Source organism: Solanum verrucosum, unplaced genomic scaffold (assembly GCF_900185275.1).
Source record: "Solanum verrucosum unplaced genomic scaffold, falcon-dt-bn FXZP01000066.1, whole genome shotgun sequence".
Lineage (NCBI taxonomy): Eukaryota > Viridiplantae > Streptophyta > Magnoliopsida > Solanales > Solanaceae > Solanum > Solanum verrucosum.
The window spans coordinates 106,890-178,978 of record NW_026020117.1 but is presented as its reverse complement, the minus strand read 5'-3'; the positions used below and the strand labels follow the sequence as shown (position 1 = coordinate 178,978).

Sequence of the window (72,089 nt, the reverse complement as noted above, 5' to 3'; positions counted from 1 at the left end):
GACTCCATGTTTAGCTCACATGGTTTATGTTGGTTAGTAGTAGCTCCCACAGTCACACTCTTAGTGCATTACCAGGTTTTCAACATTTATATCAGTCTACAATTCAGCATGTTATCTTCATTATTATTACTTGGTCATTGCATTCAACTTAGCTTCTTCGTTATGCTTCAGTATTTATACTTTTGCTCATATTATGTCATTGTTCAGTTATGCTTTGTTCATCTCATATATATTTGTTCAGCGTAGTGTAACTATATCTTGCATGCTCAGTACATTCAAAGTACTGATGCATACTCTGTGCTACATCCTTTAATGATGTAGGTTCAGGTACTCAACATCAAGATCACGCATAGATCGATTCACGTTCTGCATTCAGCAGCTTCAGGGGTTTGTCCTCATATTTCGAGGACAATAGATATGCTTTCAGTTTAGTCTTTACTTTCAGTTTTCATTCTTTATTAGACTTAGCTATGGGGCATGTCTCAGCAACTCAACTCATTTAGAGGCTTTTCAGACACAATAGTAGATCCAGCTTGAGTTGTTAAGTGGTGTTCCTGTCATCACTAGACATTCATTATATTTTATATATTCAAACCAGTTTGGGTTTTCCCTCTTTTCAGTTATCCACTGTTTTAGCTTTCGGATAGTACATGTCTTATTAAGTTATTCTTAGTATGCTTGATATATGCCAGACAAAGGGTTAGCTTGGGGTCACTCGCGATCCTAGGTTTTTGTGTTACGTGAACAGGGTAGCCTCGGGGCATGAAACATCATAAAATAAAATTTTAAAATAAATAATATTATAAAATAAAAAGTGCAATTTTCTCTCTCTTTCCCCCTTCCTACTTCATCTTCTTCATTCCCACCCACCCTCTACGTCTCACCCCAAAAATAAAAAACCATCATTTTAATCTTTCTTCACAGTTCACACTCAAAAGTTTTCTCAATCATAAAATATAATAGATTGTAATTAGGTCTTGCACATGCTGTAGGTTCTATTTATTTTGATTTGATAAAAAAATCAAGAAAACTTCAAGTTGGAAAAAATATATTTATGAGTAAATTCAAGGAATAGATCTTAAATTTATGAAAATGCTGAATGATATGTGTCACGACTTGATTCCTTAAGTCATGATGGCGCCTACTATAATCCACTAGTAGGCAAGCCAACCAGTATCCAGGGACTACAACTAATGGGATTGAGGGCAGAAAACTAAGCTCAAACTAAACCAATAACATAAATAACAAGAATCATAGATAAAGAAGCAGAAGCAAGCCAAAATATATATATCCAAATAAAAGATCCCTCCCAAAACCTGGAAGTCACATGTACAGAGCTACTAACAAAATTAGTACAAGTCCCAAAAGTGGACCACAGAAAAAAAGATTGTCTCAAAAAGTAAAAGACAAGTAAATATATATAGATGGAGACTGGTATAGCACAAAACACCAAGTGCTCACCTCGGTCTCTAGATCAGACTGATGTAGGCTCGATGTTAACGTTGGTAAATGGTGCTCAGACCTCCATCACGATAACATATGCAAAGTGTAGTAGGAGTACCAAAAGCACATGTACCTAGTAGGCCTCATAGGCTGACTGTGCAAGGAAAGCAAGAATAATATGGAATGCAAGAATCTAAAGCACTACCAAAAATAGAAACGAGAAATCTAACAAGTATGCACACGAGTGTACTAACACACAAAGAAAAGAAGATTAACTAACTAAATTTAATCGAGCTACCATAAACCTGACGGGTACTCTCGTGCCCAAGCTGAAAGTAAACCCGAGTGGACTCCCATATGCCTGACAGGTACAAGGAAGAGTTTTAAATAGAATAAGAGGTTACGACAAAGTTTCCAAGATTTCCACAACTTTCCACAAAAGTAAATCGAACCAATCCATATGCCTGAAGCTCATCCAGATCCATATGCCTGAAGCTCATCTAGAACCAATCCATATGCCTGAAGCTCATCCAGAACCAATCCATATGCCTGAAGCTCATCCAGAACTGATATGGGTTAAGTACTTGATTCAAATTGAAGATAGAGGATCAATGACTTGAAGCGAGATTTGGAGTGATCGATGGCTTGAACTAAGACGAAGGATAATCGTGGACTTAACCACGTATAAATATGACCAAGGACTTGAACCAAGGTGAGAGTATACTATAGACTTGAACCAAGTTGTAAGGAGGGGTGGACTTGAACCACGACTGCAAATGGCGGTGGACTTGAACCACGGCTGAAGAAAGCAAAGACTTGAACCAAGGCTATAATACCAAGACGAGAACTTGAACCACGAACGATGGAGTGAATTGGGAGATTTGAACCACGGATATAGACGAATAGGCTAGAAATAGGATCGGCAGCCAACCAAGAATTCCAAGTGCCATCAATAAATTAGTCGAGCCAAAACCATATCCAACCAGAATCGACGAGTAGCTGCCACAACAAGAATCAGAGACACAAGAACCAACAAAAATAGGGTTTTTATGGATATTTGGTTCCAAGAGCGATATTATTGCCTAACTAAGGCCCAAACTATCAGACTCATGTTTGCTACATCAGTCTAAAGGAGATAAGTCGTCTTAAGCGACGTCGGGGAAATTACAAAGCCTAACAGCTCCAAAAGGACGCAATTCTATGGAAATCACTAGCCTAAGCCTAGACTAAGGCCAAATGTGCTTTAACAATAATCACAAATCACAAATAAGGCACACCACAATGTAAGGATGATCAACAAATACAATAGAAATGCTTCAATCACACGGAATACCCGAAAAGTAGCTTAAGGTATGGATCTAGGAAAGTAACATGATTAACCACCAATTCAACCCCAAATTCATACAAATCAATATACATTTACTTAATCAAGCTCAGTCTAAGGAGAAAGGAGTCGTAGCCTACTTGTAGGCCGACCGCGTGCTCCAAATTGTGTTACCAGAGATTTTCCCTTCATGTACGGTCTCAGAATGCTACCAAGCTATCAAAAATAAAATAACAACGTCACTACGGTCTTTTTGACAGCAAAATCACATTTTTTAGAGACGGACCTAAAATTGGGTCAATAACAGGATTATGGGGCCCGCACTGAGAATCCCAAAATCAACTTTGTGAAAAGGTTCATTTTACCTCCCCAAACTTGTGTGCCAAAATGGAACAAAATTTGGGGTTCGAGATAGCCCGAAAACAACCCATGCATTTAAATCACCATAAAAGCTAAAGAAGGTAAGAGGACAGCAACCAAAAGTTGGAAATTACCTCAAACGAAGGCCCCCCAACAGTCCCCGAGCACACCAATGTGTAGCCATGCCAATTTTGAGCAAACCAGCCTTTGAATCACACAAAACGAGGCTAAAATCAGAGAGAAATCGCGTTTATAAAATGAGTGTTGAATGCTTATTTTTGGCATTAAAAATGGCAGATCTGGTCGCTAAAAGGACTTCTGGATGATAAAAGAGACATAGTCTCTAAAAGTCTACACCAGATATTAGATGTTTTTCATTTATTTTTCAAAGTCTCTGACGGACCCTCGGGATTCATTCGTCACCCGATAACAGTAATCCAGATATGCTACCCTACTAAATTTGGCATCCCGGACTCAATGGTATTGTCGAATTTCCTTAAAAAGATTGTTATGACCAAAATGCCCCACTCAGGACCCATTAGGCATAAAACTCAACTTTTCTCCTCAACACCCAAATATCCAAAAAGAAGATTTCAAGACCCAAAAGAAAGGTCCTACTAGACCAAATTCAATATTTTGGAGCAAATGGCACTGACTGAATTGTCATACGACAACTAATTCTCCGAATGTTAACCAAAGTCATCTCTAAGTATTTAAGCTTTCCAACATCTCGTCTAAGTGTTAAAACTCACACCGGAAGCCTTAGGACCCAAACTAAAGGTCCTTATAAACCAAACTCGGCGTTCTAGAGCTAATTGTGCTAACAAAATTTCAATGTGAGCACGTTTACCAAGAATGTTGACAAAGGTCAAACTTAGGACAAAGCTTAAAAGCTAAAACGCCTAATGCCACAAACTAATGCTGGAAGCCTCGAGATTTGAGCTGGCCATGCCGCTAGCCTAAAATGACCATTCTGGAGCTGGTGGAACTGCCAAAATTCCATTCTGAGGTTGTTTACCTGACGTTTAGTCTAAAGTCAACAGTTTAAGTTTTAAAAGCTCCAAAATAGGGGAATTGTCATAAAACCCAAACGAACGACCACGTGACCGTTTAGTCAGGGCCAGCAACTCATAAATTACTTGGGGTTGCTATACGAACACTCTAAACAATGAAAAGAAAGTCTTCAGGCAAAAATGATCTGGAGGATCATTACAATATGTTTTCTTGCAAAAGCTTTTTTTAATTGTATATTTGATGATTATGGTGATGGGGTGTACGTCAAAGAAGAAAAATAGAAAACAAGTAGAGGAGGGGAGGGGGGGTTTAGGGATGAAGAAGAAGAAAAAAAGGGTGGGGTTGGGGCTGAAGAAGAAGAGTAAAAGGATGGGGTGGGGTTGAAGAAGAAGAGAGAAGGGGTGAGGGTGGGGTGAGGTGGTGGGCTGAATAAGAAAGGTTTTGAGATTTTTTTTAAAATTTATTATTATTATTTATTTCATATAATTTTGATAATTTTTAAATAAAAATATTGCATTCACTTGCTTTAAAATGCGTGTGGTAACACATTTGTCCAACTTAGCCATTTTAATGCCACATAAGCTCGGTTAATGGTCAGAGAGGTTTAAAAATTAGAGTTTGATCGAGTTTAAGGGTTTATTTGGCAAAGTTATGAGTAGAAGGGTTCATTTGAAAAAAAGAGCCAAGTGTAGAGGCCTCCTAGGTCATTCCACCTTTTATAAAATATTGGAGATGATTTATTGCCACACAAATATATATATATATATATATATATATATATATAATTTATTTTACAATTATTTTTATTAACACCACTTCAAATTTACAATCTTAATAATATTTGTAAATATTTATTCTTTTACACTTAATGAGATGATTTTGCCAAAAAATACTTGGTGACGAAAACTACATAGAAATCCTTTGGGACTGAACTTTAAGAGAACCTTTGCTTGTTCCTTGGAGAAACTATTGCCTCTTTCTATTCTTTTCTTTCTAAGTTAGATGATTTTAGGAGAATGAGGGTTTTAGGTAGTTTCTGACTAGTTTACTGAGCTTAAACTCATTAAAACGACATAGTTTAAGCACTAAACAACATATTTTAAGTACCAAACACATAGGGGAAAAGACCAATGCAACCCTGACTTAAATGTTGTCGAAGTGACTTCAAGAAGGGCTTCACGGGCCGTCTTGATAACCACGACTCATCTAGCAGCTTTTGAAGATGCCCTGCCTGACAAGGATTCGCTTAACGGGCATAACGTTTTACTCCAAGCTTGGAATTAGGCACACTTGGTGGCATTCGAAAGACGATTCAAAGATCTTTAATTTGATAGGTCATGGGTCACCTAATTCATTTTGTGCCGAAAGATATGGTCATTTTAAGTTGACCCAAAACTCAAAACCTGACAAGCCTCTTTTACAGACAACTGCACGGTCTGTGTGAAGCATCACGAACCATTTATGCATCTGTGGTACTTCACAGTGGAATTGTGGTGCAACCTCACTTAAAACTGATGAGGTGACCTTCAAGAGACGTTTGACGAGCCGTCTATTACATGATGGCCCGTACAGTGGCTCGTCACGCTGCCCTGCCCGATAGGGCATCACTAAAATGAGCTTAACATTTTGCTCCAGGCTCAGTATTAGGAATACTTGGTGACGTTGGAAAGAGAACTTAAAGACCTTTATGTGATAGGGCATAGGCAACCTAAATCATTTTGTGGTGAAAGATATAAAAGTCTGAAGTGACCCAAACCTCAAAGTCTCGCAAGGCCCTTTTACGAGCAAGTTCACGACTTATGTGAAGCTCCACGGACCGTCTAGTGGTCCTTGGTCCTTCAATCTAGCCATGGTGGTTCTGTGTCCCCTTGACAGGCCACTTCACGACATATGTGGAGTTCCACACACTATCTAGTGGTCTGAGGCCTTTCACCTTTTGCTGGATGCACAACCACGAGCAAGGTGATAGGCCGTTGTCCTCTTCACAGCCCGTGGACTCCTTCGTGCTTTGCCCTTCTCTATTGTTCAAACTTTGTTCAGATTTGTGAGGTGTTACCAAAAAGACTACCCATATTATTCACCAGAGAAAATCTGTTTAAATCTCCTCTGAGGGTTTTCCAAAACTCAAAATGGAGAAAAATGAGGTAAACCCCCAAAGTTTCAGTCAAAAATCCCAGTCTAATATTGCAAAGTGACTTAGGTTCTCTTTAAAAAACAACGGTAAAATGATCCCTGGCTCACAAAAGCAAACCCCAAATAAAATTTGATTCTCTCTTTTGTGATCCAACCTTCACTTACGCAAAGGTTGAGAAAGCGAGTAATTCTGCACGAACGTGATGGTCAGATAACTTGACCCCTCGCGGATGCGAGCTGCCCTTCGTTACCGGGAAGTTTATGAAAGCGATGACCCATTGCGAAAGCTAGGCATAACAGACATTTAAAAATTCAGCCTAATCTCTAATCACCGAATGGACCCTCTAGATTTGTTCGAAACCTAGTACACACTAAACACATATGCAACTTAACCAAACTTGACGTATCAGACTTAATGGAACAATCAAAATTGGAATCCGAGGTTTTCTTGACCCAAAAGTCGCAATGAACAAACATAACACCAAAAAAGTCCAAAACAAGCTTGAGACCTCTGAAAATTCAACCAAAACCTGCTCTAGGCCTAAAATCATTCCCCTATCCAACAAAACTGTCGGAAATCTAATCTGAGCATCTGAACCCCAAATGTTGACTAAAGTCTACCCAAAGACTAAAATTTCACAAATTTCTAACTTAGGACCTCAAATCCATGAAAAGACTATGAATTTGAAACCGACTACTCTCATGGACTAATTTACATATTCCGAGACAACTGGATGTAACATAAATAAATTTCGGGACAATTGGAATTAATAGAAACCAATTTTGAGACATGAAACTCTAAAAGACCCCGAAAATCACGTTTAAGCAACTTTAGCCTTTTGAATTCAACATGTTTCATAACTCACATCTTTTTACTCATAATTCAAACCGAATTCTAAATTGAATTAGAAATTACCGGGGGTCGATATGAGGAGGGGTAAAATGGTTATTTTAAAAATATTCAAAAACTGACCTTCCGGGTCACTATACTTTGGTTGTCAAACATTAAGAGAATTGTGGAATTGACAGTGAAACCTTTTTAACTTATAAGCTTCTTTATAATAAAGAAGAAAATATAAAAGAGAAGAAGGTTTCAAAAATTTGAAGATATCATAAATTGACATTTGCATTTCTCCTCTTGTCATGTAGTTTTTTGTTTTGAACAAAAAAAGTTCTTTTATTACATAAGAGTAGGTGGAGGAAAAATGAGCGAAATAATTATGAGATGGAGAATTGAACCGTCACCAATAAGATGATCAAAATTTAGGTAGTCAACCAATTGACCTTCTTACTTCTATTATGTAGTAAATAATGATATAGTTATCAGTTTTTCCTATCATGCAACAAATGTAGAATAACAATTATGGAGAAATGTGATGAGTTATTGTAAGTGAGATAAGTTTTTCCTCATTTGGAATTGAAAATTATAACTAATGTAGCGACTTAATAAAAGAAAGAAATGCTACCAAAAGCGTACTTATAAGCGATGTAGTAACTTATTGAATTAATTTTTTAAAAGGAATAATTCATAAGGTATTTTAGTAAAATAATGGATCATACTTGATATTTCGATGTCCAAAGTGAAAATGTGATGTAAAGAAAAATGAAACATTTGAAATAAATAAGCTTAGTAATATATAACAAAATGAGAAAAAAAACACCTCTATACATTTCTAAATTTTAGATGATAACAGAGTACATAGCTCTATGAGAATTGAGGTTTTTCACCCTCTGACCGTTTGAAGGAGCTTTCCGGGACAATTTAAGGTTTGCCAAATTAACCCATCAAAACATGACCCGAGCTTTTGAAACCTGTATGGAGGTCAAATTTCAATTTGAAAACACATAAATTATTTTGCAAAAGGCATAAAAAGTTATGTCGTTCTGTAAAACCTAATTCCTGCAAAACTCATGTTGAGTGAGGCAAAAGATCAATTTCTGAAACAACAAGTTATCCCCTAAAAGATATAATAAGTTATGTTGTACTGCATAACTTAATTCCTACTAAAGCTTATGTTGAGTTAGAAAAATATTTTCTAAACTTATGTCTAGCGAACTATGTCTTAAAATATACTACGCAACTTATGTCTCATAACTTAATTACTACATAACTTATCGCGAGCGAGCTATAAGTTCTCTTAACTTACGCCTCGATATAATAAAATATATTTTGTTCAATTTGATTATATGGTATTATCATGTAAGTGAGGCTCACTAATAACATCCCAAGAATCTTGCATCAAAGAATTGTTAGCTCCATATCCAAGTTGAAGCCACAATCATCATCATTATAAATATTTTGCATCATTGCTCAAAACTTTCAACTTACTTGTGTTCACCTAGATGTATGACTTTTGTTGGATAACATTGTCACACCCCTTTTTGTCAGATCTTTCCAATTTAAATAACGTTATTGTGAAGAGATTATTTTATTTACTGAAATAGAGTCGTCACTTGAAATTGAGTTATGGTGTTCCAAATCATCTTTTTAAATCTCTAATCAAAAGGAAATGACTCTTTGCATTGGTCAATGAAAATAATGGACCAGGTAAGGAATTCGACTGATCCATTAAAAGGTATGAGGCACTCCTGGATCACGTAGTTCTAACAAAATCACTTTTATCAACTTATAATTGGCATAAATTAGTGCTGGACAAACCAAATCATTAATTATTCCTATGGTTTACTTAAATTGATCAATTTTATTAGTCTTAACTAAGATGTGAAGCTGCAACCATGGCTTCGATATACACCGGTTAGAACGCATAACCGTGACCTCGCTTTGTGTATAACATCCTAAATTTGAGCCTATTTGTCTTGGTTAAACTAAAGGTTATTATATCATTTAAAGTGTGTCGGTCAAGACGCATAAATATTACCTTGTCATTTTAATTATATTTCCTTATTTGATACGTGAAGTTGCGACCTCATGCAAGACGATATATTTTATGTGTCCTCTTTAGAACTTAAGACTTATGACACATTTATTCTACTATGTTAGGAAAACTAATTTTTTCCCTTTTCTCTCATTTCTTTTATCGATTGCAATGGGTGTTGAATAAAAAAAATCATCTTACCTTTAATAACGATATTAAGTAATTAAGCCCTTAGATTTCTTTCTTGAGTCAAAATTTCTATTGTTGACGTATGCGTTCAATAAACTCAAAAGCCTAATGCATTATTAACAATGAACAAACTGATTACAATGACCCTATTTGCCATAATAATTAACCAAATGTTATAGTGAACTACTCCCAATTAATCCAAATAAAATAGTTCACTTTAAACCTAAAAGCAAGTAAGCAAAACATGACATATTATTAGAAAAAATAGAAGCATGCCAACCCCGAATATGACTTGTTTTTTTATTACTTTTTAAAGGGCCAAAGTTATAAATAAGCAAGATAAATTAACACCCATTCATATTATAAATATAATAAGAGTCTACAACCTCAGCTAATGGGTTTATCTATTCATACTAGAAATGAAAAAAATACAAGATAAAATATGTTGCAAAAATATTGTGGGTTATTAACTAGCACACAATCACAAGCAAATAATATAGAAATAAAAAATAACACAACGATTTAACGAGGTTAGGCTAGACTAATCCTCAAAGGTAAAGTAGAGAGAGTTTTTCACTATGAAAAATAGAAGAAGTGTACAATCCTTTAGAATCTTCAATGACATCCCTTATTTATAGATCCCAAGTAGTCTCAAACCTATAAGGAAAAGGTTATGCTAATCTTTGAAGGACATTATATTTATTTTCCAAATCTATTAGAACAAAGAGTGTTCTAAACCAATAGGGATTATGATTTTTTATGGAAAAAATGATAACATAATTTACAAAATGTAATAAGAAATAGAATTAAAGATTAAACAAAGAAGAAGATGCAAACTTGTTGAGTCCAAATGACCAAGCAAGTATACGCAATCATACAAATATTATAGAATTTTTAGTCCAGATATCATACCACGAAGACTTGTCAATCAACTATTTATGAAATTAAACTAATTAATGTACAACCCCAAGTGCCAAACTTCAGAAACACAAAATTCAACCAAGATGGCGCACTGCTTGGCACGTTGCACGCCCTATCAAGGGCACTACGTAGTGCGCTGTGTTAGGCCTTTTTGAGTGAAAAATATTTCAAAGCCAAGTCAAAGATGATTACCTAAGATATAGATTATATGAGCAAAAAAAAACATAAGAAATTCAGTATTTTGCAACAGAAGTCTGGACATTTCATGTTTTCAATAGATCAATGTAGACCAAATAATGGTTTAACCTTTGAATGTAAATAAACTAAACTTTAGTCTTAATGTCAATTAATTGGCTTAACTTCCATATCCATCAATACAAACCAAAATATTCTTCAATATTTTGTCAACAAACAACAATACTTATTGTCTTCAAAATCTTTTTACATACAAACACACTGAAGGCCAAAAAAGCCATATCAAATAGCAATATATTATTTCTTGTTGGCATGAGAACCTTCTCCTTCATGGACAACGTGAACTTGTAAGTAAAGGTCTTTGTTGTGTTTTTCTCTCACAAATTCACAAATACACGTATCATTTTTCTCCATAAGGTTCCACCTACATAAACTGTGCCACCCTCCAATTAGCCATATTCTACCGTCCTGCCAAATCTTGAGTTTTGCCTCAAATTCTCTACCAGCATAGTCACGAATGGTCATACTTGAAGGGAGTTCAAGTTGGTAATCTCTCACCACATCATCCGGAACGTACTACAATTAGGAAGAAAGACTTTGTTGAATGAAAATATTATAAGATTGAACTATAAAACAATCAACTAAAATAGTTATAGATTAATAATTACCAGATGATTTCTCCTATCTGGACGTATATTTGTTATAAAGTAAGGATTTTTTGGCTTAGTTGCACGTTCACTTCTAAATATATTTGTAGCAAATTGGTCATTAGGATTATTCACTTTGCCAGCAGTTGCACTTTTGCATTTAGCTGAATCAAAAGAAAGTTAACTGGTCAAGTTCACAAACAGAAATAACATGGATACTCAGAGTTAGTCTATATATTTTATTCTACGAGATCGTCTTTTATTGAACGTGGACTTTCAGAAAGAAATCATACTTTTGACACATATAAAAGTATTAGAAAATGATATTTGACTTGATTATTCATTTTTATTCCAAAAAAATAAAAATAAAAGTTCCCTTAGCAGGCTCGTTTTGTCAGCGAACCAAACAACTAAACCTTTTCAAAAATCATTTAAAACTTGTATCATTAAATATATCATGACACTAATATGAATATAAGATCATGTCTAAATATTCATAGATGTCATTTTTGTAGTAATATACTTACAAGAGAGGAATTGAATTGCATATTAAATGAAACATAAGAGTATCTTTAAAGATCTTTAATTTTTTTCTACCTTTGGAATGTGGTGTCGTTTTTTTAATATGTCAGTCCTTTCTTTATCTTTCGCCTCTTCTTTGTATTCAACATCATCATCATCTTCTTCTTCTTCTTCTTCCTTATCATCATCTTCTTCTGGAACCTCTTCTGTATTTTCACATTCCTCTTTTTCTTCTACCATGGTATTCTCATCCCTAACATCAAAAGTAGAAATGTTCTTGCTATCTCTAGCCCTAGTATTCTCTTTTGTCTCCACACTCTTTTGATGTTCAACATTCATTTCCTCTGCTTCCTCCTCCTTCACAACAAGTTTTAAACCCCCAACTCCTTTCTTTACACAACCAGTTCTTCCAAGTAGTTTGAAGTCAAAAATTCTAGTTCCATCATAGTCAAAAATAAAGAACTCTCCAAGCACTACGATGTTTTCCTTAATGAATTTTTTCCATCCATATTCAAAATAAATAATTTTTTTCTGATTTGGTTACCCCTATAGGCCACATATTTCCAAACCGATCCCTTAGGAAAATGTTTCTAGGTAATATTCCATTCTTGTAATCGGTATAACCTGTGGGAAGTTTCTGTGAAGAAAAAAAAACTTGACTTTTGAAAAAATAAATGTAAAAGAACATTATTTTCACTAAATCACATTCATCATATCATAAAAGCAAACAAGTTTCAGATGAAAAATTATTTCAAATAAACTCAAAGTTTGAAACGTTTGCTGTTAAAATTCAAGAATGTAGCTATTTTAGAAACTATAAAATGAAATGTGAGGCATTTTCATAGTTTTATCATAAAATTACTTCCTTCAACGCTAATAATATTGTTAATTTGAAATAAAATATGCAATCTCTAACCTTGATGGACTAAATTAAACATAATACTTATAAAAAAGTAGGGATTTAACATCTATAGAAAAACGTATAAAATTTATTTGCATCACAAAAAGGCATTTATCCACCTTTTACTTTCCCTCCAATTATTCAAAACACATTTATTCAAAAACTATTAATTGAAAAGTTTTAAGAAAAAGATTCAACAACAATCATAGATCAAATACATGAATATAAGAACACAAAAATAAGCTGAAGGGAAAGAACAATTAAAAAATATAAAATAACACGAGGCAGCCATGTTTTACAGATCTAGATCTCAACAAACCCTTCTCCTCCCCCATATATATTCACTTCTCACATCTCCAAAAAGAAGAAAAAATTCAAGAAAAAAATTACATCAAACACCATAAGAGGGGGGAGTATACTTACCAGCTGCTTTGCATTAGTTTCAGGGATGAAAACCTTGAAGAATCCCTTTTCCATCTTCTTTTTTGTTGTTAAGGTTTAGGAGGATAGCATAATTGCGGCGCAGCCTCTTAACCCTAAAAGAACATATGATTGCAAAAAAATAGAAGTTTATCATAATTCACATTAAGCATGTTATGTGGGTTACGCCAAGTTAGACCGGCCCATTAAAAATTACACTGATCTCCGACCCCGAGCTGAGCTAGATCACCCATAACTGGGTCGGTCCGGGATCAAAAGTGCAAAACTTCTGTTTGGCTCAGTCCACAACCCGTTAGCCCAATTTTTCAGGCCAACTGGGCCAGGTTCTAGTGGACTTAACGGACTGAGTCATTATATAATTATTATTTTTTATCAGTGTTTATTAATTTAAAAGTTTGATTCATCAATAGAGGTGTATTCTTAACTATTTAATTTTGAAATAATTATAACTATTTATAATAATAGAATACTTATATTATATTATATATATACTTATATTGTATACCAAATACGCGCACACATACATATATATATATACACACACTTACAATGTATACTAAATATACACACAATATTTTGTCTATCATTATAGAATATTTACATTATACTATTTATACACACTTATAATGGATACCAAATATACACACAATATACTATCTATAATAATATTAATAATATATACAAGATAAAAAAATTACAACACACAACTTATAAAATACTAAAATAATAGTATTTTGAATTTTTATTTGTCAATATTGTTTTAAGTAATATTTGCTAACATTATTTTTCAAGTATTGACTCATTATAGTGATTTCATATTTCATTTTCAATATATGGTTATGTAAAGTAATTAAAATTATTTAATTGAACTTATACAATTTTTCTTAAAAGAAATAAAGAAATACAAAGATTCAATAAGCCTTTGACTTTATTAATATCGATAATAATAATAATTTCTCCTCCTCCTCCTCCTCTTTATTCTTCCTCTCCTTCTCCTCCTCCTCCTCCTTTTCTCCTTCTCCTTCCCCTTCTTCTTCTTTCTCCCCCTCTTTATTCTTCCTCTCCTTCTCCTTCTCCTTCTCCTTCTCCTTCTCCTTCCTCTTCTCCTTCCTCTTTAGTACATATTCTGCATTTATTTATTTAGTACATATTCTAAATTTATTTATTTTATAATATAAAAATATTAAAAGAAGACAACTTTTCAGATTAAATGATTGTGCTTTTTGCAAAGAGTTGTGACTTTTTCCAAAGAGTTGTGACTTTTCTGAAGGATTGTTACTTTTCCTCAAAATTGTAACTTTTCCAAAGAGTCGTGAATTTTATGAAGGATTGTCACTTTTCCAAAGAATTGTGACTTTTCCGAAGCGTTGTGACTTTTATGATAAGGCATAATAAGCAATTGTTCATACTACTCTTTGTTGACTATAAGTAGAGGGGTTCTCTCACATATTTAGACCAAATTTGTTTTTTAAGTTTTCTATTATTCTTCTTCTTAATATCCAATGTAGTACATATTCTATATTTTCATACTATATTTTTTTAAGCAACTTTATGGACTATTCGTTTGATTTATTGATTATGTCAAAGATGTTGGATAAATAATAATATCAAAAGACTTAGCCCAAATCCTACAAAATTACTTCAGTAAATTTATTCATACTAGTATACGTGCCTGCCCATTGCATAGTTACCTGATAAGTACATTTGTAAATATTGATTTATTGACAATTTTAAATTATTATAAAATGATATTATAAATTTTATTTGAGAGAAGATTAACATTTATCCCATGATAGTTATAATAGAATATTTTTTAAAATAAATCACTATGTAACTTAAGTATATTGTCTAAATTGATGATAATAATTATTAACATATTTAATTTATTTGTTTGTTTGTTCTGAAAATAAACAAAACCCACCTCTAAAAAGTATATGAACGTGCAATAAATTAAATTGAGAAAATACATAAAATCCTCCCTAAACTTGGCAGCAAAACTTACTTTAACACTTTAACTTTACGGGTAATTATTTACCCCCTAATCTCTTTTCAAGTGAATTTAATATCACCCGAAAATTATAATACCAATCTCACAATGGCAAGTGCATTCCACACGCGCTATGTCATTGATATGTCAATGCCCACATCAGCGCCACGTAGAACATTATTTAATTTTTTTTTGTTTCTTTTTATCTATTCTCAATTTTAGAAAGCAAAAGAAATTCAAAAATGAGTTCCATGTTCCTCAACTCAGTCACGATTGCAATTGAACAAATTCGGTCACAATTGAAAGATTGATCCAAAATGTCAAAATCATTCTCACAAAAGACATTCAATTTTTAAGACACATTATTAAGACAATAAATAATGACTGAAAGTTTAATTTGAAATGAAGAAATTATAGACTTTTCATTAAAAATAGCTTCAAGCTCATCACATTCAAACACTACATAAACAATAATTTTGAAGCCAGAACAGTTGTTGGCTTTTTTTTTTCCTATTCATCACACTTTTACGGATCAAAAGGAAATGGAGGTGGGGTGAGGGCATTCCAAAGAAAGAGAAAGAAGATGGAGAGTACAACGAAGAAGAAGAAGACAAGGGTGATGCAATGGTGGTTGAGCGGCAGATCCGAAGAGAAAGAAAGAGGGTGAGGTTTCTAAGAGGAGAAATACGGTCTAAATGGGGGTTTCAAAGAAGGAGAAATCAAAGAGGTGGGGATGGTGGTTGAGGGCGAGAGGGGTGGTGGGGTGTGAGGAATATGAAGGAAAAAAAGATTATTGGTTAAAAAGAAAAAAATGGGGCCCACTTATTATTTTTCTCTTTAATTTTTCCTATTTACACGCAGTACATTTTTTGACTTGCCACATCAGCTGTTTGGGTGCATTTAAATTCACTTGAAAAGAGATATGGGGGTAAATAATTACCCGTAAAGTTAAAGTACTAAACTAAGCTTCGCTGCCAAGTTCAGCGGGGATTTTATGTATTTTCCCAATTAAATTTTTGGAAAGCACAACATAACAACTAAAAATAAATGGAGGAAGTAGTAGCTTTTAATAGAAAAGTTTATCTTTGAGAGGTTAAAAACAAAAACATCACAAAATTTTAGTATATGTATAGTATATAAGGTCTTAGACTGAACAACTTATATAAAGAAAATTAATAAGCAATTATTTAAAAGAATATTTTCAAGCGTTACGGAATTGTAAGACATACTAACTAATAAATGTTATGGGTATTTGAAATGATAGAACTCTAAAATCACAATATAATCCAATAGAGAACTTTAAAAACAATAAATGTAAGAAAAACTTTTAAAAATTTGTTTGCTAGTACCTTCTTATCTTGAATAATCAATCCAATAAAGAATATGATGTGTGAATATATGTGATATGGTACGTTCTATCTTGTCTAACTCCAACATACAATCTCCATTGCTTATTAATGACGAGTTCATTCTATGTAGGCATATTTTGTCGAGTGTAGGAAGAAAAATTTCAATTGAAACACGACAAAATTAATAATTATAATGGACTAATCAAATAATAACAAGTACATATGTCAAAAATCCATATCCATCATAGAAATACAAAACCAAGCAAAAAATTAATTGCTTCAAAATATCAAGGCAAGAAATGCACAAGTTGTCTACAAATATCTCTCTCTCTCTGGGCAAGAAATGCACAAGTTGTCAATAAACCTCTCTCTATATATATAGAACTCTAGAAAAACAAAAATGTTGAACCTTCATTCGAATTTTTTTTCAAGCAAAGCATTTATCAGTGCATGTATACGTAGTACTTTTCTAATATTTAGAATTTATTAACAACAAACTTCATTAAAATATCAAAATTAATGCCACTGATTATAATTTATTATTTATAAAAATGTATATCGAAGATATAAACAACACATTTTCACGGTCTTACTTTTCAACAGACTATTTAAAGAATCACTTTTCAGTTAAACATTCATTTCATCATATATATATATAATATAATTCAAAGATTGTTATTATGAAAATACTTGAATATTGAAATTAATGTTCTTAAATATTAACATTTAATACGTGGATTGAGAAACCTTCTAATAATTGCATGAATTTGATCTCTCTGTTAATAATAATATAACAATACAATTTAGAAAAATAGGCAAATAAAGACAAATCGATACTATACGTCACAAATTAGTACTACAATTTGAAAAGTATACTATAACGATTGGGTTCCGTCGTTATACAAAAGCCAATGGGGAAAAATTTTGGGTCAAAAAACTTTTTCGTAGTATCTTGAAATTTTTCCAACCTAGTCCAGATTTGAACGAAATTGGTGTGTTTGAGGTGTAGGGATATCTGGTAACAATCGGGGAAGTTAATTATGATTTTGAATACATGAGTAGTTAGATAACTCGTTAAAGAACCCGTATAACTTTACGGAATTGAGTTCGGGCGAGTAGAACTCCCAAAATCAATTTTAGTGTAAAGGGTATTTTCTGAGCGACGTGGATTAGAGGTGTGTTGTGAAATGGGGGTCTTGGAATTTTCAAAATAGCTCACTAATTTCGTGCAAGCTGCCCTGGCGGGATTTATGCCTCTCTGGCGGGGACGCTACAACGGGGTGAGGTGGAGTTGTGGTAAAAAGTGACATTGAAAGTCAGAAGTTTTAATGAAGATGACAATGAATTTTTGAAGAAGAAGGAGAAAGAAAAAGAAAAAAATAATAAGGAGAAAAAGTTAAAATAATAAGAAAAACAAGAAATTATATTTTATAGCAAAATATTTGTAAAAATAAATTATATTCATTTTTTTAGTTTGTTCACGCTCTTTAAGAGTGTGCATACGCTCTTTAAGAGAGTGCATACACTCTTCATGACAGGTGGACAAAAAATGGTGTAATAATATCAGTTAAGGATTGTTTAGGGGGCTAATAGAATGCTTGCATAGTTTAAGTCTTTTTAAAAATTTGGGACAACTTCAGGTGTCACTTTATGTCTTTTCTCTATTTCCTTGTAATATATATATATATATATATATAGAGAGAGAGAGAGAGAGAGAGAAAAAAGCACGGTAACTTTTCATTTATTAGATAAGGTTAAAATTAATAGTTTTTTTTTTGTATTTTTAAAGTTAGTTAATATTTTATTATTATGTTTTTTAAATAATAATAAAAAAGCAAAACATAAATAGAGATTTTAATAACTCGAAAATATTTACTAACTTCCCACGTTTTATTAAAGAAAAGAAAAAAATACTTTTAAATTGTCCAGTACCATCTTATTAAATATCTCAAATTAAAAAAAATAAATTACAAACATAAAAAAATAAAAATATGTCCCTTTTCAAAGTGGTAATATAAAATTAAAATTACTTAAAACGTAGAAAGAAAAATGAAAATAAAAAAGGTACCCATTAAAACGTCCCAGTAATTTAAAAAAGGGTTACATGAAAATATATTTTGTTTTTTTTTAAAAGAAAAATTATGATTTTAAATTTGACTTTTTCAAATTATGAAACCAATCCACTTAAATACTATTTTAAAAAATACGGCAAAGTAGTTATCTTTTGAATTTGAATTTAAATTGGTTACCTAAAACTGTTCTACCCATTACCTCTATTCTCTATTTATACACAAATAAATTCAATTAAAATATTAATGGATCTATTCTTCTTCCAACATGTAATTTTTTTTTGTTAAACTGTTACTTTTATTTTTATCTTCATCTTTTTTGTCATTTGTAATACTTGTTGATTCTTACTGTGATTAATATTAATATTTTTTAGGATTGTATGTTATTTTGGCATTTTTAAGTTTTCAATAAAGAAAATAAGCATACAATTTCTAGATTTTTCACGCAACAAAGAACATTGGGAGGATTTGTAGGTATGAAATTCATCAAAGACCAAATGTTTGATCCATCTGATATATTTTAGGGAAGAGATTTCGTACTTGAAGTGTATGCACAAGTATAAAGTATGTATTGAAAATTTAGTTAGTTTTTTAGTTTTTTTTAGTTTGTAAGCATCTTCAAATTCAATAGAACATGCAATTTCAATATATACATTTGTTTCGCTTTGACTTCTTCTTTAATATATTTTTGGTGATTTTTCAGGTTTTGTTTTTGTTTATATGAAAATTGAAAGAGATCAAGTGGATGATATTCCTTGACTTTTTATGGATATTAAAATATAGTAAAATTTTAAATTTGATTTACAGATAACTTTTTCTAAAATTATGTATTGAATAAAAAAAGGGAAAAAAAAGGAAAAAGACAATGAAAAAGGGAGTTGATGCACAATTATTTTGGTATATGTCACGACCCAGATCATCGTGATTGCCACCCACACTAACACTTCGGTGGGAGAACCACTACTACAACCCAAACCAAGCAACTAAAGCAATAACTAAGCCATTTAAGTCAAATACTAAGGAAAGAAAAATAGAGTTCCCATAAACTCTAACAAAAGTCTAACAATAATAACTACCATTGCGGAAGAATAACCTAAAACCTGAAAGTCAATGTACCAAAACATCTAACAATGAACCAAGTCTAAACAAAAAGGGATACAACCCCAAACTAATGAACTAATCAACTAACTAAAACAATTGTTTAAGTCCGGAAATGGTGGACATAGACGAAAGAGAATCCCATGGCAGCCCGGAAGAATTGGCTCACCCTTGAATTCGAAGCGACGATCAGTGATCTCCTAAGCGAGGTCTGTCAATAGCCGCTTGAAGATGCCCTGTATTAAACAAAAATAAGGGCAAGTGCAGTATCAGTACACAACCACAGTGTACTAGTAGGATCACGCGACTATCACACTACTGCAACATAAACAAGTCAAGACAACAATATAATCACATGCATATTTATCAACATATAAAATATTATCAACATTTACGAAAAACGAGTAGTTTCACATTTTATATCACATCATTGGTCCTCTCATGGAACCCAAACCCAAACAGTTAACATACCGGAACGTGGTACCCGATCCCATAATTATGCCAGAACGTGGCAACCGATCCCAATTTTATGCCGGAACATGGCAATCGATCCCATTTTTATGCTGGGACGTGGCAGCCGATCCAAGTTAGTTATGTCAGAACGTGGCAACCGATCCATTCAACACACCACAATCACCATCATAAGTACATCCTCAAGATCATACATTTAAGTCATGATTTCATGGCAATGATAATTCATCTATTTCATTTACAACAAGTGTGATCAACATTGCAACATTCATACATATACAAGTATCATAATGAAGCAAGAACAAGCATACATCACACAATCAGAGAATCACAACCATCACCTACCTCGAAACAAGCTTGAAACCCTAAGAAACTTGATTTTTCCCTTTCCGGATTTGTTCCGCTTGTTCTTGTTCTACAAATAATCAATATAATACGGGAATCAATAAACAATCACTAATTACCCGAATTACTAACAATTCTATAAACCCTAGATCAAACACATGATCTCAATTATCCAAAATAGGGTTTTTTCCACCATAGAATCTATAACAAAACCCTCCCCACCAATAATTACCCGTTCTATTGCATTTTACGAATCGAAAAACGGATTTGGGAAGTGAAAAGTTTACCTTTTGCATCAAGAATGGTGAAAAATGAGTAGGAATGTCCTGGGTTTGTTCTTTAGCTCCAAAAGTCAAAAAGTGCATAATGAAGTGATTTAGGGGTTTATTAACGACCTTAAGTCGCGTTTAGCCCGCCACAACGGCCCTCACCCCGTTGTAGCGGCCCCACCAGAGTTAAATAAATCCTGCAAGGGCGGCTTTCACGAAACCAATGAGCTATTTCAAAAATTCCAAGAACCCCATTTCACAACACACCTCTAGCCCACGACGCTCATAAAATACCCTTTACGCTAAGATCGATTCCGGAAGTTCTACTTGCCCGAATTCAATTTCATAAATTCGTACGGGTCCTTTAACGAGTTATCTAACTACTGATGTAATCAAAATCATAATTAACTTCCCCGATTGTTACCAAATTTCCATACTCCTCAAAAACTCCAATTTCGTCAAAATCTGGACTAGGTTGGGAAATTTCAAGATACTACGAAAAAGTTTTTCGACTCAATTTTTTTTCCCGTTGGCTTTTCTATAACGACGAAACTTGGTCGTTACAATAGATAGCAATTTACCGATCACTCGTCCCTGAGTGACAAACTTAGGAAAAATAGCCTAAGGAAGATATCAAGTAGTAACTGAATTGACGAACAATGTGGATACTTGTCTTGCATGTCCCTCTCGGTCTCCCAAGTAGCTTCCTCAACTAGACGATGCTTCCATTGAACCTTCACGGACTAGTCTCTTTGGTCCTCAACTAATGTACATCATGATCAAGAATTGCAATCGGTTCCTCCTCATATTGGAGGTCTTTGTCTAACACAATTGAGTCCCACTTAATGATATAATCCCCGTCAACATGATACCTCTTCAGCATGGATACATGAAATACCGGATGAACACTCGATAGATTAGGAGGTAAGGCCAATCTATACGCCACCGGTCCTACACATTCAAGAATCTCAAACGGACCAATGTATCTAGGACTTAGCTTACATTTCTTACCAAATCTCATCACCCCTTTCATGGGTGATACCTTAAGAAGAACATTTTCACCGAATTGAAATTCCATGTCTCTTACCTTATAATCCGCTTACTTCTTTTGTCTACTCTAGGCTGCTAAAAGCTTAGCTTGAATACTCCTCACCTTATCTTGAGCATCCTTCAATAAATCAACCCCTAGAGGTTTCACATCTCCAACCTCAAACCATCCTATGAGTGATCTACATCCCCTCCCATTTAATTCCTCAAATGGTGTCATATCAATGCTGGAGTGATATGTATTGTTACAAGAGAATTCACATAAAGGTAAGAATTTATCCCAATACCCTCCAAAATCAATCACACATGCCCTCAACATGTCTTCTAACACTTGAATTGTCCTTTCTGACTGTCCGTCTGTCTGCGGATGGAAGGTTGTACTAAAAGTGAGTTGTGTGCCCAATTCATCATGTAATACCCCCCTCTTTTAACTAGTGGTTGTGTTTGCTATTAATATGTACTAATGCATATCAAGAAAATTGATGGACATGGTCAGATTTTTAAAGAAAATTGATATCAATTAAATTGATTTCCTCCAAAACTTGGATGTGAATTGGGTACCACGGTCTGAGATGATAGAGAGGGGCAACCCATGCAACCTCATTATCTCTTTCACATACACCTTAGCCAATTTTTCAGCAATTTTTCAGCATTATAATCTATTCTTAACGGAATAAAATGGGCTGACTTAGTCAATCTATCAAGCACTACCCAAATAGAATCAAACTTCCCCAAGGTCTTGGGAAGACCAACCACAAAATCTATGCCTATTCTTTCCCACTTCCATTCTAGAATTGGCATTGTTTGAAGTAAACCCACCGGCCTTTGATGTTCATATTTTACTTGTTGACAATTTTGACATTTCTCCATAAACTCCACTATGTCTTTCTTCATGCCCGGATACCAATATATTCGCTTCAAATCTCGATACATCTTAGTCACACCCGGATGAATAGAATATCGCGAACCATGAGACTCCGCCAACAATTTCTCAATTAAGTCATCTACTGTGGGAGCACAAATTCTTCCTTTAAAATTGAGCACACCATCCGCATCAAGAATGGTCTCTTGTGCCTTACCAATCGCGGTCTTCTTTCTAAGCTCCTCTAAATTTTCATCTTCAAATTGTTTGGCCTTGATCTCTTCAATGAAAGTGGCCATTACCTCAATACTAGCTAACACCCCACCTCTTTCTGAGATGCCCAACTGCATGAACTTAGACTCTAAGTTCTGAATTTCTTTAGCCAAAGGTCTTTTGGATACACTCAAGCAAGCTAAACTACCCATACTCACCGTTTTTTGACTCAAAGCGTCTGCCACCACATTAGCCTTGCCCGGATGGTATTGAATGGTCACATCATAATCCTTAAGTAACTCCATCCACCTTCGATGTCTTAAATTCAGATCCTTTTGAGTGAACACATGCTGCAAACTACGATGATCAGTAAATACCTCACACCTGACACCATAGAGGTAATGTCGCCAGATCTTAAGAACAAACACTACCGCTGCCAACTCTAAATCATGTGTTGGATAATTCCTCTCATGCACCTTCAATTGACGGGAGGCATAAGCTATAACATTCTTATCATGTATCAACATAGCACTCAAACCAGAATGTGAAGCATCACAATAAACAATAAAATCTTTACCTTTAACCGGTAATGCTAGAATAGGTGTGGTGGTCAAAAGAGTCTTGATCTTTTGAAAGCTTTCCTCGCATTTTTCAGTCATTCAAATGTCATTTCCTTTTTGGTCAAATTAGTTAAATGTGTGGCAATAAAAACAAAGTTCTTCACAATTAGCTAGCGAGTCCCACAAATGTCCTAGGTTCCATCACAGAGCTAGGCCGAACCCAATTCTTAACCGCCTCAATCTTTTGAGGATCCACCATTACCCCTTCTTTTGAAACTACATGCCCCAAAAATACAACCGATTTCAACCAAAATTCACACTTCGAAAATTTAGCATACAACCTTTGCTTCCCAAGAATACCCAAAACAATACGAAGATGGTCGACATACTCTTCTTCACTTTCGAATAAACCAAAATATCATCAATAAATACTATGACAAAAGATTCAAGGAATGGTTTGAACACCCCATTCAGTAAACTCATGAAAGTTGCAAGCGCATTGGTCAAACCAAAGGACATAACCGAAAACTCATAGTTCCCATAACGATTTCTAAACGCCGTATTAGGCACATCTTCCGGCCTAATTTTTAATTGATGTGGTAACTGGATCTTAAGTCAATCTTAGAGAAAACTGTTGCACCTTGCAATTGGTCAAAAAGATCGTCTATTCGAGGCAAAGGATACTTGTTTCGAATAGTGACCCTATTCAATTGCCGGCAATCTATACACATTCTCATACTACCACCCCTCTTCTTAACAAACAAAACTGGAGCACCACATGGGGAAGCACCAGGACGAATAAATCCCTTATCAAGAAGTTCTTGGATTTGAGTCTTAAGCTCTCTTAATTCTGCCAGGGCAATGCAATAAGGAGGAATAGAAATGGGGCGCGTACCAGGCTCTAAATCAATACAAAAATCTATATCTTTATTTGGAGGCATACCAGGCAAATCATTAAGAAACACTTCACTAAATTCAGACACCACAGGAATAGACTCAATAGATGGAGCCTCAATCTCAACATCCTTAATATGAGCCAAATAAGTCAAACAACTCTGCTCTACTAATTTACTAGCCCGAACGGAGGATATAATCTTAGTTTGCTTAGGCCACCCCTTCCTAATTTAATTTTTCCTTCCTGAAATTTCTAGAGTTACAGACTTAGTATTACAATGAAGCACAACATAATAGGGCGACAACCAAGTCATGCCTAAGATTAGTCGAAGTCAATCATATCCAAAATCACCATATTAGCCCAAGTCTGAAATCCTATAAACAAAATAGGGCAAGAACGATAGACATGGGTAGCTATGACTGACTCTCCAACCGGGGTAGAAACACGAATTTGGGCATCAAGAATATCACAAATCATATCAAAATCTGAGGCAAATCTCACGGATACATATGAATAAGTAGAACCCGGATCAAATAACACATTAGCCATCAGTCACAGACAAGAATAGTACCTGTGATCACCGCATCAGACACCTCCGCCTCATTCTTGCTCGGAAAAGCATAACATTGAGCTTGTTGTGATTCTCTGATTGTGTGATGTATGCTTGTTTTTGCTTCATTATGATACTTGTATATGTATGAATGTTGCAATGTTGATCACACTTGTTGTAAATGAGATAGATGAATTATCATTGCCATAAAATCATGACTTAAATGTATGATCTTGAGGATGTACTTGTGATGGTGATTTTGGTGTACTGAATGGATCGGTTGCCACGTTCCAGCATAACTAACTTGGATCGGCTGCCACGTTCCATCATAAAAATGGGATCAGTTGCCACGTTCCGGCACAAAAAATGGGATCGGTTGCCACATTCTGGCATAATTATGGTATTAGGTACCACGTTCCAGTATGTTAACTGTTTGGGTTTGGGTTCCATGATAGGACCAATGATGTGATATAAAATGTGAAACTACTCATTTTTCGTAAATGTTGATAATATTTTATATGTTGATAAATATGCATGTGATTATATTGTTGTCTTGACTTGTTTATGTTGCACTAGTGCGATAGCCGTGTGATCCTACTAGTACACTGTGGTTGTGTACTAATACTGCACTTGCCCTTATTTTTGTTTAATACAGGGCATCTTCAAGTGGCTATTGACAGACCTCGCTTAGGAGATTACTGATCGTCGCTTCGAATTCAAGGGTGAGCCAATTCTTCCGGGCTGCCATGGGATTCTCTTTCGTCTATGTCCACCATTTCCGGACTTAGACAATTGTTTTAGTTAGTTGATTAGTTCATTAGTTTGGGGTTGTATCCCTTCTTGTTTAGACTTGGTTCATTGTTAGATGTTTTGGTACATTGACTTTCAGGTTTTAGGTTATTCTTCCGCATTGGTAGTTATTATTGTTAGACTTTTGTTAGAGTTTATGGGAACTCTATTTTTCTTTCCTTAGTATTTGACTTAAATGGCTTAGTTATTGCTTTAGTTGCTTGGTTTGGATTGTAGTAGTGGTTCTCCCACCGGAGTGTTAGTGTGGGTGGCAATCACGATGATCTGGGTCGTGACATATTCCAAAATAATTGTGCATCAACTCCCTTTTTCATTGTCTTTTTCCTTTTTTTTTCCTTTTTTTATTCAATACATATTTTTAGAAAAAATTATCTGTAAATCAAATTTAAAATTTTACTATATTTTAATATCCATAAAAAATCAAGGAATATCATCCACTTGATCTCTTTCAATTTTCATATAAACAAAAACAAAACCTGAAAAATCACCAAAAATATATTAAAGAAGAAGTCAAAGCGAAATGTATTTATAGAAATTGCATGTTCTATTGAATTTGAAGATGCTTACAAACTAAAAAAAACTAAAAAATTAAGTAAATTTTCAATACATACTTTATACTTGTGCATACACTTCAAGTACGAAATCTCTTCCCTAAAATATATCAGATGGATCAAACATTTAGTCTTTGATGAATTTCATACCTACAAATCCTCCCAATGTTCTTTGTTGTGTGAAAAATCTAGAAATTGTATGCTTATTTTCTTTATTGAAAACATAAAGATGCCAAAATAACATACAATCCTAAAAAATATTAATATTAATCATAGTAAGAATCAACAAATATTACAAATGACAAAAAAGATGAAGATAAAAATAATAGTAACAGTTTAACAAAAAATATTACATGTTGGAAGAAGAATAGATCCATTAATATTTTAATTGAATTTATTTGTGTATAAATGGAGAATAGAGATAATGGATAGAACAGTTTTAGGTAACCACTTTAAATTCAAATTCAAAAGATAACTACTTTGCCGTATTTTTTAAAATAGTATTAAGTGGATTGGTTACATAATTTGAAAAAGTCAAATTTAAAATCATAATTTTTCTTTTAAAAAAAAACAAAATATTTTTTCATGTAACCGTTTTTTAAATTACTGGGACGTTTTAATGGGTACCTTTTTTATTTTGATTTTTCTTTCTACCTTTTAAGTAATTTTAATTTTATATTACCACTTTGAAAAGGGACATATTATTTTTTATTTTTTTAATTTTTGTAATTATTTTTTTAAAATTTGAGAAATTTAATAAGATGGTACTGGACAGTTTAAAAGTATTTTTTTCTTTTCTTTAATAAAACGTGGGAAGTTAGTAAATATTTTCGAGTTATTAAAATTTCTATTTATGTTTTGATTTTTTATTATTATTTAAAAAACATAATAATAAAATATTAACTAACATTAAAAATACAAAAAAAAAACTCTAAATTTTAACCTTATCTAATAAATAAAAAGTTACCGTGCTATTTTATCTCTTATATATATATTAAGGAAATAGAGAAAAGACATAAAGTGACACATGAAGTTGTCCCGAATTTTCAAAAAGACACTTAAACTATGCAAGCATTCTATTACCCCCCTAAACAATCCTGAACTGATATTATTACATCATTTATTGTCCACCTGTCATGAAGAGTGTATGCACTCTCTTAAAGAACGTGCACAAACTAAAAAAATGAATATAATTTTATTTTTACAAATATTTTGCTATAATATATACTTTCTTGTTTTTCTTATTACTTTAACATTTTCTCCTTATTATTTTTTTCTTTTTCTTTCTTCCTTCTTCATAAAAAATTCATTGTCATCTTCATTAAAACTTCTCACTTTCAATGTCACTTTTTACCACAGCTCCACCTCACCCCGTAATAGCATCCCCGCCAGAGCGACATAAATCCCGCCAGGGCAGCTTGCATGGAATTAGTGAGCTATTTTGAAAATTCCAAGACCCCCATTTCACAACACCTCTAACCCACGATGGTCAGAAAATACCCTTTACGCTAAGATCGATTCCGGGAGTTCTACTCGCCCGAATTCAATTCCGTAAAGTTATACGGGTTCGTTAACGAGTTATCTAACAACTCATGTAATCAAAATCATAATTAACTTCCCCGATTGTTACCAAATTTCCCTACACCTCAAAGACACCAATTTCGTCCAAATCTGAACTAGGTTGGGAAGTTTCAAGATACTACGAAAAAGTTTTCCGACCCAAAAATTTTTCCCGTTGAATTTTCTGTAACGACGGAACCCGGTCGTTATAGTATACTTTTCAAATTGTAGTACTACTTTGTGACGTATAGTATCGATTTGTCTTTATTTGCCTATTTTTATAAATTGTATTGTTATGTTATTATTAACAGAGAGATCAAATTCATGCAATTATTAGAAGGTTTCTCGATCCATGTATTAAATGTTAATATTTAAGAACATTAATTTCAATATTCAAGTATTTTCATAATAACAATCTTTGAATTATTATATATATATGATGATGAAATGAATGTTTAACTGAAAAGTGATTCTTTAAATAGTCTGTTGAAAAGTAAGACCGTGAAAATGTGTTGTTTATATCTTCCATATACATTTTTATAAATAATAAATTATAAGCAGTGGCATTAAGTTTGATATTTTAATGAAGTTTGTTGTTAATAAATTCTAAATATTAGAAAAGTACTACGTATACATGCACTGATAAATGCTTTGTTTGAAAAAAAATTCGAATGAAGTTTCAACATTTTTGTTTTTCTAGTGTTCTTAATATGCTTAGAATATATATATATATATATATATATATATATATATATATATATATATATAGAAAGAGAGAGAGAGAGATTTATTAACAACTTGTGCATTTCTTGTCCTGAGTGAGAGAGAGAGAGAGAAAGAGAGATAGAGAGAGAGAGAGATTTGTAGACAACTTGTGCATTTCTTGCCCTGATATTTTGAAGCAATTAATTTTTTGCTTGGTTTTGTATTTCTATGATGGATATGGATTTTTGACATATGTACTTGTTATTATTTGATTAGTTCATTATAATTATTAATTTTGTCGTGTTTCAATTCAAATTTTTTCTATCTATACTGGACAAAATATGCCTACTCAAAATGAACTCATCATTAATAAGCAATGGAGATTGAATGTTGGAGTTATACAAGATAGAACGTACCATATCACATATATTCACACATCAAATTCTTTATTGGATTGATTATTCAAGATAAGAAGGTACTAGCAAACAAATTTTTAAAAGTTTTTCTTAAATTTATTGTTTTTAAAGTTCTCTATTGGATTATATTGTGATTTTAGAGTTCTATAATTTCAAATACCCATAACGTTTATTAGTTAGTATGTCTTACAATTCCGTAACGCTTGAAAATATTCTTTCAAATAATTTCTTAATAATTTTCTTTATATAAGTTGTTTAGTCTAAGACCTTATATATTATACATATACTAAAATTTTGTGATGCTTTTGTTTTTAACCTCTCAAAGATAAACTTTTCTATTAAAAGCTACTACTTCCTCCATTTATTTTAGTTGTTATGTTGTGCTTTCCAAAAATTTAATTGGAAAAATACATAAAATTCCCCCTGAACTTGGCAGCGAAACTTAATTTAGTACTTTAACTTTACGGGTAATTCTTTACCCTCCTTATCTCTTTTCAGGTGAATTTAAATGCACCCAAATAGCTGACGTGGCAAGTCAAAAAATGTAATGCGCATAAATAGCAAAAATTAAAGAGAAAAATAATAAGTGGGCCCCATTTTATTTTTTTTAGCCAATAATATTTTTTTCCTTCATCTTCCTCACACCCCACCACCCTCTCGCCCTCAACCACTATTCCCACCTCTTTGATTTCTCCTTCTTTGAAACCCCCATTTAGACCCTATTTCTCCTCTTAGAAACCTCACCCTCTTTCTTTCTCTTCGGATCTGCCGCCTCAACCACCATTGCATCACCCTTTTCTTCTTCTTCTTCTTCTTCTTCGTTGAACTCGCCATCTTCTTTCTCTTTCTTTGGAATGCCCTCACCCCACCTCCATTTCCTTTTGATCTGTAAAAGTGTGATGAATAGGAAAAAAATAGAAAAGCCAACAACTGTTCTTGCTTCAAAATTATTGTTTATGGTAGTGTTTGAATGTGATGAGCTTGAAGATATTTTTAATGAAAAGTCTTTAATTTCTGCATTTCAAATTAAACTTTCAGTCATTATTTATTGTCTTAATAATGTGTCTTAAAAATTGAATGTGTTTTTGTGAGAATGATTTTGACATTTTGGATCGATCTTTCAATTGTGACCGAATTTGTTCAATTGCAATCGTGACTGAGTTGTGGAACATGGATCTCATTTTTTGAAACTTTTTTGCTTTCTAAAATTGAGAATAAATAAAAAGAAACAAAAAAATAATAATAATGTTCTATGTGGCGCTGATGTGGCATTGACATATCAATGACATGGCGCGTGTGGAATGCACTTGCCATTGTGAGACTGGTATTATAATTTTAGGGTGCTATTAAATTCACTTGAAAAGAGATTAGGGGGTAAATAATTACCCGTAAAGTTAAAGTGTTAAAGTAAGTTTTGCTGCCAATTCAGGGGGAATTTTATGTATTTTCTCAGTTTAATTTATTGCACGTTCAGATACTTTTTAGAGGTGGGTTTTGTTTATTTTCAGAACAAACAAACAAATAAATTAAATATGTTAATAATAATTATCATCAATTTAGACAATATACTAAAGTTACATAGTGATTTATTTTCATAAATATTCTATTATAACTATCATGGGATAAATGTTAATCTTCTCTCAAATAAAATTTATAATATCATTTTATAATAATTTAAAATTGTCAATAAATCAATATTTACAAATGTATTTATCAACTAATTGTGCAACGGACGGGCACGTATACTAGTATGAATAAATTTACTGAAGTAATTTTGTAGGATTTGGGCTAAGTCTTTTGATACTATTACTTATCCAACTTCTTTGACATAATCAATAAATCAAACGAATAGTCCATAAAGTTGCTTAAAAAAATATAGTATGAAAATATAGAATATGTACTACATTGGATATTAAGAAAAAGATTAATAGAAAACTTTAAAAAAAATTGGTCTAAAAATGTGAGAGAACCCCTCTACTTATAGTCAACAAAGAGTAGTATGAACAATTGCTTATTATGCCTTATCATAAAAGTCACAACGCTTCAGAAAAGTCACAATTCTTTGGAAAAGTGACAATCCTTCATAAAATTCACAACTCTTTGGAAAAGTTACAACCCTGAGGAAAAGTAACAATCCTTCAAAAAAGTCACAACTCTTTGGAAAAAGTCACAACTCTTTGCAAAAAGCACAATCATTTAATCTTGAAAGTTGTCTTCTTTTAATATATTTATATTATAAAATAATTAAATTTAGCATATGTACTAAATAAATAAATTTAGAATATGTACTAAAGAGGAAGGAGGAGAGGAAGAATAAAGAGGGGGAGAAAGAAGAAGAAGAGGAAGGAGAAGAAGAAAAAGACGAGGAGGAGCAGGAGGAGAAGGAGAGGAAGAATAAAGAGGAGGAGGAGGAGGAGGAGGAGAAATTATTATTATTATCGATATATTAATAAAGTCAAAGGCTTATTGAATCTTTGTATTTCTTTATTTCTTTTAATAAAAATTGTATAAGTTCAATTAAATAATTTTAATTACTTTACATAACCATATATTGAAAATGAAATATGAAATCACTATAATGAGTCAATACTTGAAAAATAATATTAGAAAATATTACTTAAAACAATATTGAGAGATAAAAATTCAAAATACTATTATTTTAGTATTTTATATGTTGTATGATGTAACTTTTATATCTTGTATGTATTATTAATATTATTATAGATAGTATATTGTGTGTATATTTGGTATCCATTATAAGTGTGTATAAATAGTATAATGTAAATATTCTATAATGATAGACAAAATATTGTGTGTATATTTAGTGTACATTGTAAGTGTATATATCTATGTATTTGGTAGACAATATAAATATATATATAAATATATATATATATATATAATATATATATATATATATAATATAATGTAAGTATTCTATTATTATAAATAGTTATAATTATTTCAAAATTAAATAGTTAAGAATACACTCTATTGATAATTGGATCAAACTTTCAAATTAATAAACACTGATAATAAATAATCATTATATAATGACTCAGTCCATTAAGTCCACTAGTACCTGGCGCAGTTGGCCTAAAAAATTGGGCTAACGGGTTGTGGACTGAGCCAAACAGAAGGTTTGCACTATTGAGCCCGGACCGACCCAGTTATGGGTGATCTAGCCTAGCTCGGGATCGGAGATCAGTGTAATTTTTAATGGGCCGGTCTAACCTGGCGTATCCCACATAACATGCTTAATGTCAATTATGATAAACTTCTGCTAGTTTGCAATCATATTTTCTTTTAGGGTTAAGAGGCTGCGCTGCAATTATGAATCCTCCTAAACCTTAACAACAAAAAAGAAGATGGAAAAGGGATTCTTCAAGGTTTTCATCCCTGAAACTAGTGCAAAGCGGCTGGTAAGTATACACCTCCCTCTTATGGTGTTTGATGTAATTTTTTTCTTGAATTTCTTCTTCTTTTTGGAGATGTGAGAAGCGAATATATATGGGGGAGGGGAAGGGTTTGTTGAGATCTAGATCTGTAAGACATGGCTGCCTCGTGTTATTTTATATTTTTTTTAATTGTTCTTTCCCTTTTAGCTTATTTTTGTGTTCTTATATTAATGTATTTGATCTATGATTGTTGTTGAATCTTTTTCTTAAAACTTTTCAATTGATAGTTTTTGAATATATGTGTTTTGAATAATTGGAGGGAAAGTAAAAGGTGGTTAGATGCCTTTTGGTGATGCAAATAAATTTTATACGTTTTTCTATAGTTGTTAAATTCCTGCTTTTTTATAAGTATTATGTTTAATTTAGTCCATCAAGGTTAGAGATTGCATATTTTATTTCAAATTAACAATATTATTAGCATTGAAGGAAGTAATTTTATGATAAAACTATGAAAATACCTCACATTTCATTTTATAGTTTCTAAAATAGCTACATTCTTGAATTCTAATAGCAAAAGTTTCAAACTTTGAGTTTATTTGAAATAATTTTTCATCTGAAACTTGTTTGCTTTTATGATATGATGAATGTGATTTAGTGAAATTAATGTTCTTTTACATTTATTTTTTCAAAAGTCAAGTTTTTTTTTCTTCACAGAAACTTCCCACAGGTTATACCGATTACAAGAATGGAATATTACCTAGAAACATTTTCCTAAGGGATCGGTTTGGAAATATGTGGCCTATAGGGGCAACCAAATCAGAAAAAAAATACTTATTTTGAAAATGGATGTGAAAAATTCATTAAGGACAACATCGTAAAGCTTGGAGACTTCTTTATTTTTGACTATGATGAAACTAGAATTTTTTACTTCAAACTACTTGGAAGAACTGGCTGTGTAAAGAAAGGAGTTGGGGGTTTAAAACTTGTTGTGAAGGAGGAAGAAGCAGAGGAAATGAATGTTGAACATCAAAAGAGTGTGCAGACAAAAGAGAATACTAGGGCTAGAGATAGCAAGAACATTTCTACTTTTTATGTTAGGGATGAGAATACCATGGTAGAAGAAAAAGAGGATGAAGACGAGGAATGTGAAAATACAGAAGAGGTTCCAGAAGAAGATGATGATAAAGAAGAAGAAGAAGAAGAAGAAGATGATGATGTTGAATACAAGGAAGAGGCGGAAGATAAAGAAAGGACTGGCATATTAAAAAAAATGACACCACATTCCAAAGGTAGAAAAAAATTAAAGATCTTTAAATACTCTTATGTTTCATTTAATATGCAATTCAATTCCTCTCTTGTAAGTATATTACTACAAAAATGACATCTATGAATATTTAGACATGATCTTGTATTCATATTAGTGTCATGATATATTTAACGATACAAGTTTTAAATGATTTTTGAAAAGGTTTAGTTGTTTGGTTCACTGACAAAAAAGCCTGCTAAGGGAACTTTTTTTTTTTTTAATTTTTGGAATAAAAATGAATAATCAAGTTAAATATCATTTTCGAATACTTTTATATGTGTCAAAAGTATGATTTCTTTCTGAAAGTCCACGTTCAATAAAAGACGATCTCGTAGAATAAAATATATTGACTAACTCTGAGTATCCATGTTATTTCTGTTTGTGAACTTGACCGGTTAGCTTTCTTTTGATTCAACTAAATGCAAAAGTGCAACTACTGGCAAGGTGAATAATCCTAATGACCAATTTGCTACAAATATAGTTAGAAGTGAACGTGCAACTAAGCCAAAAAATCCTTACTTTATAACAAATATATGTCCAGATAGGAGAAATCATCTGGTAATTATTAACCTATAACTATTTTAGTTGATTGTTTTATAGTTCAATCTTATAATATTTTCATTCAACAAAGTCTTTCTTCCTAATTGTAGTACGTTCCGGCTGAAGTGGTGAGAGATTACCAACTTGAACTCCCTTCAAGCATGACCATTCGAGACTCTGCTGGTAGAGAATTTGAGGCAAAACTCAAGATTTGGCAGGACGGTAGAATATGGCTAATTGGAGGGTGACACAGTTTATGTAAGTGGAACCTTATGGATAAAAATGATACGTGTATTTGTGAATTTGTGAGAGAAAAATACAACAAAGGCATTTACTTACAAGTTCACGTTTTCCATGAAGGAGAAGGTTCTCATCCCAACAAGAAATAAGATGTTGCTATTTGATATGGCTTTTATGGCCTTCAGTGTGTTTGTATGCAGAAAGATTTTGAAGACAATAAGTATTGTTGTTTGTTGACAAAATATTGAAGAATATTTTGGTTTGTATTGATGGATCTGGAAGTTAAGCCAATTAATTGACATTAAGACTAAAGTTTAGTTTATTTACATTCAAAGGTTAAACCATTATTTGGTCTACATCGATCTATTGAAAACATGAAATGTCCAGAGAATTTCTTATTTTTGTTTTTGCTCATATAATCTATATCTTAGGTAATCATCTTTGACTTGGCTTTGAAATATTTTTCACTCAGAAAGGCCTAACACAGCGCGCTACGTAGTGCCATTGATAGGGCGTGCAACGTGCCAAACAGTGCGCCATCTTGGTTGAATTTTGTGTTTCTGAAGTTTGGCACTCGGGATTGTACATTAATTAGTTTAATTTCATAAATAGTTGATTGACAAGTCTTCGTGGGTATGTTATCTAGACTAAAAATTCTATAATATTTGTACGATTGCGTACACTTGCTTGGTCATTTGGGCTCAATAAGTTTGCATCTTCTTCTTTGTTTAATCTTTAATCCTATTTCTTATTACATTTTGTAAATTATGTTATCATTTTTTCCATAAAAAATCATAATCCCTATTGGTTTAGAACACTCTTTGTTCTAATAGATTTGGAAAAGAAATATAATGTCCTTCAAAGATTAGCATAACCTTTTCCTTATAGGTTTGAGACTACTTGCGATCTATTTATAGGGGATGTCATTGAAGATTCTAAAGGATTGTACACTTCTTCTATTTTTCATAGTGAAAAACTCTCTCTACTTTAACTTTGAGGATTAGTCTAGCCTAACCTCGTTAAATCGTTGTGTTATTTTTCATTTCTATTTTATTTGCTTGTGATTGTGTGCTAGTTAAATAACCCACAGTATTTTCGCAACATATTTTATCTTGTATTTTTCAATTCTAGTATGGATAGATAAACCCATTAGCTGAGGTTGTAAACTCTTATTATATTTATAATATGAATGGGCTGGTATGAAGTTGTTTATATTTGTTATAGAAATGATAAGATTAATAAAATCTTTTAAAATTAATAAAAATGATAAGATTGTTAACTTCAATGTTTTTTCAAAATTATTTGGAAATGATACTGCTCTTGTTACTACACATCATATTAATGCCATTATTAAGCAGGGTAATTATGCAAATATTTATATGAGCATATTGGGTGAGCATATTGTTTCTTTACATGATAAATATAAACTCATCTCCATGATAAATTCCAATTCCAAAGGAAAAGATAAGGTTGCTCATAGCAGTATCCAGCCTCCCCAGAGATAGGTGATTTCAAGTTAAAAGACTTTTCGGATCTTGAGAATTTCTTGGGAAAGAAATTCAATGGTGGTGGTTTGAAGCCGATAAAAGTTGACAACTTTTTAGAAGGTGAAAGAAGTTATAAGAAAGAATTTTCTGATGATATTAATAAAATCTCAAAAAAATATGCTAGAAAGCCAGTCCAAAGGATGTACTACTATCCTATGCCTACTCCACAAGATGTTTTGTTGGAGGAGCATGAACACATTATAACTAGTAGTTATAATGGAAAATAAATCTATGAATGGAACATAGATGGTTACACGGATAGACAGATGTATACAACTGTGCATAGATGCTAATGTACAGTACTATATGTACAACTAACAAGAATAATGATAAGACTATTGATGAAATGATAATAGCAGGTTTTACTGGCCAATTAAAAGGTTGGTGGGATAATTATCTCAATCAGGAGCAAAGAGATAAAATTCTCAAAGCAGTAAAACAGGAAGGAGAACAGACTTTTACCCAAAATGTTGTTTATACCCTGGTTCTAAATATCATAGAACAATTCTCACGAAGTTGATCGGATAATAGTGAGACCATAAGAAGTCTGCTTCAAAATCTGAGGTGTAAGACTCTTACGTCTTTCAGATTCTACAAAGATGTTTTCTTAAGCAAAGTTATGGAATTGCCAGAGTGTAATAGCACTCATTGGAAGTCCAAATTTATAGATGTATTGCCAACTCTCTTTGCAGAAAGAGTTTGGAAAACTCTTAGGGGAGAAAATCATAGTATCGACTATGAGAATTATACCTATGGAAAGCTCATAAGTGCTTGCATACAAGAAGGAATTTCTTTATGCAATGAAATAAAGTTGAATCAACAGATTAAAAGGCATTGTCTCAATGAAAGATAATAGTTGGGAGAATTTTGCGAACAATTCGCTTTGGATGTTCCAAAGACAAAATCCAAAGATAAAGGATATTCTCCTAAAAAGAAATCTTCCAAAAAAGATTATGAAAAATGGAAGAGAAAAAGAGTTGAAAGAAAAGAAAGGCGAGCTGCCGGAAGGAAAAAAGAAAAAATATTTTATAAATCTAAACGAAAGTATGATAAGTCAGATACTTGCCACAAATGTGGAAGATTTGGCCATTATGCCAGGGATTGCAAATTCAAGGAGAAAATAAAAAACCTTGACATAGATGATAGTTTGAAAGATTCTCTTTATAAGATTATGCCTATTCTGATTCAGGAAAATCCGAAACAGAATATAGCAGTCAGGAGGACTCATCTACCAGCAAAGACCTTAAAGCTCTTCAACAAGAAAATTATACGTCTTCAGAGGATGAATTTACCTTGCCAACAAGGTATGGAATGTAATAAAGATGGTGAAGAACATGATCATAATAAGATCTACTCTCAGTTCAAGTAATTGAGTATCAATGTCATTGATAATGACAAAGTAATAGAGCTCTTACAAAGCGTAAAAGTTCCGGAAATAAGAGCTCAAATTATTGATAAGGTTGGTAGTACATCTACCTCGGAAAATCATATGAAGGAAGAGATTCCTACAAAAGAAGGTTTATACACCATGGAAGAGGTAAAAAACCTCTTACTTGAAAGGAAGAAACCTATAAGTTCCCCTACTACTATCAGTGATCTGAAACAAGAGATTAATAATCTCAAGGAAAACATTCTTCGTCTTAAAGAAAAGAATGTAATTATAGAAGTTTGGCTCGATAATATCAAAAGTCTTAAAGATTTGGATAATAACTCAGAATCGTCTTCATCTATTGAAGGAGAGAGTAATAATCTTGATTTTATAAAAAAAATTATTTTAAAAATGACAAGAGATTTTTTACAGAGTCTCAAAGCTTTTACGTTTCAAAAGTTTTATACTAAAATAAATCTTCTTATCGATTACAATTATAAAAAAGAATTAATTTCTCTCATTGATAGTGCAACTGATTTAAATTTTATTCAGGAAGGACTAAATCCTTCAAGGTAATTTCATAAAACTACCCAAAGCCTTCGTTCTGCCAATGGTAGTAAAATGGGTATTGAATTTAAATTACCTAAAGCTTTTATTTGTAAAGGAAAAAATTGCATTCCTCAAAGCTTTGTTTTAGTAAAAGATATTACTAATCAAATTATATTAGGTGTTCCTTTTATAAATGATATTTCCCCCTTACTTATTGGGATAATGAAAAGATTATTGCTACTTGGAATAAAAACCTTTTATATTAGAGTTTATTACAAACCTTTTACGAGGATGATTAATGAATTAACCTCGAAATTAATGTTGAAAACTAACCAAGTAAGTTTTATAAAACAAGAGATTAATAGCATTGAAGTTGATAATATTTTACAAAATCCTAAATTAAAGGATAAAATTGCCATTTTAAAAAATCAGTTCTCTATTGATATTTGTGGAGAGCATCCTAATGCTTTTTGGAGCAGATAAAAACATGTTGTCCGCCTCCCCTATGAGGAGAAATTTATTGAGGATAATATTCCTACTAAAGCTAGACCTTGACAGATGAACGTAGACTATCTGGAGTTATGTAAAAAGGAAATTGAATCCTTGATACAAAAGGGACTTATAAATCATTCTAAGTCTCCGTGGTCTTGTACAACATTCTATGTTAATAAACATGCGGAGGAAGAAAGAGGTGCACCCAGGTTGGTGATTAATCATAAACCGCTTAATAAAGCGCTAAAATGGATCAGGTACCCTATTCCTAATAAAAAAGATTGATTAGATAGAGTTTATGATGCCATTATATTTTCTAAACTTAATTTGAAATCAGGTTATTATCAGATTCAGATAGTTGAGTTAGACAGGTTTAAAACGGCTTTTAATGTCCCAATGGGTAAGTATGAATGGAACGTTATGCCATTTGGTTTAAAAAACGCTCCATCCGAATTTCAAAAGATTATGAATGATATTTTCATGCCTTTTAGTAATTTTATAATTGTCTATATAGATGATATTCTAGTATTTTCCAAAAATGTGGAAACTCATTTCAAGCATCTTGAATTGTTTAAGAAAACTATTATTCAAAATGGCCTGGTTATTTCTCAGCCCAAGATGGCTTTATTTCAAACAACTATTAGATTTTGGGTCATAATATTGAAAGGGGTAATATCAGCCCAAATATTAGAAGCATCGAATTTGCAACTAAGTATCCTGTTATCATAACTATTAAAACTCAGTTGTAGAGATTTCTTGGAAGTTTGAACTATGTTGCTCCGTTTATAAAGGATCTAGCCAAGGATACAATTATTTTATACGATAGGTTGAAAAATAATTCAAAAGTCTGGACAGATGGTCATACTGATGCGGTAAAGAGGATTAAGGCAAAGGTTAAAAACCCTCCTTGCCTAACTTTGGCCAATCCAAATTGAGAGAAGACGGTTGAAACAGATGCTTTAGAGATAGGATACGATGGTGTCCTGACACAATATTATCCGGATAATAAGCAACAATATATTGTTCAGTTCTATTCAGGAAAATGGAACGTAGCCCAAGAAAATTATGCCACTTTAGCTAAAGAAATTTTGGCTATAGTAAAAAGTGTTCTAAAATTTCAGGGAGATCTTTATAATCAGAAATTTTTGATAAAAACTGACTGCAAAGCAGCTAAATTAATGTTTAATAATGATTGTAAACACGATGTTTCTAAGCAGATGTTTGCAAGATGGCAAGCATTATTAGCTCCATTTGATTTTGAGATTCATTATAAAAAAGGTTCAGATAATAGTCTGCCTGATTTTCTGACTAGAGAATATTCAGACTGATTGATCTTCTTCTTTCAGGATGAGACCTTCATAGCCACCACCTTCAAGGAGGGGACGAGGAGGAAGAACAAGAACAGGAAGATGAGGTCATATCGTCGCCCAACTGGGTAACAAATAGCTAATAGTAGCAATTAATATTGCCTCGTCAAGTGGTCTTAATACAGACCATCCTATGTATAAGGGATTCATGGATTTTATGAAATCCAAAAAAGCAGATAATACTCTTAAATCTTACTCCACATTCCTCATGGATGAAGAAAATACGAAAGTATTTGATCTGAATGATAAAAGAGAAGTTATACTCCTCTTAGAAAATAGTGACTTGAAATGGAAGAATGATCCATGGTAGATAATGTCCAGATATCTGGATACAGTTCGTTATACTACGACTGTTTATAAATTCAGAATGCACTATGAGATGATACTCTGAGCTACAGGGTCAGGGGAATTTCAACATTTCTACCCCGCGAATACAAGAGAAGTTATAACTTCTCCAAAATTTTAATAAAAAAGATTTTAAGTCCTGAAGAATGGGGAATGAGCCCCTTAAAATAAATAGATTATATCCATCCTAAGCAAAAGGTCGTTGTAAAATACAATTACTGGGATTATGTAGACAGCTTTAATAAAGCCTTGGTATACGAGAATCCTAATAGAAAGCTTTCATGGTTCATAAAGATTTGTTCTAATGTATTTGGCAGGCAAATTTCAAATTGGTTTTGCAAGTGGTGGACTTTATATAGTCCTTCGATAAAAATTCTACCAGAACAATGCAAGAAATTATATTCTGAATGGATAGATATATCCCCTAAGCTTATAAGTTTGCAAAGAGATAATATTTTCTTTGAAGGAATGTCATTAATGTATTTCTTTATAGAGTTCTCAATCCCATGGATTATGAAATGATCTGTAAAAGTTGATAATACTTCTAAAGGGTTCCCGTGTCTACAAAGAACTTTTTATACAAAGTTCTGGAACAAATTGGTACACAAAGACCTTGAAGGCAAAATTCAATTATATCCAAATCAGAGGCTATAGCCATGTACATGGAAGAAGTCAAAAGAGACTTAATAAAAAATCTTGATATAGATATTGGAGATGATATTTCCATGGCTTCAACGAGTCACACCAACAACGATGATGAAGAATGCATAGCTGGCGAAGCGCAGAGTGATCATAGCAATGAAGAAATAGATATTGATGCTCTTTTAGCTAAGTTCCAAGAGCAAGTGGAAGAATCTTCCAGCAATGCCACCTGCAAAGGCAAAAACAAGAAGTGAAAGAAGACACCACATGAAAAAATAATTGGGGTACTAATGCAAGCGACTTTAATAAACAAGAAGACTTTTGATAAAGCAGAAAACTCCAAAATAACTTTAATAAAGGAAAGAAATGGAGCCGAAAGTAATATGTTGGCCATGTGAAATAGTGGAGAGGCCACATTAGTTTGTCGGGCTTATCTCTTTATTATTGGCATTGTAAAAAGTGTGGGCCACTATATTTTATCTTTTAAAATTATTTGACCTCTATATAAAGAGGCAGAGTTTCATTTAGTAGAGGCAGGTTTTAGAAAACCCCCTCTCTCTCTATCTTCCTCTCTAAGTCTTGTAATATTTTCGTTGTAAGTTTTTCCTAAGTTGGAATAAAAGGCTTTCAATTTGGTTTGCACATCAGCGGGTTTGGAGCTCGACTCCAGGTACTGTTCTTCCTTTATTTATTTCTTTATAAACTTAGCCTAAATGAAAAGCTAAACTATTTGTGTTGAGCTACAACATACTAAGTTACTATAAGATATGGCGTTTGTGTCAATTATGAAGACAATTTGAACAGCTAGACTAAGGTCAATGTAAGTTATCCAGGCAGGTTAGTGAAAGGTTATGAAAGGCTGCCGAATGAATCCGTTGAATTACCCGTTGGCCAAGGAAGGCGCAAGGCGTACCCGGATAGTAGGGGATTTCATCAGCTTTCATTAACTATTGCCAGGACTACATATGTCAGTAAAGGTCCCTTATGGTTTGACTGAACGGTCCATTACTTAAAATCACCTATCTCCAGGGGAGGCTAATTTTAGAACACTTTTTACTATAGCCAAGATTTCTTTAGCTACAATGGCATAATTTTTTTGGGTTGCGTTCCATTTTCCTGAATTGAACTGAACAATATAATGTTGCTTATTATCCGAACAATATTGTGTCAGGACACCACCGTGGCTTTATTAATGCTGTCAACATAATCCCATTAATTATATTTTACTGTGACCTTTTGCTCAGGATGGATATAATCCATTTCTTTTAAGGGGCTCATTCCCCATTATTCAGGAGTTAAAATCTTTTTTATTATAATTTTGGAAAAGTTATAAACTTTTCTTGTATTCGCGCGGTAGAAATGTTGAAATTCGCCTGACCATGTAGCTGAGAGTATCATCTCATAGTGCATTCTATATTTATAAATTGTCGTAGTATAACAAACTGTATCCAGATATCTGGACATTACCTGCCATGGATCATTCTTCCATTTCAAGTCACTATTTTCTAAGAGGAGTATAACTTCTCTTTTATCATTCAAATCAAATACTTCCGTATTTTCTTCATCCATGAGGATTGTGGAGTGACTGGAAGAGTATTATCTTTTTTTTGGATTTCATAAAATCCATGAATTCCTTATACATAGGATGGTCTGTATTAAGACCGCTTGACCAGGCAATATTATGTGTTGTTATTAGCTGTTTGTTACCCAGTTGGGCGAGGATATGACCTCATCTTCCTGTTCCTATTCTTCTTCCTCGATCCCTCCTTGAAGGTGGAGACCATTAAGGTCTCATCCTGAAAAGAAGAACATTAATCAGTCCAAATATTCTTTAGTCAGAAAATAAGGCAGACTATTATCTGAATCTTTTTTTTATAATGAATCTCAAAATCAAATGGAACTAATAATGCTTGCCATCTTGCAAACATCTGTTTAGAAACATCGTGCTTACAATCTTTATTAAACATGAATTTAGCTACTTGACAGTCAGTTTTTATCAAAAATTTCTGGTTATAAAGATCGCCCTGAAATTTTAGAACACTTTTTACTATAGCCAAAATTTCTTTAGCTAAAGTGGCATAATTTTTCTGGGTTGCGTTTCATTTTCCTGAATATAACTGAACAATATAATATTGGTTATTATCTGGACAATATTGTGTCAGGACACCACCGTATCCTATCTCTTAAGCATTAGTTTCAACCGTCTTCTCCCAATTTGGATTGGCCAAAGTTAGGCAAGGAAAGCTTTAACCTTTGCTTTAATCCTCTTAACCTCTTTATTATGACTATCTGTCCAGGCATTTAGATTATTTTTCAACCTCTCATATAAAATAGTCGTATCCTTGGCTAGATCCTTTAAAAACGGAGCAACATAGTTCAAACTTCCAAGAAATCTTTGCAACTGAGTTTTATTAGTTATGATATCAGGAAACTTAGTTGCAAATTCAATGCTTCTATTAATTGGGCTGATATTACCCCTTTCAATATTATGACCCAAAAATTTAATATTTGTTTGAAATAAAGTCATCTTGGGCTGAGAAATAACCAGGCCATTTTGATTAATAATTTTCTTAAACAATTCAAGATGCTTGGAATGAGTTTCCACATTTTTGGAAAATACTAAAATATCATCTATATAGACAATTATAAAATTACTAAAAGGCATGGAAATATCATTCATAATCTTTTGAATTTCAGATGGAGCATTTTAAAAACCAAATGGCATAATATTCCATTCATACTGACCCCTGGGGACATTAAAAGCCGTTTTAAACTTGTCTGACTTTGCTATCTTAGCTATTTGAATCTGCCAATAACCTGATTTCAAATCAAATTTAGAAAATATAATGGCATCATAAATTCTATCTAATAAATCTTTTTTATTAGGGATAGGGTTCCTGATCCATTTCAGCGGTTTATAATTAATCACCAACCTGGGTGCACCTCTTTCTTGCTCCGCATGTTTATTAACCACGAATGTTGTACAAGACCACAGAGACTTAGAATGCCTTATAAGGCACTTTTGTATCAAGGAGTCAATTTCTTTTTTACATAATTCCAGATAATCTGCGTTCATCTGGCATGGTCTAGCTTTAGTAGGAATATTATCCTCAATAAATTTCTCCTCATAAGGGAGGCTGACAACATGTTTTTTTCTGCTCGAAAAATCATTAGGATGCTCTCCACAAATATCAATAGAGAACTGATTTTTTAAAATAGCAATTTTATCCTTTAATTTAGGATTTTGTAAAATATTATCAACCTCAATACTATTAATCTCTTGTTTTATAAAACTAACTTGGTTAGTTTACAACATTAATTTCGAGGTTAATTCATTAATCATCCTCGTAAAAGGTTTTGTAATAAACTCTAATATAAAAGGTTTTTTATTCCAAGTACCAATAATTCTTTCATTATCCCAATAAGTAAGGGGGGAAATATCATTTATAAAAGGTACACCAAATATAATCTGATTAGTAATATCTTTTACTAAACCAAAGCTTTGAGGAATGCAATTTTTTCCTTTACAAATAAAAGCTTTAGGTAATTTAAATTCAATACCCATTTTACTACCATTGGCAGAACGAAGGTTATGGGTAATTTTATGAAAATACCTCGAAGGAATTAGTCCTTTCTGAATACAATTTAAATCAGCTGCACTATCAATGAGAGCAATAAATTCTTTTTTATAATAGTAATCCATAAGAAGAGTGATTTTAGTATAAAACTTTTGAGATGTAAAAGCTTTAAGACTCTGTAAAAAATCTCTTTTGTCATTTTTAGAATAAAGATTTTTCATAAAATCAAGATTATTACTCTCTCCTTCAATAAATGAAGACGATTCTGAGTTATTATCCAAATCTTTAAGACTTTCGATATTATCGAGCCGGACTTCTATAATTACATTCTTTTCTTTAAGATGAAGAATGTCTTCCTTGAGATTATTAATCTCTTGTTTCAGATCACCGATAGTAGTAGGAGAACTTATAAGTTTCTTTCTTTCAAGTAAGAGGTTTTTGACCTCTGCCATGGTGTATGAACCTTCTTTTGTAGGAATCTCTTCCTTGATTTGATTCTCTGAGGTAGATGTACCACCAACGTTATCAATAATTTGATCTCTTATTTTTGGATCTTTTATTCTTTGTAAGAGCTCTATTACTTTGTCATTATCAATGACATTGATACTCAATTCCTTGAACTGAGAGTAGTTCTTATTAAGATCATCTTCTTCGCCATCTTTATTACATTCCATACATTGTTGGCAAGGTAAACATTCATCCTCTGAAGAGATATAGTCTTCTTGTTGAAGAGCTTTAAGGTCTTTACTGGTAGATGATTCCTCTTGACTGCTATATTCTGTTTCTGATTTTCCTGAATCAGAATTAAGCAAAATCTTGTAAAGAGAATCTTTCAAACTATCTCTATGTCAAGGTTTTTTATTTTCTCCTTGACTTTGCAATCCCTGGCATAATGGCCAAATCTTCCACATTTGTGGCAAGTATCTGACTTATCATACTTTCGTTTAGATTTATAAAATCTTTTTTCTTTTTTCCTTCCGCCTTCTGGCAGCTCGCTTTTCTTTTCTTTCAATTCTTTTTCTCTTCCATTTTTCATAATCTTTTTTGGAAGATTTCTTTTTAGGAGAATATCTTTTATCTTTGGATTTTGTTATTGATACATCCAAAGCAAATTGTTCGCAAAATTCTCCAAACTGTTGTCTTTCATTGAGATGATGCCTTTTAATCTGTTGATTCAACTTGATTTCATTTCATAAAGAAATTCCTTCTTGTACGCAAGTGCTTATGAGCTTTCCATAGGTATAATTCTCAAGTCGATACTATGATTTTCTCCCCTAAGAATTTTCCGAACTCTTTCTGCAAAGAGAGTTGGCAATGCATCTATAAATTTGGACTTCCAATGAGTGCTATTACATTGTGGCAATTCCATAACTCTAGTTAAGAAAGCATCTTTGTAGAATCTGAAAGACGTAAGAGTCTTGCACCTCAGATTTTGAAGTAGAGTTTTTATGGTTTCACTATTATCCGACCTTCTTCCTGAGAAGTATTCTATGATATTTAGAACCAGGGTAGAACAACATTTTGGGTAAAAGTCTGTTCTCCTTCCTGTTTTACTCCTTGGAGAATTTTATCTCTTTGCTCCTGATTGAGATAATTATCCCACCAACCTTTTAATTGTCTAGTAAAACCTGCTATTATCATATCAACAATAGTCTTATCACTATTCTTGTTAGTTTTACAGATAGTACTGTACATTAGCATTCTATGCACAGTTATATAAATCTGTCCATCCGTGTAACCATCTATGTTCCATTCATAGATTTCTTTTCCATTATAACTATTAGTTTTAATGTGTTCATGCTCCTCCAACAAAACATCCTGTGGAGTAGGCCTAGGATAGTAGTACATCCTTTGGACCAACTTTCTAGCTTTTTTTTTTTTTTTGATTTTATTAATATCATCAGAAAATTCTTTCTTATAACTGCTTTCACCTTCTGAAAAGTTGTCAACTTTTATCGACTTCAAACCACCACTCTTGAATTTCTTTTCCAAGAAATTCTCAAGTCCCGAAAAGTCTTTTAACTTGAAATCACCTATATCCGGGGGAGGCTGGATACTGCTATGAGCAACCTTCTCTTTACCTTTGGAATTGGAATTTATCATGGAGATGAGTTTATCAACTTTATTATGTAAAGAAACAATATGCTCACTCAATATGCTCATATAAATATTTGCATAATTACCCTGCTTAATAATGGCATTAATATGATGTGTAGTAACAAGAGCAGTATCATTTTCAAATAATTTTGAAAAAGCATTGAAGTTAACAACCTTATCATTTTTATTAATTTGGAAAGATTATAATGGAGGGAAAACAAATTTGGTAATCTCTCTATTACTCAGTGTAAAATCTCTTTCTAACATGGAGATATAATTATGAACATGCTTGCACATAAATCAAGGAACAAAAGATATTAAAGAATTTTGTCCTGATTCAATAAGATCTTTATAAAATTCTTCTTGTAAACCAAATTGTTCCTCTTCATTAAAATTGTTGAAGAACCATTTTCGGAAAGGTTTCCATTTAGATCGTCGAAAATCTTTAGCAGTCTTTGCTCTCGCTGGGGAACCCGGACTAAAATCAATCTGTTTTTTAGACATCATAAAAACATTTTATGTAGAAAATCCATCTGGAAAATTCATTTCAAATTTAGTTAGATCTAAATCCGAGCTGGGCCTGGGGACAGGCCTAGCAATATTATCTCTATCATTTTTTATATTATCACATCTATAATTTTCTCTAATTTGAGAACTAGATGCTCTAGAAGGAACCTGCACGATATAATCAACATGAGATATATAAGAAGAGTTTGATCTAGTGATTCTAGAAGACATGCTCTGGTTATCAATACTAATAGGATCAGAAAATCTGATTTTAACAGTTCCATCATTCAACTGTTCAATTTCTGAAACCTCTGTATCAATTTTATTTCTAGGTTGAGTAGCACCCTCGATAACCCACTCTTATGGAAAATCAATCTCTTCCCACCAAATAGGTCATTTGGTAACCACTTTAGATTTACCAAAATTAGTTTCTATAAGAATAGTCTCATTTTTTAAATCAATGACTTTGCACATAGGATTCAAAGTATGCAAAAGTTTATAATATATTCTATAACAAATACAAACAACTTCAGCACCAAGTATATAATCATAACCATGAAGTTTAACATTTAACATGAGAGAACTTAATAAGTTCTCATCCTGTAAAGAAATCTGCAAATTAGGATAAGCATTAAAATAAACTGGTCTGTAAGCAAGACTAGTTTGAATAGTCCCTATAAGAGATTTCTTCCAATTATGATTTCTATCATCTCTTAAAGCTGCTACAAAGCTTTCAGGTAAACCACGCAAGGTAAAGGGCTTAAATGCCACATGTACTAAACCAATATGCATGAATCGGTAAATATCCCTATAAGGGGCCAAATCATTTTCAAATAATAATCTAAAAGTCTGATGATCAATATCAATAGTTATAGTTTACTATGTGGTTTTAACCACATGTTTGAGACCAAGCTTCTCAAACGTTCCCATATGATATGTGATTCTAGGCGATATTTTAGGAATAGTCCACTTATTAAGCAGATCAAGATGCTGTGGTATATCATATTCCTCTTTTCTACTGTTTTTAATAGTAGATTTCTTCTTTATGATATTTATAAGAAAACAGTGTGTTGAACTATACCACCTATAACTACTATAAATCCATGACTCTGATACCAAATGAATAACAGATCGTTCAGTCAAACCATAAGGGACCTTTACTGACATAAGTAGTCTTGACAATAGTTAATGAAAGCTGATGAAATCCCCTACTATCTGGGTACGCCTTGCGCCTTCCCTGGCCAACGGGTAATTCAACGGATTCATTCGGCAGCCTTTCATAACGTTTCACTAGCCTGCCTGGATAACTTACATTGACCTTTGTTTAGCTATTCAAATTGTCTTCATAATAAACACAAACGCCATATTTTATAGTAACTTAGTAATTTATAGCTCAACACAAATAGTTTTGCCTATCATTTAGGATCAGTACATAAAGAAATAAATAAAAGAAGAACAGTACATGGAGTCGAGCTCCAAACCAGCTAATGTACAATCCAAATTGAAAGCCTTTTATTCAAACTAAGGAAAAACTTACAAAGAAAATATTACAAGACATAGAGAAGGAGATAGAGAGAGAGGGGGTTTTCTAAAACCTACCTCTACTAAATGAAACTCTGCCTCTTTATATAGAGGTCAAAGAATCTTAAAAGATAAAATATAGTGGCCCACACTTTTTACAATGGTCAATAATAAAGAGATAAGGCCGACAAACTAATGTGGCCTCTCCAATATTTCACATGGCCGACATATTACTTTCGGCTCCATTTCTTTCCTTTATTAAAGTTATTTTGGAGTCTTCTGCTTTATCAAAAGTCTTCTTATTTATTAAAGTCGCTTGGATTATTACCCTAATTATTTTGTCATGTGGGCTCTTCTTTCACATCTTGTTTTTGCCTTAGCAGGTGGCTTTGCTAGATGATTCTTCCACTTGCTCTTGGAACTTAGCTAAAAAAGCATCAATATCTATTTCTTCATTGTTATGATCACTCTACGCTTCGCCAGCTATGCATTCTTTATCATCGTTGTTGGTGTGACTCGTTGAAGCCATGGAAATATCATCTCCATTATCTATATTAAGATTTTTTATTAAGTCTCTTTTGACTTCTTCCATGTACATGGCTTTAGCCTCTGATTTGCCTTCAAGTTCTTTGTGTACCAATTTGTTCTAGAACTTTGTATAAAAAGTTCTTTGAAGACACGGGAACCCTTCATAAGTATTATCAATTTCTACGGACCATTTCATAATCCATGGGATTGAAAACTCTATAAAGAAATACATTAATGACATTCCTTCAAAGAAAATATTATCTCTTTGAAAACTTATAAGCTTAGGGGATATATCTATCCACCATTTGCAAAACCAATTGGGAATTTGCCTGCCAAATACATTAGAACAAATCTTTATGAACCATGAATGCTTTCTATTAGCATTCTCGTATAACAAGGCTTTATTAAAGCTGTCAACATAATCCCAGTAATTATATTTTACTGTGACCTTTTGCTCAGGATGGATATAATCCATTTCTTTTAAGGGGCTCATTCCCCATTCTTCAGGAATTAAAATCTTTTTGATAATAATTTTGGAAAAGTTATAAACTTTTCTTGTATTCGCGAGGTAGAAATGTTGAAATTTCCTTGACCCTGTAGCTGAGAGTATCATCTCATAGTGCATTATGTATTTATAAACAATCGTAGTATAACAAACTGTATCCAAATATCTGGACATTACCTGCTATGGATCATTCTTCCATTTCAAGTCACTATTTTCTAAGAGGAGTACAACTTCTCTTTTATCATTCAGGTCAAATACTTCCATATTTTCTTCATCCATGAGGATTGTGGAGTGAGCTGGAGGAGTATTATCTACTTTTTTGGATTTCATAAAATCCATGAATTCCTTATACATAGAATGATCTGTATTAAGACCGCTTGACGAGGCAATATTATTTTTTGCTATTAGTTGTTTGTTACCTAGTTGGACGAGGATATGACCTCCTCTTCATGTTCCTGTTCTTCCTCCTCGTCCCCTTCTTGAAGGTGGAGGCCATGAAGGTCTCATCTTGAAAAGAAGAACATCAATCATTCCAAATATTCCCTAGTCAGAAAATCAGGCAGACTATTATCTGAACCTTTTTTTTATAATGAATCTCAAAATCAAATGGAGCTAATAATGCTTGCCATCTTGCAAACATCTGTTTAGAAACATCGTGCTTACAATCTTTATTAAACATGAATTTAGCTTCTTGGCAGTCAGATTTTATCAAAAATTTCTGGTTATAAATATCGCCTTAAAATTTAGAACACTTTTTACTATAGCCAAAATTTCTTTAGCTACAGTGGCATAATTTTTATGGTTGCGTTCCATTTTCCTAAATAGAACTGAACAATATATTGTTGCTTATTATCCGGACAATATTGTGTCAGGACACCACCATATCCTATTTCTAAAGCATCGGTTTCAACCATCTTCTCCCAATTTGGATTGGCAAAAGTTAGGCAAGGAAGGTTTTTAACCTTTTCCTTAATACTCTTAACTACTTTATTATGACCATATGTCCAGGCTTTTGGATTATTTTTCAACCTATCGTATAAAATAGTCGTATCCTTGGCTAGATCCTTTATAAATGGAGCAACATAGTTCAAACTTCCAAGAAATCTCTGCAACTGAGTTTTATTAGTTATGATATCAAGAAACTTAGTTGCAAATTCAATGCTTCTATTAATTGGGCTGATAATACTCCTTTCAATATTATGACCCAAAAATGTAATATTTGTTTGAAATAAAGCCATCTTGGGCTGAGAAATAACCAGGCCATTTTGAATAATAATTTTCTTAAACAATTCAAGATGCTTGAAATGAGTTTCCACATTTTTGGAAAATACTAGAATATCATCTATATAGATAATTATAAAATTACTCAAAGGCATGAAAATATCATTCATAATCTTTTGAAATTCGGATGGAGCGTTTTTTAAACCAAATGGCATAATGTTCCATTCATACTGACCCATGGGGACATTAAAAACCGTTTTAAACCTGTCTGACTCAGCTATCTGAATCTGCCAATAAGCTGATTTCAAATCAAATTTAGAAAATATATTGGCATCATAAACTCTATCTAATAAATCTTTTTTATTAGGGATAGGGTACCTGATCCATTTCAGCGCTTTATTAAGCGGTTTATATATAATGACCAACCTGGGTGCACCTCTTTCTTGCTCTGCATGTTTATTAACATAGAATGTTGTACAAGACCACAGAGACTTAGAATGCCTTATATAATAATAATAATAATAATAATAATAATAATAATAATAAAAATAATAATTATAATAATAATAATAGTAGTAATAATAATAATAATAAGAGCTCAAATTATTGATAAGATCAGTAATACTACATCTACCTCTAAGAATGATACTATAGAGGAGATCCCTACCAAAGAAGGTTCATATACCATGGCGGAGGTTCAAAATCTCTTACTAGAAAGGAGGAAATTTATAAGTTCTCCTACTACGATCAATGATCTAAAACAAGAGATTAATAATCTCAAAGAGGACATTCAACGACTCAAAAAAAAAAATGTCATCATAGAGGTCCGTCTTTATAGTTTTGAAACTCATAGAGACTTGAGTAATAACTCAGCATCTTCGTCCTCATGCGAAGGAGAAAGTAATAACACTGATTTTCTCATAAATATTAATTTTGGTAATACCAAAGGGGATTATCTACAAAACCTAAAACCTTTTAATTCTCAAAAATTGTATACGAAAATCACTCTTCTTATTGATTATAATTATAAAAAAAAATTAATGTTCTTATTGATAGTGCAGCTGATTTAAATTGCATTCAAGAAGGATTGATCCCTTCAAGGTATTTTCATAAAACTACTCACTGCCTCAGATCAGCTAATGGTAGTAAAATGAATATTGAATTTAAACTACCTAAAGCTTTTATTTGCAAAGGAAAAAATTGTGTTTCTCAAAGCTTTGTTTTAATAAAAGATATTACTAACCAAATTATTTTGGGAGTACCTTTTATAAATGATATTTTTCCCCTTACTTATTGGGATAATGAAAAAATTATTGGTACTTGGAATAATAAACCTTTCATACTAGAATTCATTACAAAACCTTTTACAAGAATGATTAATGAATTAACCTCAAAAATGATTTTAAAAACTAATTAGGTCAGCTTTTTAAAAGGTGAAATTAACAGCATTGAGATTGAACATGTTTGCACATAAACCAAGGAACAAAAGATATAATCACATTTTTTCCTGATTCTATAAGATCATTATAAAATTCATCTACTATCTGGGTCAGCCTGGGTCCGTCCTTCACATGGGTAATCCAACGGGTAATTCAACAGATCTCTTCACAACGCCTTTCATAAAACATGCCGAAGAACGCCTGAATTACTTATATTCGACCTTAGTCCTACTATTCCATTCAATTCATAATAGACACAACGCCATCCACTACTACTAACTTAGTATGATACAGTTCAACACAAAGAGTTTAGCCCATCATTTGGGCTTAATACATAAAAATGAAACTAAAACAAATAAGAAAAGTACCTTAAGACGAACTCCCAGGGAATCAACCAAATTGCAAACCTTTATTCAAAGACTTAAGAAAATATTACAAAGAAAATATTTAGAGTACAAGGAAGAGAGGGGGTTCTAAAACTTGTCCGACTCTACTATCTGGATCTGTCAATACCTTGATTTCAAGTCAAACTTGGAAAATATTATGGCATCATAAATCCTATCTAGTAAATTCTTCTTATTAGGAATAGGATACCTGATCCATCTGAGTGCTTTATTAAGAGGTTTATAATTGATGACTAACCTGGGTGCACCTCTTTCTTGCTCAACATGTTTATTAACATAAAACGATGTACAAGACCATGGGGACTTGGAATGCCTTATAACGCCTTTTTGAAGCAAAGACTCAATCTCTTTTTTGCATAAGTCCAGATAATCAGAATTCATCTGGCAAGGTCTTGCTTTTGTGGGAATATTATCTTCCACAAAACTTTCTTCATAAGGAAGACTTACCACATGCTTCATTATATTCCAAAAAGTATTAAAGCCCCTTACTTTGAGAGGATTACCTGAAAGCTTTATAGTAGATTTACGTGATGGTAGAAATCATAATTGGAAGAAGTCTCTTATAAGGACAATTCAAACTAATCTAGCTTATAGACCAGTTTATTTTAATGCCTATCCTAATTTGCAAATTTCTTTGCAGGATGATGATTCATTAAGTTCTCTAATGTTAAATGTAGAACTTCATGGTTATGATTATATGCCTGGCACTGAAGTTGTTTGTATTTGTTATAGAATTTATTATAAACTTTTACACACTCTGAATCCTATGTGTAAAATGATTGATTTCAAAAATGAAACTACTCTTATAGAAACCAACTTTGGAAAATTGAAGGTGGTCACTCGAAGACCTATTAAGTGGGAAGAAATTGATTTCCCACACGAATGGGTTATTGAAGGGGCAGCTCCACCTAAGAATAATATTAACGAGGAGATTTCAGAAATTGAACAGTTTGATGATCTGACTGTAAAAATTAAATTTTCTGACGCAATGGTTATACCTAATAAGTTTGATAGTCGCAGCTTGTCTTCTAGACTAAATAGATCTGATTCTTCGTATATATCTCCCGTTGATTATATTGTGCAGATTCCTTCGAGAGCATCTACTTCTCAAATTAGAGAAAATTATAGATGACAATATTAAAATTGATAAGAATAATATTACTAGACCTGTCTCAAATCTTGATATAATTGAATCTGAAATGAATTTCCCAGATGGGTTATCTACTTGAAGGTTTTTATGATGTCTGAAAAACCCATTGACTTTAGTCCGGGATCACCGGCAAGAAAAAAGATTTCTAAAGAATTTCAGAAATCCATATGCAAACCTTTTTGAAATTGGTTCTTCAAAAATTTTAATAAAGAAGAACAAAAAAGTTTTCCAGATGAATTTTATAATGATCTTATAGAATCAGGAAAAAATGTGATTATATCGTTTGCTCCTTGGTTTATCTGCAAACATGTTCATAACTTTATCTCTGTTATAGAAAGAGATTTTACTCTTAGTAATGGAGAAATTACTAAATTAGTGTTTCCCCCATTACAAACTTTCCAAAATTAATAAAAATGAAAATTGTGAATTTTAATGCTTTTTCTAAATTATTTGAAAATGATACTGCTTTAGTCACTACTCAGCATATTGATACCATGATTAAGTAGAATAATTGTGCTAATTTCTATATGAGCATATTAGGAGAACATATTGTTACTCTACATGATAAAGTTGATAAACTAATCTCTCAGCTCCATTCTGATCATAAAGGTAAAGGTAAAGTTGCTCAACCCAGCATCCAACAACCTCCGGAGATTGAGGACTTCAAATTAAAAGATTTATCTAATTTCTTGGAAAGAACTTTCAAAGGTAATAACCTTAAACCTCTAAAGGTTAATAACCAGGAAAGAGGAGAAAGTAGCAAGCAGATGGAGATTCCTGATGAGATTAATAAAATCTCAGAAAAATATGCCAGGAAGCTAGTCCAAAGGATGTACTATTATCTTAGACCTCTTCCCAAGACGTGCTTATGGAAGAGCATGAACATATTATAACTAATAATAGTTATAATGGTAAAGAAATCTATGAATGGAATATTGATGGTTATACTGATCGGCAGATTTATACAACTGTGCATAGAATGTTGATGTACAGTACTATCTGCAAGACTAACAAAAATTCTGATAAGACTATTGCAGATATGATAACTGCAGGATTTACCGGCCAATTAAAAGACTGGTGGGATAACTATCTCAATCAACTCCAAAGAGATACCATTCTCTAGGCAGTTAAGCAAGAAGGATAGGATGTTGTCCAAAATATTGTTTATACTTTGGTTCTAAATATTATAGAACATTTTTCAGGAAGATGGTCAGATAATAGTGAGACCATTAGGACTTTGCTTCAAAACCTAAGGTGTAAGACTCTTACGTCGTTCAAGTTTTATAAAGATGTGTTCTTATGCAGAGTTATGGAACTACCAGAGTGTAATAACACTCATTAAAAATCCAAATTTGTAGATGGATTGCCATCTCTGTTTGCTGAAAGAGTAAGAAAAACACCCAGAGGTGAAGGAGTAAATATCAATTATGATGATTATACTTATGGAAAACTAATTAGTGCTTGTGTGCAGGAAGGAATTTCCTTATGCAATGAGATCAAGTTGCATCAACAGATAAAAAAACATCGTCTGAATGAAAAACAACAATTGGGAGAATTTTGTGAGCAATTTGCTCTAGATATCCCCAAATCTTCTTCTAAAGAAAGAAAAGAGAAGCAAAAGAAAAAGCACTCTTCCAAGAGTAGATCTTGAAAGGATTATAAAGAATGGAAGAGAAAAATAATAGAAAAAAAAGAGCGAAAAGCTGAAGGAAGGAAAAGTGATAAAAAATTTTATAAATCTAAACGCAGACATGACAAGTCTGATACTTGCCACAAATGTGGAAGATTTGGGAATTATGCAAGGGACTGCAAAGTCAAGGAAAAAATCAAAAACCTTGACATAGAGGATAGTCTGAAAGATTCTCTATACAAAATAATGTTAAACTCTGATTTAGGAAAATCAAATTCAGAGTAAAGCAGTCAAGAAGAATCTTCTACTAGTGAAGATCTCAAAGCTCTTCACCAAGAAGATTATATGTCTTCAGAAGTTGATTGCTTACCTTGTCAACAAGGATTGGAATGTGACAAGGAAGGTGAAGAAAAAGATGATCTTTATAAGATCTATTCTCAGTTTAAGGAGATGAGTATTAATGTCGTTGATAATGACAAAATAATAGAACTCTTACAAACGGTTAAGGATCCGGAAATAAGAGCTCAAATTATTGATAAGATCAGTACCACTACATCTACCTCTAAGAATGATACTATAGAGGAGATCCCTACCAAAGAAGGTTCATATACCATGGCAGAGGTTCAAAATCTCTTACTAGAAAGGAGAAAACTTATAAGTTCTCCTACTACAATCAATGATCTAAAACAAAAGATTAATAATCTCAAAGAGGACATTCAACGGCTCAAAGAAATGAATGTCATCATAGAGGTCCGTCTTGATATTTTTGAAACTCATAGAGACTTGAGTAATAACTCAGCATCTTCGACATCATGCGAAGGAGAAAGTAATAATATTGATTTTCTCAAAAATATTATTTGGTAATACCAAAGGGGTTTTCTACAAAACCTAAAAGCTTTTATTCTCAAAACATTTATACGAAAATCACTCTTCTTATTGATTATAATTATAAAAAAGAATTTATTGCTCTTATTGATAGTGCAACTGATTTAAATTGCATTCAAGAAGGATTGATCCCTTCAAGGTATTTTCATAAAACTACTCACAACCTGAGATAAGCTAATGGTAGTAAAATGAATATTGAATTTAAACTACCTAAAGCTTTTATTTGCCAAGGAAAAAATTGTGTTCCTCAAAGCTTTGTTTTAGTAAAAGATATTACTAACCAAATTATTTTGGGAGTACCTTTTATAAATGATATTTTTTTCCTTACTTATTGGGATAATGAAAAAAATATTGGTACTTGGAATTATAAACCTTTCATACTAGAATTTATTACCAAACCTTTTACAAGAATGATTAATGAATTAACCTCAAAAATGATTTTAAAAAATAATCAGGTCAGTTTTTTAAAAGGTGAAATTAACAGCATTGAGATTGATAGTGTTATTCAAAATCCTAAATTACAGGACAAGATTGCTATATTACTCCCTTGAGATATGTGGGGATCATTCTAATACTTTTTGGAATAGAAAGAAACATGTGGTAAGTCTTCCTTATGAAGAAAGTTTCGTGGAAGATAATATTCCCACAAAAGAAAGACCTTGCCAGATGAATTCTGATTATTTGGACTTATGCAAAAAAGAGATTGAGTCTTTGCTTTAGAAAGGCCTTATAAGGCATTCCAAGTCCACATGGTCTTGTACAACGTTTTATGTTAATAAACATGCTGAGCAAGAAAGAGGTGCACCCAGGTTAGTTATCAATTATAAACCTCTTAATAAAGCACTCAGATGGATCAGATATCCTATTTCTAATAAGAAGGATTTATTAGATAGGGTTTATGATGCCATAATATTTTCCAAGTTTTACTTGAAATCAGGGTATTGGCAGATCCAAATAGAAGAGTCGGACAGGTTTAAAATTGATTTCAATGTCTCTATGGGTCAGTATGAATGGAATGTTATGCCCTTTGGTTTAAAAAACGCTCCTTCAGAATTCTAAGAAATCATGAATGATATCTTTATGCCCTATAGTAATTTTATTATAGTTTACATAGATGATATTCTAGTATTTTCAAAATATATAGAAACTCATTTTAAGCATCTTGATTTATTCAAGAAAATCATTATTCAAAATGGGTTAGTTACTTTCTAGTCCAAAATGGCTTTAAGTCAGATTTTTTAGGACATTTTATTGAAAAAGGTAATATAAGTCCAATTAATAGGAGTATAGAGTTTGCTTCTAAATTTCCTGATGTTATCACTATTAAAACTCAATTGTAGAGATTTCTCGGAAGTCTGAATTACATTGCTCCTTTTATAAAGGATTTAGCTATTGATACATCTATGCTTTACGACAGGCTTAAGAATAACCCAAAAGCCTGGTCAAATAATCATACTGAAGCTATCAAGAAGATTAAGGAAAAGGTTAAGAATCTCCCATGCCTCACATTGGCCAATCCAAATAGGGAAAATACGGTCGAAACGGATGCTTCAGATATAGGATATGGTGGTGTTCTAACACAATATTGCCCTGACAATAAGCGACATTATATTGTCCAATTTTATTCTGGAAAATGGAACACAGCCCAGAAGAATTATGCCACTGTAGCTAAAGAAATTTTGGCTAAATGTATTCTAAAATTTCAAGGAGATCTTTACAATCAAAAGTTCTTAATAAAGACTGATTGCCAAGCAGCTAAATTTATGTTTAATAAAGATTGTAAACATGATGTTTCTAAACAAATGTTTGCTCGATGGCAATCACTATTAGCTCATTTTGATTTTGAAATTCATTATAAGAAAGGTGAAGATAATAGTCTTCCAGATTTTCTCACTAGAGAATAATTAGATTAAGATTATTTGTTCTTCTTTTTCAGGATGAGCTTAAGACCGTCATGGCCCCCTCCTTCAAGAAGGGTAAGAAGAGGAAGAACCAATTCAGGAAGAAGAGGTCATATCCTCGTTCAACATGGAAACAAGCAGTTGATAACAGCTAATAGCAGCAGTTCAACAAGTGGTATTGATATGAACCACCCAATGTACAAAGAATTCATGGATTTTATGAAATCCAAGAAGGAATCGGATAATAATCTACCAACATATTCCACCATCCTCATGGATGATGAAAACATAGAGGTATTTGATTTAAATGACAAAAGACAAGTTATACTTCTACTGGAAAATGTTGACCTGAGATGGAAAAATGAACCATAGCAGGTAATGTCCAGATATCTGGATACAGTGAGTTATACTACTACTGTTTGTAAATATAGAATGCACTATGAGATAATACTCTCAGCCACAGGGTCATGTGAATTTCAACACTTCTACCCGGCGAATACGAAAAAAGTTTATAACTTTTCTAAGATGATTATAAAGAAGATATTAGCACCTGAAGAATGGGGTATGAGCCCTTTGAAAGAGATGAATTAAATCCATCCTGAACAGAAAGACGTGGTAAAATATAATTACTGGGATAACATTGATTGCTTTAATAAAGCCCTGTTATATGAAAATGCTAATAAAAAGCATTCATGGTTTATTAAGATATGCGGTAATATATTCGAAAGGAATATACCAAATTGGTTTTGCAAATGATGGACATTATATGGTCCTTCAGTAAAAATTCTACTGGAATCATACAAAAAATTATATTCATAATGGGTACATATCTCCCCAAAAACTATAAGTTTACAAGATAATAATATATTCTTTGAAGGAATGTCAATAATGTACTTCTTCACTGAATTCTCTATTCCATGGATCATGAAATGGTCGGTGGAAGTTAATACTACTTCTGATGGATTTCCATATTTACAAAGGACATTTTATACAAAGTTCTGGAGTAAACTATTACAAAAGAACCAGGAAGGACAGGTTCATGGTCAAGAAATTCTTGATTCAATAAGTGAAAAAATTAGCAGATATTATGATATTGTTACATCAGAACCAAAGGTGGTAGATGATCTGAGTCCATTTAAAAAGATCACAAGAAAACTTCAAATGAAGAAAAGACTGATTTCTAAATCAGAAGCCATAGCGTTGTATATGGAAAAAGTGAAGAAAGATTTAATGAGAAATCTTGATATTGAAATTAAGGATGATATTTCTATGGCATCAGCTAGCCATACTAATGATGATGATGACACTAATTGCATAGCTAGAGAAGGACAAGATGATGCTAATAGCAATGAAGAGATCAATATTGAGGCTCTTTTACAAAAATATCAACAACAGATAAAAGAATCTTCTAGCACCAACACAATTGTCAAAGGGAAAAATAAAGAATGAAGACCCCCACAAATAGTGTAATAGAATACTTTAATAAAGTTATCGGCCACATGTAATAAGACCAAAATACTTTTATAAAGTAATGTTAGTGGAAACCGAAAGTAGTGTCGGCTAGTAAAAATAATGCTAGGCCGTATTGGTGTGTCGGCCTTATCGTTTTATTAGTGGTCATTGTATAGAGTGTGGGCCAGTATCTTTTTATTATTTTATCTTTTTAAGATTCCCTTTATCTCTATATAAGGGAACGAAGTGTGTTTAGTTAGGGGCATGTTTTAGAACCCCCTCTCTACCTTGTACTCTAAATATTTTCTTTGTAATATTTTCTTAAGTCTTTGAATAAAAGTTTGCAATTTGGTTGATTCCCTGGGAGTTCGTCTTAAGGTATTTTTCTTATTTGTTTTAGTTTCCTTCTTATGTATTAAGCCCTAATGATGGGCTAAACTCTTTGTGTTGAACTGTATCATACTAAGTTACTACTCATGGATGGCGTTGTGTCTATTATGAATTGAATTGAATAGTAGGACTAAAGTCGAATATAAGTAATCCAGGCGTGCTTCGGCATGCTTTATGAAAGGCGTTGTGAAGAGATCCGTTGGATTACCTGTTAGATTATCCATGTGAAGGGCGCACCCAGGCGGACCCGGATAGTAGCAGGATTTCATAAACTTGACCTAGATTGTTGAAAATTCGTAAATGCCCCTTTAGTCTACTAAACGATCCGTTTTGAATAATGATGATGATTCATCATCATCATCATCATAATAATAATTCATCCTGGCTTTAGTATATGAAAATCCTTACTATCCTGGTTTGCCCGGGTCCGCCCTTCACATGGGTAATCCAACGGATCAATTCAACGATCTTTCATAATTATGCCTGGATAATCTATGTATGACCTTAATCTAAATGCTTAAACAATCTTCATGATTGTAACTTACACCATTTGTTATAGTAACCTAGTATGCTACAACTCAACACAAACAGTTTAGCCCATCATGGGGCTCAATACACAAAGGAAATTAATAAGATTAAGAATAAAATTAATACCTTTAGACGACGTCTCTAGCCAAATTCTAACGTTTATTCAAATGCTTAAAGATATATTACAAAGAGAGTATTTTAGAGAGAGATAGAGAGAGAGAGGGGTTTCTAAAACCTGCCTCTTTACTAAAACACACATCCCCTTATATAGAGGTTTAAAAATAAAAAAACGAATAAAAGAAATGGCCCACAATCTTTACATTGGCCAATAATGAAACGATAAGGCCGACAAACACTTATGGTCTTCACATGGCCTTGTTTATTCTTAGTTGGCCGACATTACTTTTGGCTATCATACTTTATAAAAGTATCTTTTAAATATGACCGAATATTATCTTGTCTGCTGTAGGGTCTTCATACTTTGTCTTTTCCCTTTCCATCTATACTAGTACTAGAAGATTCTTCTATTTGTCGCTGATAATTTTGGAGAATAGTCTCAATATCTATCTCTTCATCAGCGTCATGTCCTTCGCCAGCAGCACATGTATCATCTTCTTCATTAGTATGGCTTGCTGAAGCCATGAAAATATCATCTTTTATGTCGATGTCAAGATTTCTCATTAAATCTTTTTTTACCTCCTCCATGTATAAGGCTATAGCTTCTGACTTGAAGATGAGTCCTTTCTTCATTTGAAGTTTTCTTGTAATCTTTTTAAATGGAATTAAATCCTCTATGGCTTGTGGTTCCATAGTAGCAGTATAATAATACTTGCTAATCTTAACATTGATTAAATCAATAATTTCTTGGCCATGTATCTTGCCTTCAGAATTTTTCCGAAGTAGTTTACTCCAGAACTTGGTATAAAAGGTCCTCTGTAAACAAGGAAATCCTTCTGAAGTAGTATTAACTTCTATCAACCATTTCATAATCCAAGGAATAGAGAATTCAATAAAGAAATACATTAAAGATATTCCTTTGAAGAACATATTTTCTTCCTGTAAACTTATCAATTTCGGGGAGATATCTACCTATTCTAGATGTAGTTTTTTGTATGAATCTGGTAAGATTTTTACCGAGGGACCGTATAAAGTCCACCATTTGCAAAACCAATTAGGGATATGTCTGTCAAATACATTAGAACATATCTTGATAAACCATGAATGCTTTTTATTAGCATTCTCATATAATTGGACTTTATTAAATTCATCAATATAATCCCAGTAATTGTATTTTACTGCAAACTTTTGTTTCAGATGGATATAATCCAATTCCTTTAATGTGCTCATACCCCATTCTTCGGGTGCTAATATCTTTTTTATAATCAATTTGGAAAAGTTATAAACTTTCTTTGTATTAGCAGGGTAGAAATGCTGGAATTCACACCCTGTGGATGAGAGTATTATCTCATAGTGCATTCTGTATTTGTATACTGCAGTAGTATATGATATTCTGTCCAAATACCTAGCCACTATTTTCCATGGCTCATTTCTCAATTTGAGTTCATTTTCCTCTAAAAGAAGTATAACTTCTTTTTTGTCATTCATATCAAAGACCTCTGTGTTCTCATCATCAATCAGAATTGAAGAGTATGTTGGATTATTATCCTGCTGTTTTTTGGACTTCATAAAGTTTATAAACTCTTTATACATCGGGTGGTTTACGTCAATACCACTAGTTCCACTTGATGAAGCAGCTGAAGCATTACTATTAAATGTTGTCAGTGTTTTGTTGCCTTGTTGAGCGAGGATATGACCTCATCTTCCTGCATTTGTTCTTCCTCCTCTTCTTCTTCTGGAGGGAGGGGGCCATACTGGTCTCATCCTGAAAAGAAGAATTAAATTCTATTGATTCAAATATTCTCTAGTGAGAAAATCAGGAAGACTATTATCTTCACCCTTCTTATATTTTATTTCAAAGTCGAAAGGTGCTAAAAGGGCCTACCATCTAGCAAACATCTGTTTAGAAACATCATGTTTACAATCTTTATTAAACATAAACCTAATCGCTTGGCAATCAGTTTTTATTAAAAACTTTTGGTTATAAAGATCGCCTTGGAACTTAAGAGCACATTTTACTATAACCAAGATTTCTTTAGCTATAGTAGCATAATTCTTCTGGGCATCGTTCCATTTACCAGAATAGAATTGTACAATGTAATGGCGCTTGTTATCAGGACAATATTGGGTCAACATTCCCCCATATCCTATGTTTGAAGCATCAGTCTCTACTATTTTTGCCCTATTTGGATTGGCTAAGGTCAAGCAAGGAAGGTTTTTAACCTTTTCTTTAATCCTTTTGACCGCTTCAGAATGATCATCTGACTAAGATTTAGGATTATTTTTTAATCTGTCATGTAAGATAGTTGTATCTTTTGCTAAGTCCTTTATAAAAGGAGCAACATAATTAACACTTCCAAGAAATCTCTACAGCTGAGTCTTACTAGTAATAATATCAGGAAATTTAGAAGCAAATTCAATACTTCTATTAATAGGACTAATATTACCACTTTCAATATTATGACCAAGGAATCTGACATTTGTTTTAAACAAAGCCATTTTAGGTTGTGATAAAACCAAACCATTTTGCATAATAATTTTCTTAAATAATTCAAGGTGTTTAAAATGAGTTTCCACATTTTTGGAAAACTAAGATATCATCTATATAAACTATTATAAAATTACTATAAGGCATGAAGATATCATTCATAATTTTCTGAAATTCAGATGGAGCATTTTTTAATTCATATGGCATAACATTCCATTCGAATTACCCCATTGGCACATTAAAAGCAGTTTTGAATCTATCTGACTTTGCTATCTGAATCTGCCAATAACCTGATTTCAGATCAAATTTAGAAAATATGATAGCATCATATACTCTATCCAGAAGATCTTTCTCATTAGGAATGGGATACCTGATCCATCGTAACGCTTTACTAAGCGGTTTATAGTTTATTACCAATCTAGGAGATCCTATTTCCTGCTCTGCATGTTTATTAACATAAAATGTTGTACAAGACCATGGTGACTTGGATTGCTTTATTAAGCCTTTTTGTAGTAAAGAACTAATTTCCTTTTTGCATAACTCCAAATATTCTGAGTTCATTTGACAAGGTCTAGCCTTGGTAGGAATATTATTCTCATCAAAATCATCTTCATATGGAAGATTAACAACATGTTTTTTCCTGTTCCAGAAAGCATTAGGATATTCTCCACACATATCAAGAGAAAATTGATTTGCTAAGATAGAAATCTTTTCCTATAATTTAGTATTTTGTAAAATATGATCAACTTCAATGCTGTTAATTCCTTGTTTTAAAAAGTTGACCTGATTATTTTTTTAAATTAATTTTTCAGTTAAATTATTTATCATTCTAGTAAAAGGTTTTGTAACAAACTCAAGTATAAAAGGTTTGTTATTCCAAGTACCCACAATTTTGTTATTATCCCAATAAGTAAGTGGAAAAATATCATTTATGAAAGGGACACCTAAAATAATTTGATTGGTGATGTTTTTTACTAAAACAAAGCTTTGAGGAACACAATTTTTTTCTTTACAAATAAAAGCTTTTGGTAATTTAAATTCAATATTCATTCTGCTACCATTAGCAGAACGGAGGCCATGAGTAGTTTTATGAAAATATCTTGAAGGTATTAGTCCTTCTTGAATACAATTTAAATCAGCAGCACTATCAATAAGAGCAATAAACTCTTTTTTATAATTATAATCTATTAATAGAGTAATTTTTGTATAAAACTTCTGTGAAGTAAAAGCTTTTAAACTATATAAAAAATCTGTTTTATCACTTTTTAAATAAAGATTTTTCATGAAATCAAGACTATTATTTTCTCCTTCAAGAGAAAAGGAAGACTCAGACATATTTTCCAAATCTTGACGAGTTTGAATGGCGTCTAGTCTCACTTCAATAACCACATTCTTTTCTTTTAACTGAAGAATGTCTTCTTTGAGGATATTAACCTCTTCCTTTAGGTCATTAATAGTAGTGGGAGAACTTATCATCTTTCTCCTTTCGAGCAAAAGATATTTAACTTCTGCCATGGTATATGAACCTTCTTTAGTAGGGATTTCTTCAGGAATATGATCCTTCTCCTTAGGAGGATTATTACTGATTTTATCAATAATTTGAGCTCTTATTTCTGGATCTTTAATATTTTGTAAAAGCTCCAACACTTTGTCATTATCAATGACATTAAGACTCAATTCTTCAAATTGAGCATAGATCTTATAAAGATCATCTTCATCATCTTCCTTTTCACATGCCATTCCTTGTTGGCAAGGTGAACATTCATCCTCAGAGGTTATATAATCTTCTTGTTGAAGGGCTTTGAGATCTTCACTAGTCTAGGATCCTTCATTACTGCTACTTTCTGATCCTGATTTTTCTGAATCAGAATTAAGCATGATCTTATAAAGAGAATCCTTAATATCATCTCCTACATCAAGGCTTTTAATTTTTTCCTTGACTCGACAATCCTTGGCATGATGACCAAATCTTCCGCATATGTGGCAAGTATCTGATCTATTATAATTCTGACGATACTTTTTCTTTCTCTTAGAAGAATCTCCTTTTCCTTTTTCAGCTCTTCTAAGATTTTTTTCAATCCTCTTTTTCTTCCATTCTCATAATCTTTCTTGGAAGATTTTTTCTTCTTAGGAGTATATTCCTTTTCTTTAGATTTTTGTTTAGGAATATCAAATGTGAATTTTTCGCAAAATTCTCCTAGTTGCTTTCTTTCATTTAAGCGATGTCGCTTAATCTGTTGATTCAACTTAATCTCATTTCACAATGCTAATCCTTCCTGGACACAAGCACTTATAAGTTTTCCATAGGTATACTCATCATAATTTATACTGTGATTTTCTCCTCTGATGGCCTTTCTAACCCTTTCAGCAAAGAGAGTAGGTAATCCATCTATACATTTGGATTTCCAATGAGTGCTATTACATTCTGGCAATTCCATAACTCTGCATAAAAACACATCCTTATAATACCTAAATGATGTAAGAGTTTTACATCGAAGGTTTTAAAGCAAGGTTCTAATGGTCTCGCTATTATCTGACCATCTTCCTGAAAAATGTTCAATAATATTTAGAATCAATGTATAAACTACATTCTGAGTATATTGCTCTCCTTCTAATTTAACTGCTTTTAGAGCTTTATCTCTTTTCTCTTGATTGAGATAATTATCCCACCAACCTTTCAATTGGCCAGTTAAACCTGCAGTTATCATATCTGCAATAGTTTTATCGCTATTTTTATTGGTTTTACAGATAGTACTGTACATAAGGATACGATGGACAATTGCATAAATCTGTCTATCAGTATAACCATCAATGTTTCATTCATAGATTTCCTTTCCATTATAACTATTAGTTATAATATGTTCATGTTCCTCTAACAGAACATCCTGAAGAGTGGATCTAGGGTAGTAGTACATCCTTTGAACCATCAGGAAATTCTATATTATTACTAGAATCTCCTTGTAAGAAATTCTCCGTATTAATAGGCTGAACTGCACCTCCCTTGCATTTCTTTTCTAAAAAATTCTCGAGATCTGAATAACCTTTAATCTTGAAATTATCAATTTCAGGCAGAGGTTGTAAGCTACTATGAGCACCTTTTTCTTTACCTTTTACCTTAGTAGGTAATAGAGAAATAATTTATCAACTTTATCATGCAAAGTGACAATATGCTCACCGAAAATACTCATATAAATATTTGCATAATTATTTTATTTAATAATAGCATTGACATGACTAGTAGTCACTAAAGCAGTATCATTTTCAAACAATTTTGAAAAAGCCTTAAAATTAACGATTCTATCATTTTTATTAATTTGAAAAGACTGCTGTGGAGGAAAAACTGATTTAGTAATTTCTCCATTGCTTAGAGTGAAATCTTTCTCTAGCATAGAAATATAGTTATGAACATGTTTACACATAAACCAAGGAACAAAAGTAACCAATCTATTTATTCCTGAATTTATAATATCTTTAGGGAAAATGCATAGGTACCCCCCCAGCCTATGCCCGAAATCCCAGAGACACACCTAACCTTTACTAAGGTCCTATTATCCCCCCGAACTTAATTTATCTATAATATTCTACCCCTTTTCGGCCTACGTGGCACTATCCTCGAAAAAAATGTCAACATGCGCTGGGCCCATAAAACAGTGCCACGCAGGCCAAAAAGGGGTAGAATATTACATATAAAATAAGTTCGGGGGGGGATAATAGGACCTTAGTAAAGGTTAGGTGTGTCTCTAGGATTTCGGGTATAGGCTGGGGGGGTATTTATGCATTTTCCCATATCTTTATAAAATTCTTCTTGAAAGCCATATTGTTCTTCTTTATTAACATAAAATGTTGTACATGACCAAGGTGACTAAAATAATTATAAAAAAGGTTTTAGAACCTCCTCTCTCTCTCTCTCAAAATACTCTCTTTGTAATATATCTTTAAGCATTTGAATAAACGTTGGAATTTGGCTAGAGACGTCGTCTAAAGGTATTAATTTTTGTATAAAATTTTTGTGAAGTAAAAGCTTTTAAAATATATAAAAAATCCGCGACATTACTTTCGGCTATACTTTATAAAAGTATCTTTTAAATAATTTGGCCTCTTATGACATGTGACCAAATATTATGCTTTTTCTTTTCCTTTGCCAGTTGTGCTTGCACTAGAGAGGTTAAAAACCTTCCTTGTTTGACCTGAGCCAATCCAAATTGGGCAAAAATAGTAGAGACTGATGCTTCAGACATAGGATGTGGTGGAGTATTGACCCAATATTTTCCTGATAACAAGCGCCATTACATTGTATAATGAGAAATCTTGACAACGACATAATAATAATAATAATAATAATAATAAATAAATAAAAATAATAATAATAATAAATAAATAAAAATAATAATAATAATAATAAAAATAATAATAATAAAAAACATATATATTAATAATAATATTAATAATAATAATAATAATAATAATAATATTAAATATATTCTATATTATTATTAATAATAATAATAATAATAATATATTCTATATTACTTTACTCCACTTTTGAGTACGAACATAGCAATGGATTGTTATACAAAAAGTTTGGTAGATTGTACTACAAGTTATGGCCAATATTTTTAGTGAATAAACACATCGATTTTAATTCTCTTTAAGTAAACCACGTGTAATTGTAACCATTTATCTTACTTATAACATACTCACTTCGTCTAACAATAGTTGTCCAATAATACTTGTTTAATTTAAAAAATCTAGAGATAACTTATCTTTTGTGTCTATTTTACCCTTGCAATTAAATATTATTTATCATCTAATACATTTTCAAAACCTTAAATTTAATAATGTCAAAGGATAATATAGTAATATTACCTCAATGATTTATTATTTCTTAAGAGGTGTGTCAAGTCTAAAGGACAACTATTGTTAGACAGAGGGAGGTTTAGTCATTCTTTCTCCACTATACTAAGAAAATGAGGAGACTTAATTTTATTTCCTTAGATACTTGTATAAATACTAGATATTAGGTGTCCGCGCCAGCACGGACCCAACGTATGTTAGTTTTTTTGTCTCAATTTATGTGACACAAAAGGAATTTGAAGAGTCAACTAAGTATTTTTATGTGTTCTTTTTAAAAATATTTTTTAAATTGTTAGTGATTTATAGTACCTTTTATGTCATTTTCAAATAATATTTGTTACTCATTTTGTTCCATTTTACGTGACATAAGTGATTCTAGGAAAGACAACGAAATTTCTTATATGATTCTCACATATTTTTAGTTGTAATTTTATTGTGATTCCTATTACTTTTTACGTTATTTTGAAACAATGTATGTAACTTTTTTTTTTGTTTCTATATGAAATTAGAGAGTTGACGAAATTTCATATATGGTTTTTAACTATGTTTTTTTTTAAAAAGAAATATATCTTGAATTGTTACATTGTGATTTTAAGCTTTTTTTTTTATGCAATTTTCCTTTTTTTTTTTGGTGATAAATGCAATTTTCAAATATATAACAAATTTTAAAAAAAGACAAAAAGTATTAAAACAAAAGAAAGTACTACAATTTTCAAATCATTATATTTCAATATTAAAATGTTCAAATCTTTAAAACTCCACATATATGCACAAATTAACATAAGGAAGACAAAAGAATTTTTAAAAATATATATATGAAAGCTTTTTCTAGTAATACCACATATATATATATATTTCATTTTAAAAATATGACTCCCTCCGTTTCGATTTATATGAACTTGTATTTTATTTCATTTTAAAAAGAAAATAACCCCTAAATTTTAATTTTTATATATATCATATTTAAGATCACAAAATTAAAAAATATTTTAATATATTTAATATATTTTAAATTTAGAACCACAAAATATAAATATACATATAAATTTTAATTCTAATTGATTTCCACCAAATATTATACTTGATATATAATTATTAAGAGCTAAATGTAATTATAATTTATTTACTTTCATGTAACAGAGATGTATCATTTCCGAACATATCCACTGGCTTAAGAGAAGGGTGAGACTCTAATTAATGGGAAAAATGATTTTAAAAATTTTAAGTTACAAAAAGAATAGATTAATTTGGAATTTCTAATGCAAGTTATGTGGGATATTAATATTTTGTATTGGTTGACAGAGAGATTTTTGAAGTTGCTAATTATTGTGATTTATAGTTTTTTTACGTAATTTTCACATAATATAAATTATTCCCTTTGTACTGATTTATGTAATACAAATGAAATTTCAAAAGTCAATCAGTTTTTTTTAAAAGTCTTTTCGCTAAATATATTTTACGTATTTTATATAATATCTCTCTCTTTCTCTATTCCAATTTATATGATATCGATGAAATTTTGAGAGTAACGGAAACTTATTATATATTTTAAAATAATTTAAATTATTAATTATTATGATTTATAATACTTTTTACATAATTTTTTAATATATAAAGAAAGTGATTAAAGATAAAATTAAAAATGAAACAATGAAACTACTAAACTGCCCCTTACTTCAAGCAGACATGTTGACGAACTGTTGCCTACTTGTAGCCTCTTCTATATATTAGAATGTCTACATGTGCTTGTTGATAAAATATACCTACTATTTTTTGCAAATGATTCCTTCTGATTTATGGAGGCTGCAAAATTGTTGCAACATTATCCAATGAAGTTAAGGAATGTGAAAGAAACTTGCAGGTTCCCACTAGAAGTTGGAGCAGAGATGAAATTCACATATATTGCTACCTGTCAGAACGTTGGATCAAAAGAGAAACGTACAACTGATAATTTGTATATAACTATTAAGATTTGGAATGTTCCGAAGGAACAAAAGAAAACTGTGCAAAGTTCTATTCTTCTCTACACAAACGAACATGAATAACTTATTAAAATCTGCCTCCTCTTTATATAATGTATATTATGCATCAATTCCTCTCTATGTGTTTCATGTTGAAGAAATTGAAGACCTAGAAGGTGACGAATTGTCACGACCCAATTAAGGATGATGACCGACGCTAAGGGGGAGAATCCTAAAAGCAAGCCTCACCAAAATTCTACAGAAAATCGGGCAGAGTTTCCTTTGTATTTAGGCCTATCCTGGATTTTTCCTGTCTCAAAATTTCACAACACAACTAATAGCAACTATAAACCACCATATAATATCCATCAATGATCAAATTGTCACGCAATAAAACCAATTCATCTCCAAATTACGGAAAAAGTTCCAAACTAGTCACTTGACTACAATTCGAAGGACTAATCTTGACTCAAATCAAAAGAATGACAAATGGAGCGACTCTAAGAATTTTTAAAAGAAACTAAAAAAACATAACAAATCAATAGTACTCATGCCACGTGAAGCAATGCGGGGCTCACCAGATGCTACCAACTCACACGCTAGTTAATGAAATCCTCTTCAATACCACTTGAATTCTCTGTAAAAACAAATAGCGAGGAGTGAGACACTAGCTCAATGAGTAATAATACTTAACCACAACCATTCTAATGAGGGACAAGTCAGAAAATATGCTAGTGTAACAGTCAGGATGATGAAACAATGCTCTTTTAGAAACAATAACAATATTCAACCTTAGGTGCCTCATATAAGCAAAATCAATGTAAATACATAATAGCAAACTCAGAAAAATAACATTTTCATATCAAATCTTAATGCTGGGAGGTTTCCAAGGATGAATAATGTAATCAGTGTGGTCTTCTCCTTAAGAAGTAACCAATAACAGTGAACTCCTCATAAAGGAGTTAGTTATTCATATCAGTAGATCCCTACTCGAGGGATATCAGTAACAGTAAACTAGTTCTACCTTCCCACTAACAAGGACTTTATCAGTAATCAGAACTACAAGGTGCACTAGGTCTAACGAACCCGCCGTTACCTACGGGATTGATCAAGGTCTACTCCCATTTATATTTTTCTTGTAATAAATAAAAACAATTCAAAATCGAACACAACATTTAAATCTTATCAAATCATATCATTTCAAAGTTTAACAATCACCTGTGAAAATACTATGTCTCAAATAATTGTAAAACCTTTTCAATATCAATAATCATATCTTATAAGAATGAGATCATCTCAAATAATCTTTTCAGTATCTTATCCAGTAAAAGACTTGTCCCACATGCAAGTTCAAAACATTCGATAACACATTTACTTTATAAACCATGTGAAAGTCATGCAAGTTATAAAACATCAATTGTGGTAAGATTACTACTCACAGTACTTGTGTTGAGTTACCAAGCTTGCCACTCGATTACTCCGTACGAATTCCTTTGGTCAATCTATAATCACATTCATAATAATTTCGTGTTAACTCCTTCATTTAGGTAATTCATACTACATTTCAAAAAAGATCCGGCCCTAGAGGTTTCATGTCTGATTAGAAATATGCCCAATCACTTAATTAGTGCTTTAATCACACACATTAGTCTTTTATTGTCAATTCTCGCTGTAAAAAGATCAACCTAACCTTACTGCCCAATTACTCTTATTGTATATAAGCCCAATAACAAAGTTTACAGTTCAAATCATTGACTATATTCACTTGGTTCATAAGAATGAAATAAATTTCCTTTTTTTCTTCTAAACCCATGTTTCTCAACTTCCCAATTCCTAATCTTATAGTCATGGAAGATACAAATTCAACCGTTAGACTAAGTTAAGAAGCTTACCTTCTTCTCGTTCTTCTTCTTCTTCCACCTCTCTCTTTAGTTTGAAAGCTAAGGCTTTCAATTTAAATTTATGTTTCTCCTTCGTTCGTTCGCTCACTATAGAACAAGAAGAGTCTTTTTTTTTCTTTTGATCACTGAAGGTGCAGGGTTGCTGCTGCTTCTGTTAGGGCTTTCAGCCCCCCCCCCCCCCCCCCCCCCTCTTTTTAAAATTTATGATCCCTTTTTAAAAAAATGAGAGCTAAATGAAAATTATGCCCTTATTTTAATATAGGGTATTACATTCTCCCCACCTTAAGAAATTCGGTCCCCAAATTTAAAGTAAGTGTATACCTGTAGACTGAAACAAGAGAGGATACTTGTCTCGCATATCATTTTCCAACTCTCAAGTACCTTCTTCAGTGGTATGGTTCCTCCATAGGACCTTCACGGACACAATTTCTTTTGACCTTATCCTTCTTACTTGTTTGTCCACAATAGCCTCAGGTTCCTCTTCATACGTTAAGTTCTCATCAATTGGTATAAT

At 32.3% G+C, this 72,089-nt stretch overlaps 1 protein-coding gene and 1 pseudogene across 1 annotated transcript; one reads left to right on the top strand and one right to left on the bottom strand.

The window, feature by feature from the left end:
- Positions 1-11,557: 11,557 nt before the first annotated feature.
- On the bottom strand, positions 11,558-13,002 carry LOC125825698 (B3 domain-containing protein At5g60142-like). The gene is given in 5 exon segments (XM_049505012.1): positions 11,558-11,588; positions 11,700-11,723; positions 11,725-12,146; positions 12,148-12,261; positions 12,949-13,002. Coding segments are annotated over 5 exon segments (645 nt in total).
- A 19,089-nt stretch (positions 13,003-32,091) lies between these two features.
- LOC125825691 (uncharacterized) lies at positions 32,092-40,772 on the top strand (annotated as a pseudogene).
- Positions 40,773-72,089: the final 31,317 nt, after the last annotated feature.